The sequence below is a fragment of the Rhinatrema bivittatum genome, chromosome 8 (assembly GCF_901001135.1).
Source record: "Rhinatrema bivittatum chromosome 8, aRhiBiv1.1, whole genome shotgun sequence".
Classification (NCBI taxonomy): domain Eukaryota; kingdom Metazoa; phylum Chordata; class Amphibia; order Gymnophiona; family Rhinatrematidae; genus Rhinatrema; species Rhinatrema bivittatum.
This window is the reverse complement of record NC_042622.1, coordinates 210,850,783-210,922,871: the sequence shown is the minus strand read 5'-3', so window position 1 is coordinate 210,922,871 and position 72,089 is coordinate 210,850,783. Positions and strand designations below refer to the sequence as shown.

Genomic DNA, 72,089 nt, shown 5'->3' with positions numbered 1-72,089 from the left:
ATTTCTGTCTCTTCTTTCAAAGTCTCAGCCTTCATCTCTGTCTCATTCAGTTCTCTGCTCTTGCACACACTTGCCACTCTTTCCTGGCCTCACACCTCTTTCATCATCATACGGCACCAACATAGTTTTTCTACAAACTTCTGCCTTCCCTTCCACATACACACACCCCTCTTCCCCAACCTGTCAGCATTATCTACCACCATTAGCAAGTTGTTATGGAAGCACCATTTCCTTTGCATATGGCAGTGCTAGCGAGTTAGAGCACTGCATAGCCCACTCCCCACCAATGTGCCAACTGCTGATCCAGCCCAACTGCAATTTCTCAGGTATGGCGAGATCAATGACAAGGAGCAATCCACCACATTTCAGCAATATCCTTCGGATATTTGAATGGCAAGAAGGATCAAAAACCTACATGACCTGGAGCTAAGACATTGTCTTGCAGAACGAACTAAAGAAATGGGGGCTAGATGGATAATTGAATGGTAGTGCTATAAATTGCCTGGTGGAAGATTCAGGTTTGCTTCTCAAGTCTGGCTGGGGATACTAATGCTATTTGATAGAACAACGTGTGCTTTCTTTTAATGCAAAAAGCTGTAGAAGGGCTTGCAAAGGTTTGCCCATGGCTACTCCGATCTTTAAAAAGAGAAGCTTACAGAAGAGGCTGCAAAAAGGGGAAAAAAAACTAACTCAGTGGTTCTCAAACTTGTCCTGGAGGACCCCCACCTAGTCAGGTTTTCAGGATATCCACGAAATAGATTTGTATCCACTCCCTCCAATGTATGCAAATCTATCTCAGTTCTCAGGGGCCATAGAACCACAATTCTCTCCTGGAAGCAGTAAGATGGACCCTGAACCTGGCCACCAGGTGTCATCCTTGAGCAATACAGTCCAGCAGGTGCGGTGCAAGAATAGGTAAAAGTGGTCCAAAAAAGAACCTCAAGACAAGCAATTAAACAGCAAAGATTCAATAATTCCAGGTTGCCAGATAGTTATTGAAATATTAGTCCCTCGACACAGAACTGTGTTTCGCTAGGGCTGCATCAGGAGGGACGAGTTACATACAATATAACATCATTGGCAATACGCCATTAGAAGAAATCTCTGCAGAAACAAAAACAAAAGAAGGTAAAAATAATATCAGGAAGAGATGGCAGCATAGAATCTTCAGCTTTATCTGGAACAGACGACCCCCAAGGGTGAAGCTATCCATACCGTATGCCCCTAAGCTTGAGGGTGGTCTGGGCGTGCCCAATATAGAGATACTACTTAGCTGTGCAGCTTAGACAAGTTATTGACTGGCAGAATACAGACCATCCCAAACAGTGGGTAATATTGGAACAGGCTCGAGCTGCACCAATGCCAATGGCTGCTATGCTATGGCAACCTAGCAGAACACGGCGGAGTAACATACGCATCCTACCCACAACCCGCCTTTCCCTAAATTTGTGGAAGAAATTGAAACCTAAGCTGATTGGCGCTAGAGAATAATCCTCCTTTACTTATCTTTTTCATAATACATTTGCACCCTGTCTCCAACCACAAGCATTTAAAATTTGGTTAACAAAAGGGGTATAAATGATCAAGCATCTCTGGGAAGATGGTCGATTGGTAACTTTTGAGCAGCTGTGCACCCGTTATGGGTTACCCAAATCTGAATTTCTTTCCTATCAGCAAATAGCCCATTTTTTGCATTCAATTAGTATTGCAACCTCTCTAAGGCCAGGCAACTCCCTATTATGTAAACTGATATGATGTGTACTTTAATGTCGGTATAGAAAAGCTGTTAAATAAATAAAATAAATATTGTTCTGCAGAGGGACACATCAAAAACCTCATTTCAAAATTGTATGGCATCTTAAATACAAGTTCCAGGGAAAAGATGAAACACGATCTCAGAAGATCCTAGTCGGAAGAAAAATGGGACACCGTCCAACATTCTTTACGTAGGGTATCCATAATCTACACTAATTCAGGAGAACTGTCTTAAGCTCATGTATCGCTAGTACTACTCACCAGGTAAATTGCACATAAATTACTTATAGTGGGGTACTTCATGCTGGCGGGGCTGCAGCAACGGGGGCTCCTTTTTCTATATCTGGTGGGAATGCCCTGCTATTTCAATGTTCTGGAAGGACTTGGGAGCCTTTTTTTTCCCTTTTGCTGTAGGCCCCCCTCGTGCTCCAAGCTGAGCAGGCGCTGCTGTACTTTCCAGTTCCCCCTCTGTATAATAACCAACACTGTCTGGTGCAACAGGTCTGCATAGCAGCCAAAATTGAAATAGCAACCATTTGGAGACAAAAACAGGCACCTGTTATGGATAAAAAGTTTTATTGCGATTGGATAGAGTGTGTACAATGTGCAAATTGACAGCTGTTTAAAGACACAATTTACCGAAATTTCATGCCATACGGAACCCTTATTTTATTTATTTAATTTTATTTATTTAATTTTATATACCGGCAACCGTTTGCACATCGTGCCGGTTTACAGATAACTTACAAACCAAGATAAATATAGGTGGAGCCTTTACAAAGAACTGTGTGTAACATGAGCATAGTAACATAGTAAGAACTCGAAAACTAGGGGAGGGAGGGGTGAGGGTGATCTTGACGAGGGGGGGGGGGGGGGGGGGGGGGGGTGAGGACGGGTACAGGAGGAGAAAATATGTACAGGGAGTCAATAAATAGAGAATATGTACAGGGGTTGTATACTAAGGTTGTATGTGCGCATGAAGAGCAGGGAGGGGGGTGAGGTAAAATGTACAATTGTATTAGGTGATGGCTTGTTAAGTGAATGATGTAAGGTGAGGGGTTTGAGGTTGTCCTGAGGGGATAGGTGTAGGTCCTGTGGTGGGGGTGTTAGAATTAGGAGGAGGTTGAGAGGGGGTGTTTATAGGTGAGGATGGTGATTGGGGGTATGCTTGGAGGAAGAGCCAGGTTTTGAGTTTTTTTTTAAAGGTAGGGGTGGAAGTTTCGATGCGAAGGTCAAGGGGCATGGAGTTCCATAGGGAGGAGCCTGCGAGGGAGAGGGCCCTCTTGGTGGAGGAGATGAGCCTTGTCGATTTTATAGAGGGGGGAATAAGGGTTCCACGAAGGGAGGAGCGGGTGGGTCTTGTGGAGGTACGTGGGAGGAAAGGAGGGTTTAACCAGTTGAAGTGTTCATTTGTAATGCTTTTGTGTATTAGGGTAAGTGTTTTGTATAAGATTCGTGAATGGATGGGAAGCCAATGGAGGTTGATGAGGGTGGGGGTAATGTGGTCTTTCTTCTTGACATTAGAGAGGATGCGTGCAGTGGCGTTTTGGAGGAGTTGGAGAGGTCTGATGTGGGTGGCCGGGAGTCCAAGTAAGAGTGCGTTACAGTAATCAATTTTTGAAAAAATAAGGGATTGGAGTACTGTGCGGAAGTCATGGAAGTAGAGGAGGGGTTTGAGTTTTTTGAGGGTTTGGAGTTTGAAATAGCAACTGCTAAGGATAGATTTGATGTATGGTTTAAAGGTAAGTTGATTGTCAAGTATAACACCCAAGTTTCTTGTGTTGGAAGAGAGGTTGGGAAGGTGGAGTGTGGAGGGACAGGTTGTGGGTGTATGTTTAGAGGAGATGAGGAGGAGTTCAGTCTTTTGTGGGTTAAGGGCTAGGTGCATGTCTGTGAGAAGTTGGTTAATGGAAGTGAGGATGGTGTCCCATTTGTGTAGAGCAGTGAGTACAGTGTCTGTGAAGGGAATGAGTATTTGCACATCATCTGCGTAGATGAAGTGTGTAATGCCAAGGTTGGAAAGGAGGTGTGTGAGGGGGAGCATGTAGATATTGAATAGAGTGGAAGAGAGAGAAGATCCTTGGGGACGCCACAGTTGAGATTAACAGGGGGGGAGGTGAAATTGTCAGTGAGGACTGTGTAGGTGCGGTTTTGGAGGAAGGACTTTATCCAGGAGAGGGCGGTGCCTGAGATTCCTATGCTGGTGAGTGTGTTGATGAGGATGTTATGATTTATGGTATCGAAAGCGGCGGAGATGTCTAGCATGGCAATGAGATAGGAGTTGCCGGCATCCATTCCTTTGATGATAGTGTTTGTGAGGGAGAGGAGGAGGGATTCCGTACTGAGGTGTTTACGGAAGCCATATTGTGTAGATGGGAGTATGTTGGATTGTTCTAGGTGGTCGGAGAGACGGGAGTTAACTAGTTTCTCAATGATTTTGGAGAGGAAGGGGAGATTGGAGATGGGGCGGAGATTGGAAAGGTTGGTAGGGTCAAGGGAGGGTTTTTTTAGGATAGGTTTGACCACAGCTTGTTTCAGTGAGTTGGGTACCATGCCGTGTTCCAGGGAGCAATTCACGATTTTGGAGAGTGAAGAGGCTATTGTTTTAGGGATAGCGAGAAGTAACTTAGTAGGGATAGTTTCGGAGGGGTGGGAGGAGGGTCTCATCTTCTTTAGAATGTTTTCTATTTCTAGTGTTGAGGAGGGTTCAAAGGAAGATAGGATATTAGGCGTGTATGGGATAGGGGGAGTTGTGTTGTTAATGTTGGGGGAATTGTTAGTGTTTGTAGTAAACTTGGCGGTGATATTTAATATTTTGTTCTTAAAGAATAGGGCAATGTCATTACATCGGGTCTGGGTGGAGGCGACTTGTGGTGTAGACATGTTAGGTTTGGTGAGGTTTGAGACTAGGGTAAACAGTGCTTTTGGGTTGAATTGGAGGTGGTGAATTTTTTTGGCATAGTATTCCTTTTTTGTAGCTTGAATGGCGTTTCTATATGCGTGCATGAGTTGGTAGTAAATGGTTTTTGTGGCGGTGGTAGGGTGTTTGCGCCAATGTCTTTCTGCTGCTCTAAGCTGGATTTTTTGGGATTTGAGTATCTGGGTGTACCAGGGTTTTTTAGATGATTTGGTTTGAGTGATTGTTTTTTGAATGAACGGGCATAGGTTGTTGGCGATTTTCAGGGTGGTTTCTGTCCAGGTGGATATAGCGTTATCTACTGTTTGAAGGTCAATATGGCCTGAGATGTTGGAGCAAGCTGTGGCCAGGGTATCTATAGGGCAGGTTTTGCGGAAATGGAAGGATTTAGGTTGGGTAGGAGGGGAGGTAGGAGGGATTTGTAGGGAGAGGGTTGTGTTGATGATGGAGTGATCGGACCAGGGGACAGGAAGGCATGTGGGGGAGTGGATGATGTTTATGAGAGGATTGGTGAAGATGAGGTCAAGGGTATGACCGGCTTTGTGGGTTGGGGAATGGATGAGTTGGGTAAAGCCCATTGCGTCTAAGGATGTGATGAAAGCTTCACATGTGGGGGATTGTGGAATGGAGTCAACATGTAGGTTAAAGTCGCCAAGGAGTATTGTGGGTATGTCGGGAGAGAGGGAGATGGTGAGGAATTCAATGAGGGGGGAGGGGTCCTTTTCCAAAAGACCAGGGGGGGTATATATGAGACATATTTGTAGGGATTGCGATTTGAAAAGGCCTACTTCGTATTGATTGGGAATAATGCAGGTTTGTGAGGTGAGCTTGAATTCTTTTTTGGCTATGAGGAGTAGGCCCCCTCCTCTTTTCTTTTTTCGGGGGATGGAGAAGATGTCATAATTTTCAGAAGGTAGTTGGTTAAGGAGGGGGTTGTCGCAGGGTTTGAACCAGGTTTCAGTAGCTGCAAAGATTTCTGGTTTGGAGTCGGTTAGGATGTCATTAAGTAGGTGTGTTTTTTGTTTTAGGGATTGGGCGTTAATGAGTAGGAGTGAGATGAGGGAGATGGTGAGGGCTTGGGAGGTGGGAGCTATAGGGATGGAGGTCAGGCGCCTTTTTTGGGTGTTGTGGAGGGTGTGGAAGGGGGGGGGATAATTTGGAGGGGGGGTGTGAGTGGGTAAAGGGGGGGGTGTGGATAGGCGTATGGGGGCATTGTTAGAGAGAGCTAATCAAAAGAAGTATTGGAGAGCACAGACACAGTGTGAAATGCAGGAAACTTATGGCAAATAACCAGGTTTAAAGACAGTTGTAGCAGGATAATGCATAAGCGGGCACGGTATTGCAAAAGAGTAGGTTGAAGGAACTTAAAGCAAGGCAGGAACCTTTAGACAGATAGTTAGGTTTCAATACAATTGTAACAGGATACGGCAGATGCATACACAGTATTGCAGAAGAGTAGGATGAAGGAACTTAAACAATTATTGCATTTGGAGGGAGTGGTGTAGCTGGAGTATAGGCAATGCAGATTATCAATTGACAACAATTGGTGAGAGTAATGCAGGGGAAATGGCTTACTATAATATGACATGCGATTAGATACTTAGATAGAGTAGGTTGAGGAGTGTAGATACAGGGTTCACTTACATATGGTTCTCTTGACGAATGTTTACAGTATTGTATGGCAGAGAGTTGTGTACAGTCCAAGGGCTGTTTTCTGTGAGTTCTTGTCAGCAGATGACGAGCATTGGGTTCTAGCGGGGTGTCTTTAGCCTTAGACACATTACTGGTGGAAAGGTAGGATGCGTAGTAGCGGGCTGCTCGGGGCGGCACGAAGGGGCGAGACAAAGGGGCAGGCCCCTTTGTCGCGCTCCTTCGTGCGCGCGACGCCGGTAGAGGAAGGGCGATTAAATGCCCCGGAGTCGGCGGCTGTTGATGAGGTCACCCCGGCGCCTGGCTGGTGATTGGCCGGCTGCGGGATGGTAGGTAAGTTGGGCCTTGAACAGGTAAAGGCCTGGAAACTGCGCCTCGTGGTTAAGAGATGTAATTTGTAATCGAAGGCGCAGGAGTTCTCACCCGGGTGCACTCCGGGCAAGGGTCCCAAGTTAAACGATGGAAGCCTACTGCACCCACAACTATGTTCTGGTTCGCCATAGGCCATATCATATCATGGATGAATCACTTATGTATGATCGTGTTGATTTTGTATTTTTCCATTTATGACACAGAGCAAGGGGGTTTATGCTGTATAAATCATTGTGACATCATGATTTGTATTTAATGCAGGAAGATCGGTATATAAAAACCAAAAACAAATAAATAAATCTTATATTTTTGTATATTGTCTGTTTACAGAAGTCAATAAAAAGATTAAAAAAAAAATACCATTGTCATGAAATGAGGACATTAGATCCTGAAACCCTTGCATCCAACCTCATGCTGTCTCCGGATAATAACTCCAGTAACTCACCCGATGAATTCTTAGAATACTGGAACTCTTCTTCCCTTACATCTACCCTCGACAAACTGGTCCTCTTGAAACCATTCTCAAATAAAAGATCCAACTCTGCAAACCCAAAAATGTGAACTGAGGAAATGAGAGAAAATGGAGAAAAGACCCCACCCACCCAAATAAAACATTATACAATGATAAATTTGCATCATACCAAGAGGTCATAAATACTGCAAAGAAATCATCTCTCTACACAAAACCGTCTGCCACAGTAAACAACCCTAGAGAATTATATGCCTCCGTAAAGAAAGTCATTAATCCCCACTCAGCCACTTCTCTCTCTCCCACACTCCCAGGAATGAACATCGCAGAGGCCTTCGCCGCTCACTTTACCAATAAGACAGCAACTGTAAACATCTTTAATAATTCCCATACTGAAGAATCTAATGAACTGAACTGTAATGGCCCGACCTGGGAATGCTTCAATGAAATTACCGAATCTGACACCATTAAGATCGATAACCTGAAACCATCGTCTAATCCAGGGGTGGGCAATTAATTTTCCCATGGGGTCGCATGAGAAATTGGGATGGTTTTAGAGGGCCGGACTAATATAATTAACTCAGTTCTCAATAGCCCTACTTATGAAAAGACAGCAGTTTACCACCAATGTATGTCCTCTGAGAAAACACAACAAATAAGACCGATACAAACACTTACATGCTAGCAAAATATCTCATCTCGGTAACAGACACAGAACCGACCTAACATACTCCCAGGATCTGTAGTAATGCACATAAACTAATCCGCACACAGTTACACCTGTATTATGGAATACACTCAAACAGGAGCAACCCTATCTATGAAAAGGCAACACTACAAATATTACATCAGACCCTAAACACCAATACACCTCTTATTAGGAAAACAGAACTAACAAGCAGCTATAGATCCCCAAACAGAAATAATTGTAAAACTATACTAATAAGCAGAATAAATGTTTCTAAACAGCTATGAACAGAATAACATCCAACAATTAAAAACTCATAAAAACTATTAAACATTCTCCAAACACCAATAAAATATTTCAAAAAAGCAGACATCACACAATTAAAATGGCAGTCAAGAAAAATAAACTTAAAGCCACCTTTACTTACCCCCTCCAGCAGCTCTCCTACTCCCCTTCCCTGCAGGCCATGGCACACACCAGAAGCAGCAGTAGAAGCTAAGCTCTATACTTATGGTCCTCTTCCTTAGTGCCCATGTCTCTCACACACACACCATACCAGTCATGCCCCCATGACCAGTTTCTGTCTCTCACACACCAATCATCTCCCAAACAGTCTTTGGCACACACACACCAGTCACCTTCCTGAACAGTTTCTCTCATGCCATACACACACACACACACACAGGCTTCCCACTCCCGTGTTCTACTTGCATATATGGTCTTCTCACTCTCATAATCACTTTCTCTGTCTCTCTCTCTCACTCTCACACACACACACACACACCAGTCACCTGATCTCACTCATGCATACACACACACACAGGCTTCCCACTCCCAAGTTCTCTTTCAGATATACAGGCTTCTCCCTCCCATGCTGTGTCTCACACACACCCAGGTTTCTCACTCTCATGCTCACTCTCTTCACATGCACAGGCTTCTCATTCCCATAATCACTTTCTCTCTGTTACACACACACCAGTCTCTCTCATTTCCATGCTCACTCTCCACGTGCACAGGCTTCTCATTCCCTGAATCACATTCTTTCACATTCACACACACCAGTCTTTTTCTCTCACACACACAGTCACCTTACCAAGCAGTCTCTCTCTCTCTCATGCATGCACACTCACCCAGGTTTCTCACTCCCACAACTCCAGGCTTCTTATGCTATTGCTTTCCCACATACCCAGACTTCTCACTTCCATGCTTTTTCTCTCACACACACATCAGTCACCTCCCTGACTAATGCCTCACACTCTCACATACACATCAGTCATCTCCCTGAGCAATCACTTTCATTGTCTCTCACATACACACACACACACATCAGCTCTCTGACCACTCAATCACACACAAGCTGGCTGGCTGCTTCTCACTCTCTCTTACTCACTTCCTCTTCCCCCTACATATGTCACGGAGTTTTTTGCCGGTCCGCGGCGCGCGCTCCCGGTCTCTCCCGCTGCCGTTGGGCTGTCAGCACGTTCAAGCCCAGTGGGAACGGCAGCGGTGTTGGAAGAAGCTGTGGCACCCGCGGCTGGCCTTTTCTTTTTCCCGCGCCTGCCCCCCCCCCCCGTGACCCGAAACAGGAAGTGATACACGGAGCGGTGCGCGGGAAGGAGAAAGAGCCGTGCCGCGTCGGCTGCAGCATCGGCCCCCGAGCAATTGAACCAGCCGGCAATCGAGAAGAGTCAGCAGCATGAGCCCCCGCAGGCCAAGAAAGAAGAATCCCTTCGGCCGCGGGAGGCTCATGCTGCTGACTCTTCTCGATTGCCGGCTGGTTCAATTGCTCGGGGGCCGATGCTGCAGCCGACGCGGCACGGCTCTTTCTCCTTCCCGCGCACCGCTCCGTGTATCACTTCCTGTTTCAGGTCACGGGAGGGGGGGGGGGGGGCAGGCGCGGGAAGAAGAAAAGGCCAGCCGCGGGTGCCACAGCTTCTTCCAACACCGCTGCCGTTCCCACTGGGCTTGAACGTGCTGACAGCCCAGCGGCAACGGCAGCGGGAGAGACCGGGAGCGCGCGCCGCGGACCGGCAAAAAACTCCGTGACATATGTAGGAAAGAAACTCGAGCGAAGACATGCTGCCCGATTGGCCGGTGCTGGGCAAGGCTTGCCCAGCACCGGCCAATCGGACAGCGTGCCTTCGCTCGAGTCACTCCCTCCTCACCCCCCCCCCCCCCCCCGGACGCTGTAAAAAAAAAAACCAGTTCATTCTCCGCTCCCTCGCTCCCCGATTGGCCGGCCAATCGGGGAGCGAGGGAGCGGAGCGGAGTGCCTCATTCCCCGTCTGCTCTCAGCAGTGGGCGGGCCGGATTCAGCCCGCGGGCCGCCCCTTGCCCAGGTCTGGTCTAATCCCTTTAACCCATGCCATACTACTCTTCTTAAACTGATCAAACTGGATATTGCTCTGTTTATCACTAAATCCATCAACTCATCTCTTCAGCATGGCATTGTCCCTGATCTACTAAATCAAGCATCAGGCTGACCCACAATTAAAAAACAAAACAATTGGCCAATTCTACCATCATCGCCACTAACCATCCAATCTCCGCTCTATCTTTCATGGCCAAAGGATTAGAAACAGCTGTGCTTCACCAACTCCGCAACTTCATTGACACTAATAATATCCTCAACCAATACCAATTTGCTTTTAGGAAGCACCACAGCACTGAACTACTTCTCTCCAGCTTCGACATGGTGAGATGGGGTTTTGATCAAGGCTCAGTGTTCCTCCTTTGTCTACTTGACATCTCTGCTGCATTTGACACTGTTAACCATGCCATCCTACTCTCAGGACTGTGGTCCTTGTATCTTTGAACTTGTTGGGTTCTGTTCTTAAGGTAAGAAAAGAACCAGGCCATCACAGAGCCAAACAGACTCCTTTTCTTCCTCTCTGACACCCCAAGCTCTGGGGTTCCCCAAGGTTCTGCCCTCTCTCCTGCTTTATTTAACCTTTACCTAACTCCATTATGCCACACCCTTGATAACCTTGGAGTTCACTATAAAATTTATGCCGATGATATTCAATTCTTTTTCCCTCTAAAAGATACTTGGGCCCTTACAGAATCTTTCCTCACCCACTGTCTCACAACCATCCAAAGATGGCTCCACAGCAATAAATTAGCCCTTAAAACATCTCTAAACTGGAATTCATTATCTCAACATGCTACCCACTCAACACACCCAATAATTTCTCTTTTGATTCCCATTCCATTGCCATCTCCCAGAGAGTACGAAACCTGGGAGTCACAATTGACTCCTCTTTCTCCATGGGCAACCATATAAGAATTATTACCAACTCCTCCTTCTACAGCCTACGATTACTCCATCATCTTAAGCCCCTTCTTGAAAACTCTGACTTTAGGTCTGTCCTTCAATCTATACTATTTTCTGGCATCGACTATTGCAACTCCCTCCTTTAGAAGCGACCTGACCTCTACAGATCATACAAAACTTGGCAGCAAGACTCCTTATGAGTACTCCCATGCACGATCACATCTCTCCTGTTCTCAAATCCCTACACTGGCTCCCAAACTCTTTCCGGTCACAATACAAGCTTTCCATGATCATACACTCCTTGATTCACAACTTACACTCCCCATGGATTTCCTCAATAATAAAAATCCACACCCTCTCCTGACACCTGAGATTATCTAATCTAATGCTATTAGATGTCCCATCTCCAAAGCTCCCCCACCTAGAGGAAATCAGAGAATGCACCTTCTTCTCCGCAGGACCACTCCTTTGGAACACTCTTCCTAAAGAATTAGGATGTCTCTGAAATAGAACATTCTTTTAAAAAGTCCTTAAAAAAACTTTCCTCTTCAAAAAAGCATTCCCAAATGTAAATGATAATGGACTAACCCCAACATGTCCACCCTCAGAGGGTGCCACTTAGAGGCCAGAAGTCAGTTAACTTGACAGACTGAACTCCCCTTCCTGAAGAATTATATTATTCCCCCCCCACCCCGGTTGATCTATGTATTATTTTGTCTCTATTCATTTGATTGTGTATGGTCATATTGTACCCTGCTCCGAACATAGGAAGGTCGGGTAATAAATGCCTTTAAATAAATAAATATCTATATCTACACACACAATACAAATACATACATAGTGACCCATTTTGGGGGGGGGGGCCCAATCAACTGCATAAATGGAAGGAGGGCAATGGCTCAAAACGTTTGCTCATCCCTAGCATACAGCATGGCCACTGAGCTACTGGCCCAGCTCAGCCCACCTCCTTGGATACAGTAAAAGCAGAATATATATGCAATATGGAAAACATGGCTCAATAGATGCATCCTATAACATGTAGTGTGGTTTAATTAAATTTCCCATGAGGTCTAGCACAATAAATTATAGTTTGGTATCAAGGATCCCATCACTCAAACCTCTGCGCTCTGGGACAAACACAAGATAACCAGAGCTCTCAAAGCTGAGGTGAAAGTAGGGGAGTAGGTTCAGAAGCAGACTAGGATAGAGAAGAAACATATCTGAGACACATCCACTCCCAACTCATCTCTCTTCTTTTCCCCCAAAGTCAGAACTCACTGTTGCCTTCAGCCTCTTCTCCCACTCTCCTCTCTTATTGGGAACCATAATCTTCTCTCCCTCCTCCACCTGGGAATCAATGCAGCCTGGAGTCAAAACAGCAATCAATGTGGCTGAGCTACTCCCCCATTCTCCCCACCCTGGGACTCCGAGTTACCACTGCCCATAGCCACTTCCTTTCAGTCTTCTTGCTGGGAACAACTGCAGCTTGGAATCCCCTTCCCCCACAAAGAAATATATCACTGGTGCCAGTCACTTCTTGTTCTACCCCATGAAGAATCAGAGTCTGTATGTGCCCACCTAAGCCATATCTCACCAAAGAAAACCTTGGCTTCAAGACATCTCCCCGCTGCTCAAATACTGCCAAAAGAGCAGCACTTGCTGATCTCCTCAAGGGCTGCGAGTGCTACTTCAGCCACCTCACTGCCTTTTAAAATATGTTCTTTTAGATTCCATGTCAATAAATAACTCATCACTAGAGGCACTCTCGTTTTCTTTAGAAGAGTAGTTATGTCTTCACAAATACTTGGCCAATGGGAATGGCATTTCCTGCAGCTATGGTGGGTAAAAGCTGCTTTCACCTCTTAAATCAAGTCACTAGCTCTCCCGAAGGAACAGGAAGTGCCCGATCTTAATGTGCATTACTCAGATTGCAGATCATCACTTTTAAAGGATGAGTCAACTGCTGCTGCTGCAGCCTCAGGAAATGATTGTCTGCAGGTACATGGGCTGCCTGGCAGTCAAGCAATGGTACCCACACTTCCTCGGCAGCTGGTATTCCCATACAAACGTTCCACTAGATTTATAATCTATACAGATCCTAGTATGCCAATTAGAATAAACAAGAAAATAGGCTGAAGTGAAATCAGGGTACTATTGCAAGAAAGCTCACCAATCACAGGAAACACTGTCTGCAGAGTTGCTCTATCAAATGGTATCACTGTTCCACGACTGGCCCTGTGCAAATGGTTGGCGTAACTGGCACTATTTCTGGGATTTTGCATGCAACACCGACTCCACATACACATACTGCCTTCCCCCAACCTTTACTCTCTTGCCAATGTACTAAACCACACAGAACAAGAGCAGTGTTGTTACTGACCTGCTCTGAAGTCGCTTTCATTTTGTATAGAAAAATAGGTGCACACATACATGGGACATGTGTAAGTAGTTTTCTTTTGAAACCATCATACAGAATAAAAGGGTTGCAGTGCTATCTAGTGGCCACCTCTCAGCCTGCATAAGCTATAAGCAGCAGAAAAGCAGAGAAGCTTTGTACTAGGAAGCAACACTAGTAAAAGCCCACTGCTAGAGCAGCAGAGAGTATTAATCGACCAGAGACGATCCTGAACAATCGCCAGCATCCTGAAATTATCCTCGGGATTGGTCTTTCTGTACTTTGCGATTTTATTTTACTCCCGTTACATTTTTTTTTTTTCTTTTTTTAACCACCTTATTTATTATTTTGGAAACACGTGTATAAAGGGTCATGTCATACATTTTCCTGAATCTGAACTAAGGTAATTTAAGGCAGAAAGCAAAAGTAATCTGCAAGATAACCTGGTTTTGGGATTGTTCCCCGGGGCTTTTATTGCAACATTTTTTCAAACACAAAACTTTCTCTTCAAACTACTTTTACATTTTTACCTTTATTTCTTACATTTATAAGCAGAAACACTAGAGGCAGCAAACTCTGCCTATTTTATACAGTTTTCTAGAGTATTTTTTTTTGTCTTGCAATAACAAAAACATCAAGGGATGCATGCCATCTTTTCTCAATCATTCTTCACCCATCTGGGGGGCTTTCTAGTGCTCCGTTCTTGATAAAATTCAGTACGTAAAGATGAGGCCTTCACATTGCCCACGCACGACAGCTCTGCATTTTCCAGGTCATAATGTTATAGTGGCAGGTTAATTTTTGTTTTATAAATTCTGTTACTGTATAGCAAACAGAACATGCGGCTCAGAGGTGTTCATCCTGCAGCTCATGTCAGATGCACCCTCTACTGCAAGACAAGTAATCACCCTGTTAGCAGATGACATCAGCTACAGCAAACACCTCCTGAGCTTTGCATTCCATTTTCTCTCTGCAGTAATTGTGTGTGTGTGTGTGTGTGTGTGTGTGTGTGTTCAAAAGGGATGAGAGAGACATCACAGAACATTCAAACGTGGTAGCCCAAAGGTCTAATTTTTACATCGTGATTCATCAGCAGAGGAATGTGTCAGAACTTTCACACCTCGCAACTAGGAAGCACTTTCTTCAAAATAAGTTAGTGGAGTGAGAATAGCATGAAACATTTGCAGAAGTCACTTAATGTGGAACAAACCATCGAAGATTACAAACCATATAGTTTCTTGCAGGATGTACTAATACTGCACAGCTTTAAGTGTGCACACACCGCAGAGGACACAGGAAAGGGGTTTTCTCCTGACTGCGATGCTGTGCTGTTCTTGTCTCCTTGGACAACAATTTCTAGAGAAAAAGAAAACAAAAGCAGAACACACTGACAAGCTTTCACAGACATCAGGGAGCAAGCTAAGGCCAAAAGCTGCATCATGTCATGCTGAGATCCTATCTGTAAAGAACAGTGAGATTCAGGCACAAGAAAAAAGTGAAGGAAGGCAAACAAGTGGCTAGTGCTGGCACCAGAGCCCTCTGCCATCACAGGACTCAAATCACAAAGTATAATATAAGCAAGAGGGCAGAACAAGCCAGACAAGGCAGCCACTTTTCCCTCACAGAGCTGCATCACTCCGGGCAGAAGAAAAAGGATCAGGTCCTTGGTGTAGCTGCGGCACAGTACAATGCTCTAGTGCGCCAGTACTTTCACTGTAAACCAAAGGAATGACAGGCTGGAGCATCTGTACAGCTGGCAAAGCTTCGAATACATTTTCAATACACAGAATTTCAAACTAAAGTTTTCTGGGTGAGTTCCCCGGATGACGCTGTTGGACAACCAACCAGTCTACTATATGATAAACTCGCCTACAAACGAGTTTCTCTCTGAATTTTTTTTTTTGCAGGCCATGGGACTCAGATTTGTCCAACAAAGAGGGTGCTTGGTTTGAAATATAGTAGGGATGTGCAGATTTAAAATTTTCATTTTGGTTTTTTTTTTTTTTTCTGGTTTATATAAAGTTTGTCAGTTCTTTGTGTTTCCTGAACCAAAAACAACACCATTAAATGGCCAAACTCTTGCCCTCCCCCCAAAACAAACAAACAGAAACAAAACAAGTCTCCTGGAGGCCCTCTAAACCTCCTCCTGCCCAGCAAAGAGAGGCCCTGGGCCTGGGCCTCTCTGATTCCGCTCCTGGCCATAGAAATCTAGCCTGGGCCCAGGGCCTACCCAGGCTCCTTCAACCTCCTCTCCTGCCCTTTAAAATTTTCCATGATCTCCTCAGAACCCCTTACCCCGTCCACAGTCCCAACAAGTTGGAAGGGCAGGAGCGAAGCCCACTTGCTCCTGCCCTAACTCTCTGCACTTTAAAAAAAAAAAAAAAGTGCCAGAGAGCCATAGGATGGCACTAAATTGATGTCACCTTGGCGTCTACTTCAGGGACACCTTTCAATCTACCACAACGTCAGACTCTAAGCTTATACAAGTGATGCCCTTCTCATCCCATAAGTATGGACAGGGAATACTAACTTTTATGTAAATCCCTTGGAGCGTCAAAGTGGGTTGAAAACTTAGAATGAAATAGGTCAGGCTGTCCTCCGGTGCCAAGCCTGAACTCCAGGTTGTATCCTTTCAGAGGGGCCCCCTAGGCCAACCACGGCCATTCCTACAGGTTTCTCTTCCCAGAGCTGGTTTCTGATGTCTAAAGCCAATTTTCTACAGTCAACCACTGTACATTATAATCAATCATTTGGGTTCAAATATTAATCTAGTGTTCCTACAGGTCCGTGCCTCTGGCTCCTGCTCCCCGTGCCTTACTGACACATACATGTAGATATGTGTAAAACCTCCGTATCCAAGTCAGCGTGAAACACAGGATCAGGCACAGGCTTTTACGACGTGACAGCATGCGTAACCGCAACTACTTTGATTAACTTCAGCTCATACTCTCCGGCCATCGAAGGTAGTGAAGAGCTGGAGAACGCCACAGTCGAAAGCGACATGAGAAGGACCTCTGAGAAAGGCTGGAGCCTCTTCCAGCTGCAGGTAAGAGACTTATGCCTGGCTCCTGCAAACTGATTACCTCCCTCCCACCCTGCTGAAGAGATTCAGCCAGAAAACTACAAAGCAGAGAATATCTTTAACTTGATAGACAAAAGCTGTGTGTTATTTTAAATTAAAATCAATACTTTTCTGGAAATGAAATATGCCCGAGGCCTGGCTTCCCCTGGTGAGCCTCTTGCCTTGGGACTCGGGCCTCAGATCCTTTACCTAGAATGTGTTTTCAGGTATTTTTGGCTTCTTAGCTTTCCACTACCCCTTGCTTCTAAAGAGAGTAAACATTATAAAAAAAAAATAAATAAATAAACTAACACAGGGGCATGTCACCCAGGACTGTCAAAGGGTTAAACACCACTCCAGGCTGTCAGGGGGGCCTGATGACCCAGCGTTTGGCCTTAACAATGGGGAAATCTATATTCAGCATCTAGAACTAGGAAGGCAGGCATGAAAGCATCTGGACGAAGGCCAGATGAGGAGAAGCATCACAGAATTGCTTCCTGATGAGAGCTGGGGGGGGGGGGGGGGGGGGGGGGAAGAGAGGGGGCTGCACACGGTGGCTCCTTGAAAATAAACAAATGGATATAAGAAGGTGCCATGCTGGGTCAGACCAAGGGTCCGAGGCCCACACCCAGTCCAGGTCAGATCCTTTCCCTGTTGATCATTCTCAGACGTGGGAGGTGGTGATTCTCACACATGCCTGGCTGTTTAATTGTTTTATAAAAAAAACCCAAAAAACCCAATCCCATCTTTCTCAATCTTGTACAAACATTTTTTTAAACTCAGCTGTATATGCTGTTACCCTCAAACATGTTCTCCAGCAACAAATTCCACAGATTAATTGTAAGTTGACTGAAAAAAAAATATTTTTTTAAATTTCATTTTAAATCTGCCACCAGTTAGCTTCATGGAGTGTTCTCTAGTTCTAGCACTGTTTGAAAGGATAAAACAACTGTTTCCTATTAACCTGTTCCACAGCATTTAAGAACATAAGAAACTGCCATGCCGGGTCAGACCAAGGGTCCATCAAGCCCAGCATCCTGTTTCCAACAGAGGCCAAACCAGGCCACAAGAACCTGGCAATTACCCAAACACCAAGAAGTTCCCATGCTACTGATTCAATTAATAGCAGTGGCTATTCCCTAAGTAAACTTGATTAATAGCCGTTAATGGACTTCTCCTCCAAGAACTTATCCAAACCTTTTTTGAACCCAGCTACACTAACTGCACTAACCACCTCCTCTGGCAATAAATTCCAGAGCTTAATTGTACGTTGAGTGAAAAAAGATGCACAATAAAGCTCTGGAATTTGTTGCCAGAGGATGTGGTTAGTGCAGTTAGTGTAGCTGTGTTTAAAAAAGGTTTGGATAAGTTCTTGGAGGAGAAGTCCATTGTGATTTTATAAACTTCCATCATATCTCCTTTCAGTCGTCTTCTTCCTGTGGAAAAGCCCTAACCCGTTTAAGTCTCTTCTTCATAAGGGAGCCGTTCCGCCCCCTTCTTCATTCTTGTTGCCTTTCTCTGTAGCTTTTCCAGTTTTGCTGTTTGAGATGCGGTGACCAGAACTGCATACAATGCTCAAGGTGAAGTTGCACCATGGATTGATACAGAAGCATGATGATATTCTCCACTGTTTTTTTTCCCCCCAATTCCTAACACTCTATTTGCTTTTTTGATTGCTGCTGCACGCTAAGCTGATTGCAACGTATTTTCCACAATGAATCCAAGGTCTTTATCCTGAGTGCAATGCCGAATGTAGAACCCAGTACTCTTTGGGTGTGTGTGTATATATAGTTAGGATTATTTTTCCTCATGAGCATCACTTTGCACTTGTCCATGTTACATTTCATTTGACAATTAGATCCTGTTTCCCAAGTCTCACAAGGTCCTCCTGCCGTTCCTCAGTCTGCTATTTTTTTTTTAAACTATTTTGAAGAATTTTGGGTCATCTGAAAACTTGATCACGCCGCTCTGTGCTCCCTTTTCCAGACTGTTGGTGAATAAGATTGCCATGCAGAAGATCTTCAGTTTAGTCCCCAGGCTGAATCTTACGCTCCTTGGGTCTGGGGTTGCTATGAAGGCAGCCATTACAGCCTCCTGGGGGGGGGGAAGTGTGCATCACTGCTTAAGGTTTACACCTAGTGGTTGGCTTCATGCCCCATGACTGCAGGATTCTGAAAGGAGCCACCAGCTCAGGACTATCACTGCCAGGATCAGAATAGGTATATTAGTGGGTGAAGGAATATAAAATGGATGGGGGGAGTCCCCGAGTCGTTACAAACTAAGGCTTATGGCATCAGATCCCAGCCCTAGCTCTGACAGCTGCAAATACAAAGCAGGAGCAAGAGAAAACTGCAGAGGTAAAAAAACAAACAAACCTACAACAGTCCCAGTACAGTTCCCTGGGGCACTCCACTATTCACCCCTCCCCCCACTGGAAAACCAGACCATTCAGTCCTACTTTTGTTTCCTATCTTAAAACCAGTCACCAGTCCACAACAGAACATTGCCTCCTTATCCCATGACTTCAATTTCCTGAGGAGTCTCTCATGAAGGACTTTGCCAAATGCCTTCTGAAAATCCTGCTACACTATATTGACCAACCCACCCTTACCTACAGGAACTAGAAGATCTGAACAGATCACCCCAATATTGAAAGAACTTCCCTAGCTACCGGTCAAATACAGGGCCCAACATAAAACCTTGTCCCAAATTCATAAAACCCTCTACAATGAAAAAATTGAATGGCTAACTTCATCACTTCATTTCCACATCCCTTCAAGAATTACTAGATCAACCAGATGTTGCCAATTCCTTCCCCTAAAATTGCACAACTAAATAATGTAAGAAAAAGAACTATCTCCATTGCTGGACCCCAACTATGGAACTCTATTCCACAGGAATTATGATTAGAAGCAGACATTAAATTATTTAAAAAGGACATTAAAACTTGGCTTTTTAAACAAGCCTTCCAAGAGCTGTTAACATAATGATTTCAAACTACTGATTTTATACCAAGGTAATGTATATATTTTTTATTTTATTTCTACTCTTACTATACTGCCTCTCTAATTGTTTAAATTTTTATTTAAATTATTTAGCCTATTTTAGTTTATGATTTTATTTATTTACATTATGAAACTATTATCTACTTCCTTTCTTCTTTTGGAAATGCAAATATTTTTAAATGAATATTTGCTAACTACTGTAAACTGATTTGATATGCTCACATGAAAAGTCGGTATATAAAAATTATTAAATAAAAAAAATAATAAAATATATGCATATTTACATCTTCAAAAAAATTCTAACAGATTAGTATTACACGACTTCTTTTTGCTAAATCCATGCTGGCTCTTCCCTATTAAGACCCATCTATCCATGAGACCAGCAATTTTGTTCTTAACAATAACTTCCGCTATTTTAACAGGCACCACTGTCCGGGCTCATAGGTCTGGAGTTTCCTAGATCACTAGTGGGGCCCTTTTAAAAAAACTGGCATTACACTGGCTATTTTCTAGACCTCAGTGGAAAATTTGAAAGATAGGCTACAACTTACTGGTAGAAGTCTGAAGTTTCATATTTGACTTCCTTCAGAATTCTGGGGTGAATACCATCTGGTCCTGGGGATTTGCTACACTAAGTGTCTTATTTTCCAAGGCTATCGCAGGCTTGCGCTAACAAGCAGAGTCAGCCCCGGAAGAGGAGTAGTCGGGGCGTCACTGGGGCCGACTCTGCGAAGACGCCGCGGAAGGCGAAAAGGTAAGGGCCTTTTCGTGTCCTATTTCGCGCCCAATAGCTACACCTTCTATGGTGGCTCTATTGGGTGCGAAACCGGCAGTGATCGCACCGCGGTGGTGCGATCGCTGCCGGCTAACGCAGGACCGCCCCCCCCGCTTCAACCCCACGCCCCCCATTAGCGCAATTTTCTAAAGTATCGCAGGCCTGCGATACTTTAGAAAATGAGGCCCTAAGTTTGTCAATTTGCTTTTGCCTACAAAGAATAGTTCTAGTGTAGGTGTTTCTGCAACATCTTTTGCAGTGAAGGCCAAAGCAAAGAATTCATTTTTTTTCTGCTACAGCTTTATCCTCTCTGACCACTTGTTTTACCCTTTAACCATCTAAAGGCTCAACTGACTCCCTCCTAGGTTTCTTATTTTTAATGTACCATCCTTGACTTAAGGCATTTCAAGTTACATTATCCAACTTACAGCATTTTTTTTTTTTTTTACTTTTAGACACCTGGGCGTCTCCTAAAAGGTACACATTGGTGTACTGATGACCATGAGGCTTGGTGAGGTGACATCAGTAGGGAGTACCAGGGACTTCCTCTCCCTAAAACAGTATCCATGCAATGGCCTGTGAAATGCCTTGGCACGTTCCCCTTCACAAACATAAAAGTATTGCTTTAAAAATGTGTCTGTGCTTTTTAAAATACTGCACATTACTACATTCCAGGTAATTTTGGTAAAAATCGGGTCTTGGGCTCTGGTACTAGAACCCAGCCCCCATTTATGACATTGTTCTTATGGGTCAATTGGTTTCAACTTACATTTTGACTCAAGACATGGTTTTCAGGAACCAATTGTGTCTTAAGTCTGAGGACTTTTTTGCCTTCTTGGCAAGTCTCTTCTCGAATTCTTTTTTGGTCTGCCTTATTAATGTTTACATCTAATTTAATAGTGCTTAAGCTTTTTCTTTTCTTCATTAGGTCCTGCTTTTTGTTTTTTGTTTTTTTTAAAGGAGGTCTTTTTCACTTCAGTAACTTTTCATATCACCATTTTGTCATGCTGGCAATAGTTTGTTCTTCCTTTGATCTTTTATCTGGCATTCCAAGATGGTATTTTTATGCAGTCCTCATTAAGACATTTAACTCTTGTAACTACTTTTTTTTTTATATCCGTATAATTTTATCATAGTTTCCCTTTTTAAAGTTAAATGCTCCTGTAGTAGTTTTATTAATTTATTCTCCCTCCAGAGCATATATGAAATTTGATTGCATTGTGATCATTATTGCCAAGCTACACCATTCACTGTTGCTCCTTGGACCAGATTCTTGCGCTACCCTGATAACTATATCTGAAGTGGTTGCTCCAGTCATCAGTTCTGGGACCAGCTGCTCCAAAAAGCAGTCATTTATGGCATCCAGGAACTTAATCTCCCTAACATACTCCGATACAACTGATATTGGAGTAAATGAAATCTCAGAGGACGATTTTGTTTCTAGCATTAGTAGCCCGTCCAATCTCTGTTAGCATTTCAGACTGTTTCACTATTCTGGTCAGGTGCCCAGTAGCATGCCATATTGCTATACTGGTCTTCCCCACCACACGTGGAATTTCTACCATTCAGATTCCAGAGTGCAGTTTGTTTCCTGCAGCACTTCTACCCTACTTGGCTGAACACCTTCTGCACATATAGTGCCCCACCCTACCACCAAATCAATCCACCTTGTCATTTAAATGTCTCATTGGCTGTCCTTTTTTGGAGTTGCCTATTATGTCTGTACCTTATGTCTTCATTTAGTGTTATGCAATTAAATTCTCATCTTATTTTTAGATTTCTGGCATTTGCATACAAACTGAGCCTATGCTTTTTATTTATAACCTGCTCAGTAGCAGTGGACTCGGGTAATTTGAAATCATTTGGATTTGTCTGTTCTTCACTTAAATTCACTAGCGCTACCTCTCTTTTTCTGCTGCCTTACTGTTGATACTCTAATTTCCCTTGCAGATACCATGTGCTCCTGAAAACTGCCCACCTTTTCCCCACAATCTATTTTACAAACTGCCTTATCTCCTTTTTAATTGTTAGTGCCAGTAGCCAGATTTCATTCTGGTTAAGGTGGAGTGCATTCCATCAGAATAGGCTTCCCCTTCCCTAACAAACCTAAAGACCTTCATCCACACGTTGAGATTCTAGAGTTCAGTTTGCCTCTGAGGTCCTTCAGATGGAACTGGAAGTATTTTTGATCACAGTATCCTGGAGGCTCTAGACTGTAAAATTTCCTACCTAGAAGGAGAAATTACTACTTACCTGATAATTTCCTTTTCTTTAAAGAAGATAGGTGGATCCACACCAGTAGGATAAGCAGATGAAGCTGATGTCACGATATATACACCCCTGCACCAACATCAGCCCGCCAACTGCGAACAAACTAACAAAACTTGATTATTAACAGATAACCATTCCGGCACTCAGCCAACAGGAAAACACTGAGCTCAGACAAGGAGCGTAATAACACTAGTCTAGGGACTGGATTGACATTTACCAGTAACCCCTGGAACACACAGCCACACAGGAGGACAACAGCAAAACCATCCGGCAGTCAAGGGCGGGAAGGTGGATCAACCTAGCTTCATTAAAGAAAAGGAAATTATCAGGTAAGTAGTAATTTCTCCTCTCTCAGCATTCAGATAGGTGGATCCACACCAGTGGTATGTACCAAAGCTACTCCTGAACAGGGCTGGAGGCTGCCCACGGTCCAATCAATACTGCAAATGCGAAGGCTGCGTCCTCCCAGACTTGCTCATTCAAGTGGAAAAGCCTAGAAAAGGTATGTAAGGAAGATGATATCACAGCTCAACAAATCTCAACAGGAGAGAGCAATCTAATCTCTGCCCATGACACTGCCTGAGCCCTAATGGAATGAGCTCTAACCTGACTAGGCAACAGCTGCTCAGCATCCATATACATGGCTGTGACTACCTCCTTAATACAGTGGGCTATTGTAGCCCATGACGCTGGTTCACCGTTTAGTCCTGTTATGGAATATAACTAGATGATCAGTCTTCCTGAGAGGTTCTGAAACCTCTAAATACCTCAAAACATACCTCTTGACACACAAGTACTTCAACAGGAGATATTAATCCATCTTTCTCTCCCTGTCCAGAATCGGCAGGGAAATTGACTGTTTCAAGTGAAAATTCGAGACCACCTTTGGCAAAAAGGATGGAACAGTATGCAACTGTATTGGCCCCAGAGTCACTCGCAGAAATGGTTCCTGGCAAGACCAGGCCTGCAGTTCGGAGACACTACGCACAGAACAAATTGCCATAAGAAACACTGTTTAAAGTAAGCAACCTCAAGGAAAAGCTACACAGGGGTCAAAAGGTGGGAACTGCCAGAAAATCCAACCCAGATTAAGAATCCACAAGGGCACTGGCAACTGCAGTGGAGGACAAAGATGCTTCAACCCTTTTAAGAAATGAGAAACATCTGGATGAGCCAACAAGAAGCAAGGAACTTCCACACTGTGAGATGTTGCCAGCAGGTCTAGAGAATGGGTGGCCCCAGTGGTCCAGTATGAGCTGGAATGCCTCGTTTGACAATTTCCATTCTCCTGGGTCCAGACTCTGTCTGCTGAGAAAGTTTGCTCTTACATTGTCTTTTCCTGCAATGTGGGAGGTTGAGATCTCTTGAAGAACCACTTCCGCCCATTCCATGAGTTGGGCTATATCCTGCAACACTTGATGGCTCTTGGTTCTCCCTAGTGATTGATGTAAGCCACTACCTGTTGCATTGTGTGACATTATCCGGACAGCTCGACCCTGCAATTGGTTGACGAATCATAAGCATGCCAACCAGCTGACCCAGGCTTCCAGCCGATTGATGCTCCAGAGAGACTCTTCGGTACTCCAGAGCCCTTGCGCTGTCAACTTCTGACAGCGAGCCCTCCAACCCTGGAGTCTTGCATTTGTCACAAGTACTAACCAGTCCGGAGATCGTAGGGAAACCCCCTTCCTTAGATGGTCCGCTTGCAACCACCACTGCAGTTATATGCTGATCTCCACCGGTAGGTGAAGCCGTATCGAATGTTGATTCTGTGGACTACAACAAGCCAGCAGAGTGCACTGAAGAGGGAGCATTTGCGCTCTTGCCCGTGGAACCACCTCTAGGGTGGCTGCAATCAATCTGAGCAACTGTAGATAAGACCACACTGTTGATCATATTGTTTGTCAATAGTCGCACTTGCGCCATCAGCTTCTGAATGTGTTCCTCCATCAGGAACACCCTGCCTTGCTTCGTGACGAACCGAACACAGAGATACCTCAGTGTTGAGGATGGCTGTAGATTGCTCTTGACTAAGTTCACCACCCAACCTAGTTCCTGTAGCAAGGAGATCACCTTGCGTGAGACCAAAGGCTCTCTTCCAGACTCCTGGCCCAAATCAACCAATCATCTAAGTACAGGCAAACCAGAAAGCCATTCTCTCTTAACACTGCCGCAACCACCACCAACTTAAATGGCAGTGCTTGAATGGGATGTTGTCACTCCAAAACAGCGAAATGCAGAAACAGTTGGAAAGATTCAGGTACGCCTTTGACAAGTCCAGAGATATCAGAAACTCCCCCAACTACCATTATCACCGAGTGTAATGTTTCCATGTGAAAACGAGTAACCCAAAATGATGGTTGACTCCCTTGAGATCTAGGATGGGGCAAAAGGAGCCTGCCTTTTTGAGCACAATGAAATAAATGGTTCCTTTTCTTTTTCTCATTGGACATTTTTTTCAATCTCTGCGGCTGAAAATGTAATATGGGATGTTAGAACAGTGTTTCTGTGGTCCCCATGGGGTGAGAGGGTGGGTGGGGTGGATGTGGGGGTGCTTTAGTGATTGGAAATTGTGGGATGGTTTACAATGTTGTAGTGTTGCGAGACGTGGTGCATAAGTATTCCTGCATCGCGGCTGGGATGATTGGTTATTATTGATCCCTATATTTATATTAAAAATTGTTGAAACTAAAAATATCGCATCCCACAAACACTATTCAACTTAAAAAAAAAAAAAAAAAGAATCCCCAAGGTTAAGTGGAAACAATGGACTCAGCTCCGCTAACAATAGTCCCTTAGGACAATCAGAGTATCTTGAAGAAAACCGGAACCCACTTACCCAATTTGTAGGAATCCAGCTGCATGAAAGATCCCGGAACCTCATTTTTTCTGGACAAGGATCTAACAGAAAAAAGTTGGCCACCTCAAGGCAGCCCTGGGCGGGAAGGTGGACTAGCTTGCTTTACTTTGAGGAAAGGAAATTATGTAAGAAGTAATTTCATTTTCCTCTTCATCCAGGCAAGCCAGTCTACATCAGTGGGATTAACTAAAACTACTCCCCCAAAGGGTGAGAGGCTGCCTGAGGCCTAAGCAGCACTGCCCTAGCAAAGGCAGAATCTCCCATGCCGCCACATCCAGTCGGTAATACCTGGCAAATGTATGCAAAGAAGACTATGTTGCCGCTCTACAAATCTCTGCCGGAGAAAGCAAACTGAGCCCAGGTCGAATGCGCTCTGTCATTTTTTGGAACAGGCTTCCCAGAATCCACATAGACTGCCAATTCTACTTTCTTAATCCAATGAGCCACCATGCCCTAAGAAGCTGCCTCCCCCTTCTTCACCTCCCATTGAAGAAAAAGCATATCCGATTTCCAAAACTTGTTCATAACCTCCAGATAATGCAATAAGTGCCTCCACATGTCCAATGGCTGCAATTTCCTGTATTCCTGACAATCCATACCTTAATCCGAGGATGGTAACACAACTGACTGGTTTAAGTGAAATTCCGAAACCACCTTCAGAAGAAAGGCAGGTACCATACGAATCTGCACCTTATCCAGAGTGACAATCAAAAAAGGGTCTCTGCACAAGGCTTGAATTCCATAATCAAATAGCAACCAAAAACACCTTCTTCAGAGTCAGTAATCACAAGAAATACCCCGGAGAGGACGAAAGGTCGGACTTGCCAGAAAAGGAGAGAACCGGATTCAAATCTCACAAAGGATACTGGGAAACGCAAGGGAGGTCTAAGTTGTTTTACTCCCCTTCAAGAACCTAGATACATCTGGGTAAGAAGAGAGCTATCTCCCCTGCACGCGGCCCTGTTAACATGCTTAGCAGCCATCTGCACCTTCAGCGTGGTCAAGACTAATCCCTTACTCAGACCTTCTTGTAAAAATTCCAAGATTTAGGGAACAGCCCAAAGCAGGAAAAGAAGCGTGATTCTGACACCAATACTCAAACACCCGCCAAACGCAAATATATGCCAAGGAGGAGGAAAACTTGTGTGCTCTCAAAAGCATTTCCACCACTGCCCCCGAGTAGCCTCATTTTAACAACCTAGTCCTTTCAAGGGCCTAACTGTAATACAAAACTGACTGATTGTAATGAAAAATTGGTCCCTGCCATAACAACCCCCCAGAGAAAAGGGAGTTGCCAAGGGTCCCCCATCAGAAGGGGATGTAGATCCGCGTAACACGGCCTGCACGGCCCATCCGAGGCCACCAGAAGCACCACGTCCGGATGTCATGCTAACTTCTGCAACAAACAGCTGATCATGGGCCACAACGAAAATGCATAGAGTAACTTCTCTTGTGGCCATGCCTGGACTAGGATATCCACTCCAAGAGCTTGAACAACCTTGTCAGACTGTAAAATCTCTCCACTTTCGCATTCTTAAGAGTCAACATTAGATCCAGGAAGGGACACCCCAGAGATCCATGATAAGACAACACTTTGGGAGCCAGTTCCCATTCTCTCGGAACTAACTCATGAGGACTGAGATAATCCACCTACACATTGTCTACTCCTGCTATATGGGAGGCTGACAGTGCCTGTAAATTAAGTTCCACCCATGGCAGAACGATATCCATTTCTAGAGATACTTGTCAACTTAGAGTCCCTCCTTGGTGATTTACGTACACCACGCAGTTGTGTTGTCTGACATAACTTTCACCACCTTTCCTTCTAGCCAGTCCACGAACTGAAGGAATTCTAGTCGAATCGCTTGTGCCTCCAGTCGATTGATGGACCAAGTGCCTCTTCGGGAGTCCACAGCCCTTGTGCCACCAACTCCTGACAGTGTGCTCCCCAGCCCTGGAGACTCGCATCCGTGGTGACCACCAACCAGTCGGGAGTCTGCAAATCCACACCTTTTTCTAGATGCTCCCTTCTCAACCACCTTGTCACCTCCAGTGGCAAGGCCAGTATCACATTGTACTCCTGAAACAGGGGATTCCATCGAGAAAGGAAAGACCACTGCAGAGGATGCATATGAGCATGCATCCCAGGTACAACCTCTATTGTCACAGTCACAGATCCCAACATCTGCAGATATGACCAGACTGACGGACTGATCACTGCATGCAGGGCCTGGACCTGACTTCAGATCTTCTGAATGTGAGACTCTGGGAGAAACACCTTGCCTTGTCAAACCGGATGCCCAGATACTCCAGAACCTGAGATGGCTGCAGGTTGCTCACTATCTACCCCAGGTGCTGCACCGAAGGATGGACCCCCAAAATTTCACTGGGAGGAATGCAGGATTCCGGAGCTGGAGGCCCCGTCTTTGCCTGGCTTCCTTGGCCGAAAGGACTGAGATCTCCCAAATATCCGAGATCTCCAACTACTTGAACCTCTGGAGGAGCGAAAATGCAGAGAGCTCTAAAATCATCCCTTGGCTTGGGAAAACCGGGGAGTCGACTTCTTATCCTCCAGCAATTGAAGAAATTTCGACTTTCCCCATCAATCCGCCATCTTCTCTAATTCCTCCCCAAACAACAAGCGCCCCTTAAAAGGTAACTTTGTAAGGTTCGATTCTGAAATAGTATCAGCAGAACAGCTGTGTAGCCACAAGATCCTTTGGGTTGCAATCACCAAAGTCACCCCTCAAGCTGCTGTGCATGCCACATTATAGCCAGCATCCACCTGGAAAGCAGCTCCCGGCTCCAGGTATGGGCCATTCTCTCCCAGAGCTTCCTAGACTAACTGTACCCCAGCCCTGGCCACCATACAACAGGAAGCGATTTGGAGATTCATGGCCATCGCTTCAAAGGCCTGCTTCAAAATAGCTTCAATCTTCCGATCTTGAGCGTCTTTAAATCCACACCTCCTTCCACCAGAATGGTGGTTCGCTTTGTCACAGCACAGACTAATGTGTCCACCTTAGGAAACTGGAGTTGCTCCCTCTCTTTAGGGTCCATAGGATACAATCCCGCTAAGGAGCGACCTTTAAAATTAGCCTCAGATGCACTCTATTCTAAATCTATCAGCTCCTAGACATCCTCGTGCAGAGGAAAAAAACCAGAGTTCACTTTGGATCTTTGGCTGCTGCCAGCAAGATCTCCTCAAACCCAAGAGCTTTCAAGTTCTGTAAACTTAAACCGGACATCTCAGCCCTGTGAAAAAGTTGCAGCATCTGGGAGAATCTCCCCCTCTTCCAATAATGGATTGTTGGGATCCCCATCCTTCCGAGGATTCAGATTCCCTATCTGAATGACCTGAAGGATCTCGGTCCTCGCCTTCTCCCTTCGTCTGCTTCCTTCTCTTCTTCCTGGAAGGAGACAAGGACTCCTTGGAATGCTTTCTATGTCCTAAGGAGGGAGACTTCTGAAGCGGACAAAACCTAGCCTCTTCCTGCGAAGCTCCTTGCCCCTGACAGAAGGCCTGGAAACCCTTAAAAAAAAGCCACCAATGAGATGGCAGAAAGATCCATCCTCGGGGTAAGCAAAACCCTCTTGGAGCCCATTCCCAAGGGGACTGGCTCGAGAGGGGGCAGGGAAGACTTCTGCTGCTCTGGTAGGAGTTGCCCCCACAATTTCTGCCTATGAAATGGGGGCCTCTGAGGCCCCTGCAGGGACCAACTCTCCTGTAGAAACATCCCTCTGGGTCTCCACACACTTGACACATACTGAGGGCCCTCCTTGGACTAAGGACCCTCATATGGCATGCTGAGCAGATGCAAAGTTTCTTCCCGCACTGTTCCCCCAAATACCATGTCACACTCTCTCTCTTTCCTCTAAAAGCTGAGCAAATGCATCCTACCACGTGCCTCAGCAGTTCCTGCCGATCAAAATGGCGCCTGCCACGTGTGGCTTTGCTGCTGAAACTTTCCTGGTTCCCGTAGCCCTCTTGAATTGCGTGGCCTCTGCTGCCCGGCCTGCAAAAGATCACGCCGGCACCCGCTCCCAGTACTGCTCGACGTGCATGCTATTTTTTTTTCTCCAATAAAACTTTCCACAGAAAGCAGGACCAGACAGAGAAAAGGACTATGCGCAGCAGGTCTGAGCCCAAGGCCTCCTTATCCTATTGGATCTCTTCTGCTGCCCGAAGGAGGGCTAGGTTCGCAGCCTTCACCTCACTCCTGTTCTTTATTTTTTTCTTGTCTCCTGATACTGGTTTCGAGGGAGGGAGCTACTGCTTTCACCACAGGAAGTCAAACCATCCTGCTCAATCCAGGCAGGCCAAGATCCACAAGCACCAATGCATGTCCACCACCTGTTAGAGACAGAGAAAAACTGGCTGGCTGGTGTCTGAGCACAGCTATATGAGGGTGACGTCAGTGAGTCTTTGTTCTCCGTCTCCACCTGCTGGTTGGAGTGCACAACCCACTGGTGTGGACTGGCTTGCCTGGATGAAGAGGAAGCAGAATTATGAAGCAGCATGACTCACTTATTTTAATTTTTTTTTTTACTCTATTGAAGTATATGCATTGGTTTTATGTTAATTGTGCATATAATATTGTATTATGCTGATTTTATGATTGTTTTATTGTAATCTGCACTGAACAGATTTTAGAAAGTGGCAGAATTCAAATATTTTAAAATAAAAAATAAATTACCTTAACATCCAAATGGCAGATGAAATTTAATGTGGATAAGTGCAAGGTGATGCATATAGGGAAAAATAACCCATGCTATAATTACACAATGTTGGGTTCCATATTAGGTGCTATACAACCCTACCCCCCCATTTAACACTGAAACGCTAAAAGACAAACTATAAGATGAACGTAAATCTTTTAATCACCCTGACTGTACTACAGCAACAACAGCCTGGATCAACCTGACTAGAAAGATAGTGGATGACAAACTCCCAAAAGACCATAATCGCAAAAGAACCAAAACAAAAAAACCCATGGTACACGAAACACATTAAGGTACTGAAACAAAAACTTAGGAAAATAGAGAAAATCTGGCAAAACCACAAATCGATTGACCACCTGACACAATATCGTAAACAACTAGCCTTATACAAAAAAACAATTCTCGAAGCCAAAAAAACATACTTTAGCACAAAGATAGAAAAACACATGAATAACCCCAGAACTCTATTCAAAATAGTTGATAATCTTATCAAAGACAACGCAAACTCACCGGAGAATATACCCGAAAACAGATGCAATGAAATAGCAAGATTTTTCAATGATAAAATTGAGAGCCTAAGAAACAAAATACCTAAGACACCCAAACAAGAGATTAAAAATGTGTAAAAGAGACGTGACACCATGGTCCGAATTTGACGAAATAACAGACAACCAGGTTGCGAACATGATCAAGAAACTAAATCCCGCCCCACACCACATTGATTCATTACCCATAATGGAAATTAAAAAGCTTACTGAAATCACCGCTCCAACTCTTGCAAAAATTATAAACTACTCCCTAGAAGAAGGACACGTGCCAGACACACTGAAAGGAGCAATCAAACCAATAATCAAAAAGAAAAACTTGGACCCCCAAATACTAGCTAACTACAGACTAGTGTCTAATCTACCTCTAATGGCAAAATTAATCGAAAAAACAGTACAAAACACAGATAGCCGAGCACTTAGATAATAACAATATCCTTTACCCATCTCAGCACGGTTTCTGTAAACACTATAATACTGAAACACTCCTAATTGCTCTAACAGATAATATACTAAGAGGGTTCGATAACGGAAAACAATATATTCTGATATTACTAGATTTATCAGCAGCTTTTGACACAGTGAATCACATTATACTAATCAAAAGACTTGAAGAAATAGGTCTACAAGACAAAACAATCAAATGGTTCAGATCATACTAAACAGAACTTTTCAAGTTCAAATTAAAAACACGCTATCCGACAAGATTACCTTGAAAACAGGAGTCCCACAAGGGTCAGCACTATCCGCTACACTGTTTAACATATCTTCTGCCACTATGCCATCTCCTCGCAGGACTGGGAATCATACACTACATCTACACTGACGACATCCAGTTAATCCTACCAATTGATGAAACTATTGAAAAAACAATAGGCCTAGCCATGATGTATCTGGACATAATAAAACAACTACTAAACCAAATGGAGCTAATAATCAACATTGATAATACCGAATTTATACACTTAGAAAGGAAAAGCATGAATATCACATAAACTCCAATATTTCTCAATAACAACAAATTGACTTAGCAAAGAAAGTTCGCAATCTCGGAGTAATAATTGACAATGAACTAAACCTCAAACAACAACAACACATATCATTAAAGGTTAAGGAAGGTTATGCAAAACTCATGATACTAAGAAAACTGAAACCATTACTATCCTTACCAAACTTTCGTACTATACTTCAATCCCTAATTTTCGCCAGCACAGACTATTGTAATGCCTTGCTACTAGGCCTACCCAACACTACAGTAAGACCTCTACAGATTTTACAAAATGCTGCAGCTAGAATCCTCACTGGAAAAAACAAGAGAGACCACATAACAGATACACTCGCCACCCTACATTGGCTTCCCATAGAATGAAGAATACAGTTCAAAGTACTGTGCTTAGTACACAAACTTATCCACGACGATAAAGCAGAATGGCTGAACACAGCACTTAGAGTACATGTCCCAAACAGAAATTTAAGGTCAGCAAACAGAGCACTCCTTCCCATTCCTTCTGTGAAAACTGCAAGATTTACCCAAGTGAGGGACCGAGCACTGTCTCTAGCCGGTCCCATATTATGGAACTCCATGCCCTTTGACAGACTCCAGAGCAATCATAAACTTTTCAAAACACATCTCAAAACCTGGCTTTTCATACAAGCCTTCAAGAAAGTAAATTGATGCAGGCAATTAATCAAGGATATGCGGCATAAAGCACTGAATGCCTAATTTAATGCTCCTTACTGAATTACTTCATCCTATTTAACTGTAGTCAACCATCAGGACTTATTACCATGAAACACTCAATTCCCCAATTAAATGCCTTTTTTGTTACCGAAAACTAATGGCACCCCCTATGTAATGTACGACCCATTTTTTTTTGATACAGGTGCCCTACTGTAACCCGTTATGATGGTGAATAACTTAATGATGGTATATAAAAACTCCTAAATAAAATAAATAAATAAACCCAAGAAAGAGATCTAGGTGTCGTAGTGGATAACACATTGAAATTGTCTGTTCAGTGTGCTGCGGCAATCAAAAAAGCAAACAAAGTTGGGAATTATTAGAAAGGGAATGGTGAATAAAACGGAAAATGTCATAATGCCTCTGTATCGCTCCATGGTGAGACCGCACCTTGAATACTGTGTACAATTCTGGTCGCCGCATCTCAAAAAAGATATAATTGCGATGGAGAAGGTACAGAGAAGGGCTACCAAAATGATAAGGGGAATGGAACAACTCCCCTATGAGGAAAGACTAAAGAGGTTAGGACTTTTCAGCTTTGAGAAGAGACGACTGAGGGGGGATATGATAGAGGTGTTTAAAATCATGAGAGGTCTAGAACGGGTAGATGTGAATCTGTTATTTACTCTTTCGGATAGTAGAAAGACTAGGGGGCACTCCATGAAGTTAGCATGGGGCACATTTAAAACTAATCAGAGAAAGTTCTTTTTTACTCAACGCACAATTAAACTCTGGAATTTGTTGCCAGAGGATGTGGTTAGTGCAGTTAGTATAGCTGTGTTTAAAAAAGGATTGGATAAGTTCTTGGAGGAGAAGTCCATTACCTGCTATTAAGTTCACTTAGAGAATAGCCACTGCCATTAGCAATGGTAACATGGAATAGACTTAGTTTTTGGGTACTTGCCAGGTTCTTGTGGCCTGGTTTTGGCCACTGTTGGAAACTGGATAATGGGCTTGATGGATCCTTGGTCTGACCCAGCATGGCAACTTTTTATGTTATCTCCATATTCTTATAGGCATCTTGAAAAACATGCAGCTTATTCCAGGACTTCAAAATTAATTTTTCCTATTCTGATATCTTGAAATTTTCTTGGCGGGCAAGCTTAATTTTTTTTAAGTATAAAACAGGTCTTGGGTAGTTTGTTCTTTTAAAAAATCAAAAACACAATAAAAACAAGGCTCAGGATCTCTCTCTACTAGGACCCATAACTCACTTATCCTTCCACGATATGTCAATGAGCAAAACAAGAAGTACATAGTACAGGCCTCAGATAAATCTGCATCCCTCAATATACCAGTGCCTCTGCTCCAGGCACTGTTTATTCTACATCTCTTGAAAGGTTTTCTAGTCTCACCTACACATTTTTGTTTTATTCACACTTTCCTTTAAAAAGGAATTCACTGCTGAAACACAGCTGCATTAAGGATAGTGGATGAGTCATTTTTTCATGCAAATATTTTTTAAAAATCTTTTTTTTTTTTTTTTTTTTCATTAATTTTTATTGAAACTAGGTCAGTTAAGCATACAACCAAAGAAACACTCTCCATGCCAAATCAATGTCAAAGAACATAGACAATAATAAACAGGGATATAATGACATGGCAAGTGTCATAAGAAGATATACCAATAATAACAACAGACTTTAACAGTACAACAGCCTGTATAAACCATAGTATACCTCAGCAGGCATGGCTGAAACTAGTATTTTCTTTTTAATTAATTAAAAAGAAAATACTAGTTAAAAATCTTTTTAATGCATTAATCCTTGCATGATAACCTAAGTGATATTCCGACACTGGTAACCCACCATCGTAAGGCTATAAGAATGGTCAAACCAAAGATCCCTCCAGCCCGGCTTCCTGTCTGATAGTGACTGCTTAGAGAATGTAAGGAACAGGCAGGGCATGTGTCGAGTTGTCCACCTGTTGGCACATCCATCCAGTTTCCAGAAGTCATGACTGATTTATGCTAAATAACTTGCGATTAATCCCTACCATCTGTCTAATCCCTTTTTAAACCCAGTTATCTCCACAACGTCCTGTGATTAAGTCCGACGGGTTAAATACGTTTATTTAGTTTATATTCCACCTTTTGGCACTTCAAAGCAGATTACATTCAGGTGCTGCGGATATCCCCAGTGGGCTTAAAATGTAAGGACCTGATTTAGTAAATCTGTCTCTGTGTCTATTGGAAAAATTCTTTAAAAAATCAGGCCTAAGTTTTGTAACAGACAATGGAGGATAAAGTAACCTGCCCAAGGTCACAAAGAATGGCAGTGGGATTTGAACCCTGGTTCACAGCCCACAATGCTAACCATTAGGCTTACTCTCCTCCACTGTGTTAAATCCTTCCCTCCTGACGCCCACAAGAACAAGGGGGTTCCAGATGAAACTAAAGCATGCTGAATACTTTTCTGTTTACTATGTGATGGGTTGACAGAAATGCACATGGAATTCAAGATGAGGGTGAATGTTTTGTTTGTAATTCTTAATTCCAAATATTTTACTTTTTTTTTTTTTTTTGGCTCTGCAGCTTTCCTCTTCCTGCTTTGAACCATCCGGCTCTACTGCAACCGTCCTGTTGGGCTACAGCACCGCAAGCCATGTTTGCAACGCTGCAAGCTTTCCTTCCTCCCTCCCGTTTTACATCCAATCTTCTGCCTCGCTTAAGCCGCGTCATTGTACCGGCAAATCTTCTTGTTTGGGATCAGGCACTGGAGCTCCTTTCAAAACCCTGTTTAAGTATATTTCAGAATCTGGTCATTTCATGTTTATTTTGCATTCCCTGTTATGTTCTGCCACCTTGGGCCTTTAGGCGATACAAACATGAACAAATAAACAAGTTCCTGTTAGCATCACCGTGTCTGTCCGTCCATTGAGGATATGCTGCATTCAATTCTAAATTGTGCTCCATAGCCAGTGTGAACTTTAAACAACTTGTTACACTTTACTTTCATGTTTATTTTTACTTTGTTTTTGCAGGCGGGTGGAGGGCTATCATGGGCGATCACTTTGAAGTGTCATGGGTTGGGATGGATGACTTGGTATATATAAACCTGAGGAAGATTGCTCTCGTGTTAGCATTTCCAAGTCGGCTTGATTTGCACATACGATGACGGGAATGAATCTCACGCTCTTGAGCCAGGGTATCCTAAGTATGATCTCAATCTCTCAAATTTACTGCTAGAGCTATTCTTAATGCTTGCATTTGGTGGGTCATTTTACACATGTTGGACAAGATCTTAATCTTTCAAATTTACTGCTAGTGGATCTTCTTAATATTTGCACTGTGCCAGAGAGCTTCCTTCTATGGGCCATTTCACGTAGGCTCCAGAATGATTTTTAATCGAAGTTTCTGTAACACACTGTATATTTGAAGTGCTTTTCTCTTGGGTTAGTGTCTCCACATGGATTGTTCTGCACATACTATAGCAGGAATGAGCCTCACTGTATGGATCCTGGCCTCTGTGTGGCCCTCCTGTCTGCATGAGCGGCACAGGTTTGTCTCGAAAGTACACGAGTCAGCACTGCTAAGTCTTCAAAGCCTGCCTCACTCACTGCTCTCTGCTCATCGTGGAGTCTCCCTTACTCCTTGCTGTGGTCACTCTACCACCTTGCCTTAGGTTCTGGTTTTTGCTTCTTTTTCTGGTTGGCCTTCCTAGTGGTTGTCTTGTTCGGCTTTCTGGTGTTTTCTTTGTCCGGTCCCTTTCTTGCCATAGGACTCTGTTTCAGCTTAGTCCTGTCCTTGTCTTGCCCTGTGCTTTGTTTAGTCTTGTTCTGGGTCCTGCCTACTTGTTTGTCTGTCCCTTTTGGTAAGCTCCTTGTGCTTTGTCTTGTGGGTAACCTTTCTGTATCCTTCAGCCAGATTTGTCTTAATGGATGCCCCCTTATATCCCTATCTCCAGCTAAGGCCTGCTAGCCACCAGAACCCGCAGGCCCCTCCTAAGGTTCCTGAGTCCTGTGAGATTACCTATAGCCAGCCTGTGTGGCTGGGACACTCATTCTTAAAGCAGAGTTGGGTATGATCGCGGTCTCTTCAATGTCCTAATGCTCTTCTTAAAGCCTGCATTGTGCCAAATAGAGCTTCCTTCTGGAGCTCATAAGGTGTACTATACATAGGCAACATATTGAGGTATGCTTTGAAGTTATTTTTAAATTAGGCTGATGATTCCCAAGATGAATGGGACTATTAATATATCTTTCTGCCACATTTTCCTGGCCTCTGTATATCTCTGTCCTTGATCTTTCTTCTCTCCATACGTAGTATAGAACAAAAAGCTCCTTATTAATACTTTCATTAGCAATACTGTTCTCTCTCAAAAAACAAACAAAAAAAAACCAAACAAAAACACACACACACAAACATGTCAGATTCCCTCCTTGCAGTGCTCTGGGGTCTGCTGCGTGGGGACTTTGTGGTGGGAAGGCACTGGTTGACCAGCCAGAGTGCCTCACACTCTCCTCGGCAAGATGGGGCTGGCTGTATGTGAACCACACAGACCTCCCTGCACAGCCCAGCATAAGACAACCATGTGTGCGGAGGTCACATCAGGTCATGCAGGATGGGAGACAGCCCCATGCCTGGCAGACCACAGGCTTTGTTGCGGCAGTTCTCAACAGACCCACAGGACAGCAGCAAGGTCCGTGCTTAGAGGACAGAAGGCTGCATGCAAACTTTCAGGATCACGGCAGAGGCACAGGTAGGAAGAGGATGAGAGTGGGAGGGCGGAGAGACAGGAGGCACACTGCTGGCGTTCCCGACCAAGGCCTAGAGAAAGTATGCCAGACTCCCTCTGTACAACCCCTGGCAGTACAGACTTCTCTACTTGTTCTCCTTTACCATTATATCTGGTTTTCCAGCATCAAGTTTTATCATCTATTGAGATGGAAATTTCCTATATGATCAAAACTTCTTTGTTCCCTGCAAGTCTATCATCCCAATGTTTTTATAATAATACTACAATGTAATGTTACCTTCCACCGGATGAGCTGTGCTGCTTTATTATGCCTTTCTGTATACAGGCCTCCTGACCTCAGCATGTCACAGCCAGAGGAAATGGCAAATCATCTTCAACCTGGGGAATGTTTTTTCTGTGCTAGTCTGCGTCTGCCAAAAAAAGCTGCTCTAGGCTTGAGGGAAGAACCATCGTCCCCCAATGCCTCCTGGGACAAATGCAAACCTGCACAACCTCATGCAGCAGGAAACAAATAAATGCTTTCCTCAAAACTTAACCATTATCAGATCTTTAGGAAGTTTTGACGCTTCTGCAGTCTCTTCCTCCAGCTGTAGTATGTGCAATGATGAGACATCAAGGCCGACAATTCACTTCTATGACAGTCTTAATAAATTCGCCTGTGGACTTCCCCTTCCGGAGGAATCTCTCCTTCCTCTAAATCTCTCTCCGGAGCCAGCCATAAAGGACCTAAATCCATCCAGAGATCCTCCATGATCTTCCTCCTCCTCCTGATCCCCCCTATTTTTCTCTATCCTTTTCTTATCCGCGAAGAGGAGAAACCCAGAGGGGCTGTACGCTTTTTACTTCAGTCTCTGGGGGCAGATCAGAGACGCAAGCAGAGTGCAGGGTTCTCCTGTGTCATAGAAAAGGTTTCCAGAGCTTAAAAAAAAAAAAAAATTCCACCCACGAAAAGGCAGATAAATGCATCCCCAGCACCAGTGGAGCAGGCAATGCTACGCTAGAGCACACCTCTGAGCCCCGGAGGGAGAAGGAAGAGAGGATGATTTTGCTCTCCTCTCTCTAAGGAGGCCTCAAGAGGGTTCTCTGCCCCCTGCAGGGCAAAAGGGGCGGGGGGGGGGGGGGGGGCTTCCTCCACCAGCTCCATGGCCTGGGACCCTCTTGCCAGCCCAAATTCCCCCATGGAGATCTCCTCCCAGGCCGCAGCGCATTTGTAGCACAATTGCACAAGACTGCCTGATTGTACAGATCTCGTGCTGCAAGCATATCTCCCCCTAAATATACACTCCCCCCCTCCCTGCAGCAATCCTAAAATGCTGGTGGTGCTCTCCCTTCTTGACAGAGATTCTCCTGCTCCGACATGCTGAAAACGCTAGCCCTGAAAAGTTCTGCTCACTCCGCCCCGGCTGCAGCTGCAAGGTCAGGCTTTTTTTTTTTTTTTTAATTTTTAAATTGTTCAACCAGTCAAGAACACATTTAAAGAGGCAGGCACCCATGACAGAAATTCTCCTGACTGACCCGATGTCTGGGGAAGTGAAGGTGAAAAATGGGGGGAGAAGGAGGCATAAAGGAGGCAGACAGAAGAAAGAATCACAAATGCTGCCTTGCCCCTGGAGTATTCACAGCTCCCTTCAGAGGACGAGGATTTTAGCCTTCACCTTTTGAACTTCCCTCTGCAATCTGACCTCTGCTACTGGGTTTCGCTCAACTGAGGGAGGAAGTCTCAGATGTCACTTCAGGAGCACCTAGGCTCGTTCCGATCCGGACAGGCCTACGTCCACAGAACAGTATGTGTGCTCACAGAGAACCCCGACAGGCTGCTGTCACCTTCGTATACTCCTGCACAGACATCAGGGAGTCTGTCTATCTCTGTCTCCATCTAGTGGTTGGTGGGCATACCCAGTTGCATAGACGAAGAGGAAGGTTTTTTTTGTTTATTTTTCTTACAGTTAATCAATGCTATACTGATGCTTTTTATTTTTCTTACAGTTGGAAATAATGGCTTTATTTCATATCAACTGGTATTTGGCTCCATGTGCTTTTTTGTTGTTGTTGTTGCCCTTCTGTTCTGTCACCATTAGGTTATTAATCTCAGTTTGATCGTTATTCTATCTGAAAGTACAGTGAACAGCTTATAGATAGGAAAGATACTGATCGATAGTTTCTGGGAATGCTAGTAGGGTCACCCTTTAGGAGGAGAAGTGCTCTTCCTATCTGGTCCATTGAGTTTTGCAGTTTGTAACATCTCTTCATCAAGATCTAGCAATGTTGGAGCCAACAGTCCATTAGGGCCAGGACACTTCTTAACCTGGTTTCCAGCTCCTTTGTGTTTACTTCCGTTTGTGATTTTTGCCTTTTCCATGTTTTCCTGTATGCTGGGCAGACCTTCTTCTTCTTCTCTCTTGTGTTCTATAGGGTACTCCCAATACATTTCTGTTTCACTTTTCGTTGGTGATGTGCTAATTGCAATAAGGTTCTTTTTTCCCCAGTTTCCTACAGAATTTATGTTGGGGGGGGGATTTTATGAACATTTTGAGAACTAAATCCTCCCCCCCCCCCCCCACAGCAATATCCGCATCAGCAACAGGCCGCGAGTGCAAGAACTCAGTCAGCGCACATTCACGGGCCTGGTCCCCGTAGGCTGCTGGATGTTATCACTACCACTACTGCTAGATTCATGAGACCTGAAAAGGGAGGACAGAAGGAAAACTGGTGGGCTGAACGTGCAATACCATGGTACAGCTACATCTTTACAAAACCACCAAAGCACGTAAGAGAAGACTGCAATTGGATGTACAGTCCTTGCAAGTTACAGCTATTAAACCAACATTACTATTCTGCAGTTCCGTCTGACTTTGTCTGCTACTCAGTCATAACCATTTGTAGTTCACCCAGCAATTTAGCTGGTTCCCTCCCTCAGGACATTCTCGTGTACTGCACCAGCCTCAGTTACCTTTAGTGGTGGAGGAAGTCACCACATATCAAAACCCGCTCATATCAATACATCCTGCTGCCTCCATCTGCCTTACCTTAAATGCCATCACACCGAAGGATTCAGAGGAGCAAACATCCTGCAGCACATCATCTTTTGTTTCTCCATGTAGTCTCTGTAACAGCTGCAGTGGGAGAGAAAAGCCTCACCTCACATCCACGTCACAGGCTGCTCGCGTCCATCCCCACTGATCTCCCGCAGCTCAAACATCCCTCAATCAGCATTTTCCCTTACAGTCTGTCTACATTTATCACCCCTATCAATCTCTTTTTTCCTCTAAACACTTGGTCAATTTGTTTTTAACATTTGTGTTATTATCACCACTATACTGGTTTAATCCTATCTTGGGTACATAAAATAAGAAGCTCTGGTGCCGGTTTGTGCACAGAGTGCCGGCCTCTGTGGGTTCAAATCATACAAAAAAAAAAAACGGTCAAGCAGATGGTGCAGTGGAACCTGGCCCAGAGTCAAGCACTGTATTTCTCATGATGGACATAGAAATCAAAACCTACCCTCTAGTACCCACTCACCAGAAATCTCCCTGACCAAAACCCCCACTTCCAGACTATATCTATCCAAGTGGTGCCTAACTCGCTTCTTAACTAAATATGTGCAATTTGTTCCCAATGCACCTAACTTCCTTACTCCTATCTAATGGACCCCACTTATCTATTTACTTGCAACCTCTCTGTACATATCCATTACTTATGTACTCCATGCCTTGTTACTTTATGGGCCTACCTTTATGAAAAAGCAGAATATCAAACGCTTATGAATAAATACAAATCTCATCTTCTACATCTCTGTCCACAAAATCACCGAATCCTGCTGTATATTTACAAAAGGGGGAAGAGTCTGCTGTGAGCTACAAAAATGTAAACATTTATAGTCCCCATTGCTCACAAGTTTCCTTTCTCCAAATGATTACAATTCTTAATATTAATAAAGTACAAACCATCCTAGAATCCCATTCAACATCTTAGTCCAACAGGAACAGATGCTATTAATTACACAACTGCCTGGTGCCTTCCCTTTAGCCAGTTCTTTACCCAGTCCAAAATGTCCCTCACAAACCACGCCTCCCTAATTTGAAAAATCAGGCTTTCATGGGGTTAATTTTCTCATCACAAAAGGGTGAATCTGGCTTCTGATTCCACATAGAGTCACGGTCAATTCCTATCAACCAGCCCCATTATTTTCCTTGAACCAGGGAACGTATCAAATTTGCTTGCTAGGTGGCTTTCGTGATTTTCTTTACAGCGGATATCAGGGAAGGTCTCCAGTCTGCTCCCCAGCATGTCTGGTGGCGGCCATATTGCCAAAATTCTGACATCCAAACAGATTCATCCAGCGAGCGAGACCTCACAGCCAGTATGGACCTTAATGGGACCCCGTGAGTGTGAGGTAAACAGGATACTTCCAAGCATAGCCGTTTCAAGGGGCAAAAGTGAACCGCAGAGAAGTGGCTTAGATAAGTGTAAAAATAAAACCAACCACCACCTTTCTTAAACGAAATTCAAAGCGGGTTTCAGCATATTTGAGAAATACAGATGCTTGCTGAAATTCAGCAAGCATTTGTCTTTACCTTGTACACCGTACCTTTCACATACTACACAAATCATGGAAGGAAGCAGGTTTTTTTGTTTTTTTAAAGTTCAGATATTTTAAGAGAAAGAATCTTGATAAAGTTTGCAAGAACATCTACGAGCCCCAGTTTATGTGATTTCCCAAATCCTTCAGGCTTCAGACAAGAAAATCCGAGACCATTTGTATATAACACCAGTAATAAATGTGTCCCCACCCATGAAGCATGAGGAGAGGGGAAGCAATGCACCGGATAACGTTTCCATGTCCCTGCCCCTCTCTCCCATTCAGTGCCAGGAGAGGTGGAAGCACCGTGTAGGTACCACTGTCCTTCCTCACTCTGTGGTGTGCTAGTAAACGGGGAAATCTTATACCTCCTACCCCCCCCCCCATGCAGCGTAACAGGAAAAAGCACTGTACACGTGTGTGTGTGTGTGTGTCCCCCCCCCAGAACCAGGAAAGGGAAAGCTCATCAACGTACGCCCGCCACCCCTGCTTCGCCATGCAGTGCAAGAAGGGAAGGGCTGCGTACGTACCCTGCTAGCTTCTTCAGCTCGTTGTTAATATCCTTGTTGAAAGGCTGCACTTTCTGAGCTGCAACGAGGAAGCCGCGTGCTCTTTCGTACTCTGTCATGACGAGACAAGCCTGCCATCGAAGAGCAGAAGAGAAGTAAGGGAATGCAGATAGGACAGGTTTACTGTGCTACAAGACGGTTTAAAATAATTTCTTCTTCCCCGTGACACCAGAGGCCCCCCACACAGTTTGCTGCAATTCTGCTGCCAGGCGACCGCTGCAGAATGTGCCTCTTGCCGTGGAAGGCAGCAGCAAACTCCATTATGCCAGTGGCTTCCTGCTAGCCTATCACTTGAGCCCATGCTGACTCCCCAACCCCATTTTGGCAGCTCCCACTAGGAATAAAAATTGGGCTGATGAAACCAGAAAGCCATAGCCATCTTTGATATTTTTCTAGCAAGGACTAATCTGGTAAAAAAAAAAAAAAAAAAAAGTTCCATGAGAGTCAGGACCATCACAAGACAGTGGCTTGCGTCCATGGCAAGGGGCAGCAGATAGTCCCCCCTCCAGTGACGTGGCTGAGGAGCCCCTTCAATGCCATGGCTTGCCCAGCTGCACTCAGAGCACCTTGTGTAAATAAAACAAGATACACTCCCCTACACGCGCACCCCCACTCGCTCTCTCCCCTAAATACGCACTCCCCCCTCCAGCCAGTCAACCTCCATCCTGTCCTCATCTCCATACCCTCCAAATCAGCTCTTCCCTAGGTTTCTAAGTCCCCCATTACTATTTCCGGAGGCTTGCGTCACTGCCACCTCCAGAATACCTTCTGGTTTTCTTCTGGTGCTGCACAGCTCTCAACTGGTGGGGAGAAGGATATAACTTGAGAACTTATCTCCAAAACATGGCATCAACTGATGTAATACTATTGAGTAGACAAATGAACATCAAGGTAGGAACAGACGCCCAGTTGCATACTTTAAAGATTTCTCTACACAGGCATGGGTCTGGGCTGCGTAAGTAGATAAAAGTTCCGGTGGAGCGTGCTGAGAAAACTCAAGTTGTCTTACGAATTCCCTTATGCAACTCGGTAATATGACTATGAATAAATTTGAAAGGGAAACAATACAAGCTAGTAATCCTTTGCTGCTAAGTTGTTCTGCTTTCTGCAAAAAAAAAAAAAAAAAAAAAAAAAAAAAAGTTTTCTTTAAGTAAAACTTCAGGGCCCCTTTCACATCTATAGAATGCAACCCTGCCTCTTTAGAATTCTGTGCAATAATAATAAATGGATTTTAGTGGCACCATCACCACAGACAAATCTAGACCGCTAAACCAGAACACACTATATTATTGCTGTTAATGCTCTTACCGGTTTGTCTTTTCACCAGAGAGCAAAACATTTCCAGTCTGCATCACAGGTCTTGTTCACAGAGGCCTTTCTTGCTCATAGCAGAGCAGAAATGACCTTGTTAAGAGCAGCCCTTGGCTTTCCGCCTGCAACTTGAAAGAAAAGCCCTGGTTTCGAACACTAAAGGGTCTGAATTATTCAGGGGACCTTGACTGTCTGTCATTTCTGGCACCCTGAAGGGCCCCCAATGTCATCAGATCCAACAAGTCTGGAAAAAACACAGACATTTGGGCACATGAAGAGCCATCAAAGTTACCTCCTCATTGCTTGCTCTTATCTTTACCAGAATTTGAAGCTACAAAACACAGGCAGGGAAAAGGATCTGGAGAGATTTTTCCATTCCTGGACCAAGGCATGTGGCACTGCTTCCCTGAAACGACTGAAGGAACGTTGGGGGGGTTTTGTGAGCTGGACATCAGATCCGTAACAGGAACATTTCTCCAGTGCTCTGCAATTCCCCATTCTCCTAGCCTAAAGGCCATTCTGCTTAGCCACTTTGCTCATACACTGAGTCGTCCTGAAAAGTGAATGAATCACTGGCTAAATTTTAGCACTTTCAATATCTCCTGAATAATTCTGGCACTCTTTGTGCCCCTTTTCCTGTCCAGGAAAGGGTGGTTGGTAAGTTGCAACTCTGTCTGATGGTATTGTTTGTTACAAATCAGATTCGAAAAAGACCTGATGCAATAAATAAATCCTTCACCTCCAAGACACGCTTCCTCTGGCAACCACACTGCTTTTGCAGGCTAGTGAGGAAGGGTAACCCCTACCCCTCTTTTTGGGCATTGCATCAGTAGTGATCTGAATACCCCGAGGTGGGCAGAGACTCCTTTCACTTCTCCAGATTTGGTCTGCACAGCCGCCACGCCAAAGAGTCTGCCAGATCTCCAGAGCCAACATCAATCACGCTGAATCAGAGCTCCACAAGAAGTGCCACGCTGGGTCAGACCAATGCGCCATCCAGCTCAGCATCCCGTCTCCCACAGAGGCCAGTCTGGGTCGCCAGGATGTACCTGGCCAAACCCTTACATGCTACTCTCCAAGAATTAAGAGGTGGAGAAACCAAACTATCTGGCTAATAATTATTTATAAATCTGTCTTCCAGAAACCTGTTACAAATTTTATTTATTTATTAACACAGTTATACTACTAGCCTTAACCTTCTTTTCTGGCAACAAGTTCCATAGCTTAATTATGCATGGACTGAAAAAATATTTCCTTAGATTTGTTTTAAATCTACCTGTTCCTTTCAGGCAGTATCCCTTAGTCCTAGTACTATTTGATAGCAGTGGATATTGCACTGTTTTATAAAACTCTACCACAGAGGTGATCAACTCCAGTCCTCGAGAGCCTCAAACAGGCCTGGTTTTCAGCAGATCCACAATGAATATGCATGAGATAGATTAGCATGCACTGCCTCCATTTTATGCAGATCTATCTCATGCACATCCATGGTGGATCTCCTGAAAACCAGGCCTGTTTGTAGCTCTCGAGGACTGGAGTTAGCCTCCCCTGCTCTATCATATCCCCTTTTCCTCAAGCTGTCAAGCACCTAACCTGTTTAACCTTTCTTCATAAAGGGTGCTGATCCATCTTCTTAATCACTTTTGTTGCCTGCCTCTATACTTCTAGTTCTGCAGTATTTCTTTTTTTTTTTCAGGTGTGACCACCGGAATTTCTCAAAGTGCAATCAGACTGTGGATTGATGCAGAGACATTATTACATTCCCAGTTTTGTTTTCTATTCCTTTCAGTATAATTCCATACATTTTATTTGCCTTTTTGGCTGCTGGAGCACATGGAGCTGAAGATTTCAACATGCTGTTGACAATGACCCCCAAGGTCTTTTTCCTGGGTGTTAACCCTTAATATGGAACCTACCATTGTGTATATACAGGACTATTTTTTTTCTTCTTATGTGTGCATCACTTTACACTAGTCAACATTAAATTTCATTTGCCATTTAGATGCTCAGTTCCCCAATATCCTGCAAGTCCTCACAATCAGCAAGTTTTGGCAACTTCGAATAATTGTGTCATCTGCAAATTTTATCACTTTGCTTACTGTTTCATTTTTTAAATCTTTTATGGATACGTTAAATATTGGTCCAGGCACAGATCTCTGGAGCACTTCACTATTCTCCATTGGGAAAACTGATCTTTAGATGTACTTGGTTTCCTGTCTTTAAACCAGTTAGGAATCTAACTCCTATCCTAATGACTCTGTAATTTCCTGAGGAGTCTCTGATGCAGGACTTTTTCAAATGCCTTCTGAAAATCCAGGTACACTATATCGACTTGGCTCATCCTTATCCACATATTTACACCTTCAAAGATTTTTTAACAAACTGGTCAGGCACGATTTCCTTTTGCTGAAACCAAGTTGGCTTTTTCCCATTAAGCTGAGATGGGGATATATGACAAAAGATATTTAAGTACCTCAGAGATATCAATGCACAGGAGATGGATCTCTTTCAGTGAGGAGTCATGGGATAAGGGTGAAAGGAGGTTGACTGAAGAGTAATCTAAAAAAGCATTTTATTACAGAAAGGAATGGATGCTTGGGAACAGCCTCCCAACAATTTGTGGTTTTTGGTTTTACAGGAGGGCAACACTGGCGAGGTGGGTCTTCTTTTAGGCTAAAAAATGGGCATAGCTTTGAATGCTTTATATGAGCTATTATCAAGATGGCTGTGATCATGACTTTTTTTCAGCTTGAACAAGGTATGTTTCATATTTTTTGGGGATTTTATGTTGTGTTTATTAAGGCAGTGAGATTTTTTCTGCTTTTCTTGTGGGATTAGAAAGGGGGGGGGGGGTCGATAGCAGCGACCCAGCACTGAAGAGATATAGTTTGGATAAAAGTAGCAGGTAACACCCCTGAAGAACACTGGCGTAAAACATGTCCTTCAATCCCTTGTCCTAACCGGTCTTGATTACTGTAATTCCCTCTATATCGGTCTCCCAATTTCATACTTACATCCACTACAATTGGTTCAAAACTCTGCTGCCCGTCTACTATCCTGTTCTAAATTCTCCGATCACATCACTCCCGTATTACACAATCTTCATTGGTTACCCATCAGCTGGTGTATTCACTACAAGCTACTCACCATTATTCACAACTTAATCCATAACAAAAATTGCAGGTTATCCTCCACTTTGCATTTATATACTCCTGCCCAGGTCTTACGGTCCCAGAACCAAATGCTCCTACAGATAACCTCTCCAAAATTCACTAGATTAGCAATCTAGCAATCTTTTTCCATAGCAGGCCCCATTATTTGGAACTCCCTTCCCGCACAGGTCTTTTAGCCGATCCCAAGGAATTCAAAAAGGCACTAAAACTCACCTATTCAAATGTGCCTTCCTAGAATAACATTTCTTTCAACTCTGACCTTCCCTTTACTTCCTCTTCACATTCTCTTCTTTTCTCAATTTCATCTTTCATTCCTTTCCCCCTTTTAATGATTCATTTGTATTTATTTTCTTTGCTATTTTTATTATGCTTGCTTTATATTATGCTATTACGTTTGTTTTATTTTATCTTTTTGTATATTTTTACTATAAACCGCCCCAAACTTTGGAGGGTGCGGTATATAAGTATTTTAAATAAATAAGTGATCGCTACTAATTTCCCCCCACTCTTCTTGGGTCCTCCACCTAATACAGCAGAGTATAGAGAACTGTTCCAGTATCCACAGGATCTCCTATCTGATTGTATTTGAACTATGCCTTAACAACTACAATGATGACGTTTGAGAATAATTTTTGGATGGATTACAACTGGTTTTTTTTTTGGTTCACAGATTTTGGAACTGTGGCATTTATCTGCCCTCATTTTGTGGAATGAAAAAATTGTTTCACCGCTGTATTTCTTGAAGAGTGGAAGGAGAATATAGTATAATTGGTTCTTACCTGCTAACTTTTGCTCCTGTAATACCACAGATCAGTCCAGACCAGTGGGTTATGCATCCCTTCCAGCAGAGAGTCAGAGAACAAAAAACTTTGAGGCACTGCTACTTAACCGAGAAAGCCACCTGCAGTCCCTCAGTATTGACCTGTACCCAAGCCAAGTTTAATCTAAATACCCCTTGAACGGACAAAGGGATCAAAGGATTGGAAAACCCTCAAATTGTAAGCCTTGTTTGTCCACAACAAAACAATCTGAAACACTGGAAAAACAGCGGAATCTGCCCAACTTTGATACACCTTAAGGTAAAGATTCTTCCCTTATATACTTGGCAGGAAAATCAGTCTTTCGGAGTCAACTGGGAAGGCCTCTAGACTGATATGTGGTATTATCAATTTTCCTTTTCTGAACATATCCAGATCAGTCCAGACCAGTAGGATGTACCCAAGCACCCCTAAACCAGGCGGGCACCTGAAAGACCTGTGTGCAGAACACACTCTCCAAAAGACGGCTCGTCCTGCGCCCAGACATCGATATGATAATGCCTGGTAAAGGTATGAATCGAGCATCACACCAGAGCTCTACAAATCTCCTATGGTGACAGCAGCTGACACTCAGCCCAAGACACGGCCTGCACGCTCAAACCCACAGGAATCTGCCACTCCTTACAAACGTAAGCCGAACAAATGGCCTCTCTAAGCCATTGAGATATGGTAGCCTTAGAGGCCTTGTCCCCCCTTCTTTACTCCACTGAGCAGAACAAAACAGAAGATCTGAACGATGAAACACATTAGTGACTTCTAAATATCGTAGAAGAGTGCGCCGCACATCCAGAAGATGTAACTCTCTACCTTGAGGAGAACCTTTTGGCCATTCCAGAAACCCCGGAAGCTCTACTGTTCGATTGACATGAAAGGAAGACACCACCTTTGGAAGAAAGGAAGGTACTGTTCTCAACTAAACTGTCCCTGTAAATCCGCAAAAATGGATCCTTACATGACAAAGCTTGCAGTTCCGAAATCCTTCTAGCCGAACAAACGGCCTCCAGAAAAACCACTTTCAGTGTCAAATCTTTCAGGGTCGCTCTTCTCAAAGGTTCAAAAGGAGGTCTGCAGAGGACGCGAAGAACCAGTTTGAGAATCCAATCCACACCGAAGGATGCAAAACCTTTATCCACTTGAGGAATCTAACAACATCCAGATGAGCAGAGTTGTACCCTGAAACCTGCCTCTGAGCGCTCCCAAAGCAGCCACCTGCACACGAAGCATGTTGTATTTCAAACCCTTGGACAACCCCTGCTGTAGGAAGACTAAAACATGTGACACCTTCGTTGACAGAGAATCTAGTCGACGCTGAAGACATCACATTTCAAAAAGTTTCCAGACCCTAACATATGCCATGGAGGTTGCTGGTCTTCTGGACTGAAGAAGCATGGAAATGACCTGTTCAGAGTAACCCTTCAAGCATAGTCTCCACCTCTCAAAAGTGATCCTCCCGATCCAAAAATATGGGTCCCTGATGCAGCAACTTTGGGAGATGAGCCAATCTGAGGGGACCTTCCACCTCGAGCCGCACCAGATCTGCGAACCATGGTCTCTGCGGCCACTCTGGTGCTACCAGAACTACACTCCCGGAATGCGATTCTATGCACCTGAAGACCCGACCTATGAAAGACCATGGAGGGAAAACGTATAGGAGGATTCCTGTTGGCCAAGGGCATGCCAGAGCATCGAGGCCCACCAGACAGACTTCCTTTCATAGACTGAAAAATCTCTCAGTCTTCGCGTTGATGTGTGTTACCAGACCCAACTGGGGAGCACCTCACCTTGCACAGCTGTAGTTCCATACCTCCGGGGATAAGTCCCACTCCCCTGGATCCAGTTGTTGTCTGCTGAGTAAGTCCGCCTGCACACTGTCTACTCCTGCTACATGCGATGTGGCTAGAGCTTCGAGATGATGTTCCGCCCAGGAAAATAACCTCTGAGCCTCCAGAGCTACTGCATGACTCTTCGTGCCGCCCTGTCAACTGATGTATACCACAGCAGACGCATTGTCTGAGAACACTCAAAACATTCGACCCCTGACCACCTCCAGGGCTCGATGAACTGCCCGTCTCGAGACGACCGATGGACCAGGACTTCTCCTCCGGCCGCCACAAGACCTTGCGCCAATCAGCCCAAGCACACTGTTCCCCAGCCAGAGAGGCTTGCATCCATGGAGACCACCACCCAGTCTGGAGACAGTCTGGAACCATTCCCTTCTCTAAATTGGGACGAGACAGCCACCATGAGACCGAATCTGGACTCCCGAAGCAGAGGCAAGGGAAGATGAAACTCCTCTGAATAAGGACTCCACCTGGACAACAGTGTGCGTTGCAGTGGTCTCATGTGCGCAAATGCCTACGGAACCAAGTCCAACGTGGATGCCGTGGACCCCAGAACTTACAAACAGTTCCATACTGTGGGCACCTCCAGACGAAGGAGACGCTTCGCCTGGGATTGCAAGTTTGTAACCCAGCTCGCTGCCAGGAAAACTCTACCCTGCTGTCAAAATATGCTCCCAGGTAAATCAATGACAGAGTCGGCTCCAAATGACTCTTTTGCACATTTATGACCCAACTGAGCAACTGTAAGGTGATCACCACCCTCCGGAGAGCCCTCTCGCATTTCTCCTTTGACTTCACTCGAATCAACCAATTGTTCAGGTATGGATGGACCAAAATTCCCTTCTCGCGAAGGGCCACTGCCACCACAACTTTGGTGAACGTGCGGAGTGCTGTAGCCAAGCCGAAAGGCAGGGCTCTGAACTGAAAGTATTGACCTAACACCTTGAAGCGAAGAAACCTCTGATGCTCCTTTCGAATGGGGGGGGGGGGGGGGGATGTACAAGAATGCCTCCGTAAGATCCAGGGAGGCCAAAAACTCTCCTTTGCGAACCACTGCTATCACGGTGCGCAGCATCTCCATACGAAACTGCAGGTCTCGAAGGAACCAGTTCACCTTTTGCAAATAGAGAATGGGACGAAAAGAGCCCTCCTTTTTTGAAACCACAAAGGAAACAGAATACCTTCCCTGCTTTGCTCCTCCAGAGGGGCAGGAACAATGGCCTTTAGGGTGAGCAGCCTCTGCAGTCCCCCATACCATCTCCCACTTGCTGAGAGAGACTACATGGGACTCCACAAAGGCCTCTCTTAACAGGCACAAAAAATGTAGGAGCGCAGCCCTCTCTTATTACCTCCAGAACCCAGCAGTCCAAGATAATCTTTTCCCACTCCTCTGTGAAGCTGGACAATCTGCCTCCTACAGCTTCTATGTAACCGTGGGGAACCCTGGCTTCAATGGGCTGACTTTCCGCTCCCAGCACCCTGACCAATTCTCTCTGCCCGGGCAGAGAGGACTGCTGATGCCCATCGCCCAGCTTCGAGACGGATTCAGACGAAGACATGCCTGACCGAAACCTATGGGGATCTCAAAAATGGGCCTGAGCTGGGAACATCTTCTTACTGAGTTTCCTGTCCTCCAGCAATGTTTCCCTTGGACTCCCCCAAGTCCTTCATTAACTTGTCCAAATCTTCTTCAAATAACAGCTTTCCCTTAAAGGAAAGGTTACAGAGCTGGACTTTGGACGTCAAACTGGCCAACCAGTTACATAACCATAGGAGCCTATGAACCGCTACTGAGGAGACCGTGCTGCGAGCCAACATATGCACCAAATCATATAGAGCATCCGCCATATAGGCTATGCCTGCCTCCAGGCAGGCAGCCTGCAAGGCACTACTGTCTCCCGACGTAGCTGGCAACGGGGTCTTCTGAATCAAACTGGCGCAGGTGGCCACTCGCATTCAACGCTGAAACCTCAAACATCCACTTGAGCTGCACCTCCAGCTTGTGATCCTGGACCTCCTTCAAGGCTGCCGCCCCTGCCATAAGAATAGTCATCTTCTTGGTAACTGCTGAAACTACCGCATCCACCTTTGAAATCTTCAGCAGTTCCAGGGAGTCTTCCATTAAGGGATAGAGCTTGGCCATCGTTCTGCCCACCTTCAGACCAGCATCCGTAGAGTCCCACTCCTGGTTAAGAACATAAGAACATAAGAAAATGCCATACTGGGTCAGACCAAGGGTCCATCAAGCCCAGCATCCTGTTTCCAACAGTGGCCAATCCAGGCCATAAGAACCTGGCAAGTACCCAAAAACTAAGTCTATTCCATGTAACCATTGCTAATGGCAGTGGCTATTCTCTAAGTGAACTTAATAGCAGGTAATGGACTTCTCCTCCAAGAACTTATCCAATCCTTTTTTAAACACAGCTATACTACTGCACGAACCACATTCTCTGGCAACAAATTCCAGAGTTTAATTGTGCGTTGAGTAAAAAAGAACTTTCTCCGATTAGTTTTAAATGTGCCCCATGCTAACTTCATGGAGTGTCCCCTAGTCTTTCTACTATCCGAAAGAGTAAATAACCGATTCACATCTACCCGTTCTAGACCTCTCATGATTTTAAACACCTCTATCATATCCCCCCTCAGTCGTCTCTTCTCCAAGCTGAAAAGTCCTAACCTCTTTAGTCTTTCCTCATAGGGGAGTTGTTCCATTCCCCTTATCATTTTGGTAGCCCTTCTCTGTACCTTCTCCATCGCAATTATATCTTTTTTGAGATGCGGCGACCAGCATTGTACACAGTATTCAAGGTGCGGTCTCACCATGGAGCGATACAGAGGCATTATATCCTCCAACTTGTGGATCTTCTTAGGCAAAGGAAAGGCACTAGTAGGTCCTCTCAGTCAGTCTAGGATTGGGTTAACGCCCTCATTATCAAACTCCTCTTGAGTGATCGTCACTCCTAATTCCTCCATCTTCTGAGGAATGAGCGGCCACAGCTCCTCCCTCTTGAACAGACATACCACTCATGGATCATCCCCTTCCAGGACTGGAAACTTGTCCGGATCAGGGTCATCTCTAGACCCATCCGCGTCAGGAGTAGGCACCGAATCTGGGTCAGCTCCAGGTTCAAGGGGTCCTGTTGCGACTGATCTGAGTCTTCACCGTCCCTGGGAAACCCATAGGCAGCCACATGACGTAACAGAGGCATTGCAGGATATCGTCATTCCCCTGAGAGGCCATTTTATACTTCTTACCCGTGGGGGACCGCGAGTGCTCCTCAGCCCATTTTCTCCCTGCATCCCTCCTAGCCAAGTAGGCATTGTGCAGAAGAATAACAAAGTCTGGGGAAAAATCCCCTGAGTCCTCCTCCCCCAACCCTGGGGGACTATCGACCGCATCCCCCTCCGAGGCACCCTGCCCCACCAAAGAGAGGGGAGGAGGGGAATCTTCAGCTCATCCTGCTACCTCTTGCTCAACCTCTCCAGCAGTAATAGGTACGGGCCCAGCCGACCGCCTTGATTCCCTCCACGCCACCCGCCCCCCCCCCCAACTGAGGAGCCCTCCTGTCCCGAGACGCACTCTGGGCAGAGGGAGCAGGCATTCAGTCGCACCACACGTGGTCATTTTTGGTTTTGGCACCATAGCTCCAAAACGCACTATGCAGCGCACTCCCGCTAGGCCTCACACACCGTGCAAATCGCAGCCTCCAGGCTGCCGTCAGGGAGAAATCCAGCCCCCATAGGAGTGCTCCCGGGAACGCGGTCGCCTCTGCTGGCGTGCAAAACCAAAAGCAAGAGAGCAGTCACACTGCACCCTCCCCCCGGTAATACAGTTTGCTGCAATCCCATGGAGCCCCGGGCTATCAGCTCACCGAACACCTGGCCGGCAGCTCCCGCTGACAAGGCCCACCACAGACAACTCCAGACAGACTTCCCTGCTTGCCTTCAAGTTCCTGCTTTATATTCTTCCTTTTTTTTTTTTTTTAAAAACAAAGGAAACTTTAATACGTCCCTGTCCAGATCAATGGTGGCAGAGTGGGAGTCTCGGAGGGTTGAGGGAACCAGATCCCCTGGCTATTGGACCTTCCGGTATGCTGCGGACAAACTCAGTCATGGGTATCCAACCTTCCCGGTCGCTCAGCTCCACCTGAGGGATGGCCCACGAAGGTGCCTAACACCTCAGGGAGCGTCCACCCTCCTTATGCCTAACACTAACTACCTAGCTAACGTTATGTTTATTATTTATTTATTTTTTTAAATATAGCAATCAGACTGCAGGTGTGCATCTCTACCATCTGCTGGAGTCAGAAAAATACTAAGGGACTGCAGGTGGTATTCTTGGTTAAGTAGCAATGCCTCAAAGTTTTGTTCTCTGACTCTGTCTGCTGGAAGGGATGCATAACCCACTGGTCTAGACTGATCTGCGTATGTTCAGGAAATACATTTTTATTGTAATATTTTTTGAGGTTTTGTCTTTTGCCCTTTTATTTTAGTGGCTGTATAGCATTTGTGTGTGTGTGTGTGTGTGGGGGGGGGGGTTTTAAGTGATTCACCATTGATGCAACTCCAACACTACTCTCTGCATCAACGGCAGGGGGTGGCAGGAAATTCGAATCAAACAGTTACCACCACCAAGGGCCCTGAACTTGGTGGTCAGTGAAACAGATAACTAAGGGAGACTCCCTTCACTCTCAGAGGAGCAGCAGGAAGTCCTAGACGCCCCAATCACTGAATTGGAAGTTTCCCAAGCTATCAAACGTCTTAAACTGGGGAAGGCACCTGGCTTGGACGGGTTCTCCAGCCACTATTATAAGCACTTCGTTGGTATTTTAATGGCACCCCAGTGGAATATTTTAATAGCCTTAGAGATGGGGCCACCCTGTCCCCTCACTCCATCTTAGCAGGGATCACAGTAATAGCCAAGCCGGGTAGAGATCATACCCTTTGTAGTTCCAACCACCCTATATCGCTCATCAACATAGACCTTAAACTCCTCGCGAGCATATTAGCGACCTGCTTGAATGAGATAATCCCTGCTCTAGTTCCACAAAGGATGGCTGCTGATATTGTGCGGAAAGTAACATATCTTATGGTGGGCATCTAAAGAACATATCCCCTTCTTATTGCTCTCCATAGATGCTGAAAAGGTGTTTGATTTGGTCCATTGGCCTTTTCTATTCCAAACACTCACTAAAATGGGGTTTGGCCCTGGGTTTATGACTTGGATTGGGATGTTATACAGCAATCCCCAGGCAAGCGTGAAAGTGAATGGCAGATACGGTCAGCCCTTTCCAATAGGCAGGGGCACCCGGCAGAGCTGCCCTCTGTCCCCGTTCGTTTGCTCTGTTTCGCGAGCCGTTTGCCACTTGAGTAAGGGCCTCAAAACAAATAGCAGGGGCACAGTTAAGGAACATACACTCCAAATTATCACATTTTGCGGATGACATTTTGTTCAACCTATCTTCCCCCGTGCAATCTTTACAAGCTGTTTCCTTAGAGATACGCTCTTTCAGTACAGTATCGGGGTTTCGTGTGAACCTAGATAAATCTGAAATACTAAAGGTCACAGTGGCGAAGGATGAGGTGAACAAGCTTAAGGCACTTTTCCCCTTTAAGTGGGCAAAAGGATCGATTAAATAACTGGGCATTCATATTGGTGCCAATGTCCATGACTTAAACTACACTCTACTGGTTAAAAAACTTGACTCAGACATGCACAGATGGGAAAGGGAACAATTCTCATGGCTGGGGTGGATAGCGATTACTAAAATAAGTATTCTCCCGAGATATTTATATCTCTTATTACACTCCCAATTTTTATCCCGGCTTCAGTGCTAAAATTATGGCAGACGGTGATTTATGATTTTATATGGAATAGGCCGCCACAGAGGATTGCGCACCACTACTTATAATCATACAAGCGCTCGAGGAGGGCTTGGGGTACCAAACCTAGCCTGGTACTATGCAGCGGCTCAGCTGAGGGCGATACCGGATATCCACAGATCAGCCCTTGTTAAACAATGGGTCTGCCTAGAAGAGCACCTTACTGGCCCCAATGCCCATTGCGGCTATGTTCTGGCAACCCAGCTTTACATGGGGACCTTTTAGAGCCTTCCCACTGTCCCTGATTAACAACATATAGCTTATGGTTGCGATGGAAACATTGATTAGTGGGTAAGAGGGTCTATTTTTACTCCTCCCACTTATTCAATAATAGACACTTCCCAGCAGATTACCAAAATTGTGCATTTCATGTATGGAAAGAAAAAGGAATATGTTTTGAGCACCGCATACAGGGCACCTCCATTTTAAGTAGGGATGCTTTAACGGCAGCCGTCCAGCTAGAGAAGGTGGACTTCTTAGCCTACTCACAAGCCCGACATTTTCTGGGAACCCCTGTGGTATCCTCTTCCTTAACCCTGGGAAAAACATTATTTGAACACCTTTGCACCAAATCAATCAGGACACGAGTGTTGCTAGCCAAAATATATTCTTTAATAATGGGAACACAATTGGAAAAACCCAAACACATACAAGCTTGGGAAGCAGATCTAGGCACAACATTTGAGCCCAAAACATGGGATCAGGTATTATTTGTCCGCCAGCAAATGTTCGGTCTCTGCCCAGCTACAGGAACACTGCTATAAACTGCTATATCTGTGGTACTTGGACCCAAACAGGTTACATCATATGTACCCCTCTAATTAGTGACCTCTGCTGGCGGGATTGTGGAGCAGTGGGCTCTTTCATCCACATGTGGTGGGGTTGCCCAGTCATATCCTCCTTCTGGGATCAAGTGACGAGCTGGTTAGAATCTACACTATTGATATCAGGGTTAACGGGTGCGGGACTAATGTTGCTAAATCTGCCGCCACCACAACCGGACAAGATTCAACAGAGGTTTTGCCAACAGGTATGTCTGGCCGCCAGGCTAGAGACAGCCCTACAGTGGAAGTGAGGCGACGCTCCTTTGATGACGGCAGTCTTGGCTAGACTCCAATTCCATTACTGTATGGCTGAAATCCAAGCCTATAAACACAGACACTTTAGGACTTTCAGCAAGGATCAGTCGATGTCAGGCCCCCAAGCTGTGAAAGACTAAACTACTGGGCAAATGGATTTGATGAGACTGCTACCGGCCCCATGCACTTACTACTGTTTCCTACTACACGCAGCCACACGCTTCTTGCCTCTGATGGCTCTAGGACGAGACTGAAAAGACGGTTAACTAAGACTCAATAAACGGTTTATAGGCCAGGTTATTTTTGATCATGGTTTGACTGACAGCAGCAGAGCTGTATAGACCACTTGGAGGGGATCTCTTGTATGTATTATGGTATTATTCTTTTGTAATTTGCTGTGCATCCATCAATAAAAACTCGTTTATGAAAAAAAAAAAAAAAAGAAAGTTTGAGGCCTAACTGAAAAGCCCGAGACTGAGGCAAGACCGAATGTACCGATCGCTCTTGTACTGAAAATTCTGCTCTCCCAAGGTAAACCTGAAATCTCTTTGATGACAAGTCCAATATCCTGAAAACTGAGTAAGGAAAGAGAGTCTCCAGGCCTGAATGTCAGGATCAGAGACCTGAGGACTTTTGTCCAGAAATATTTCATGTGAACAAATCTGATCAACCTCTTTAGGTTCCAAAAGAATTCTTTTGTGACCAGAAAATAACTGGAACAGATCCTTTGTAAAGTTATGAAACAAAGGCTTACATGAATTGTAATTGCTTATGGTATGTCCAGTTTGGACTTAACCTTGCTAAGTGGTACAGTTTCAATATTCAGCGACATTCAGTGGCCGCCACTTAGCTGGACAACTTTTTATCTGGCTAAAAAGAGGGGGGCGCCGAGCTACTTATCCTGCTAACTTAGCCAGATAAGTTAGGCCTGCTATTGAGCAGGTCTGAAAAGTTAGCCGGATAAATGTATCCTACTATTAGACAGCCAGGTGTATTTAGCGGTGCGGTCACACTACTGAAAGTCCCAGGCAGGTTAGCTGTATAGTGGCTGAATATGAACCTTCATATGGAATTCAAAAGTAAAACAGAAAATTATTCCAAAAGCATTTTTTTCTTACCAGATATTAGCACATCAAAAATTAACACCTAAAAAAAAAAAAAAAAAAAAAGCCAAACAAGGTACTCAAATCTTGAACAAAATTTTGAAAGCATGCCAGAGAACAGCCATAAGAAATTGCCATGCTGGGTCAAGACAGAGGGTCCATCAAGCCCAGCATCCTGTTTCCAACAGAGGCCAAACCAGGCCACAAGAACCTGGCAATTATCCAAACACTAAAAAGATCCCATGCTACTGATGCAATTAATAGCAGTGGCTATTCCCCAAGTAAACTTGATTAATAGCCGTTAATGGACTTCTCCAAGAACTTATCCAAACCTTTTTTGAACCCAGCTACACTAACTGCACAAACCACATCCTCTGGCAACAAATTCCAGAGCTTTGTGCTTTGAGTGAAAAAGAACTTTCTCCAATTAGTCTTAAATGTGCTACTTGTTAACTTCATGGAGTGCTCCCTAGTCCTTCTATTATTCGAAAGTGTAAATAACCGAGTCACATCTACTCGTTCAAGACCTCTCATGATCTTAAACACCTCTATCATATCCCCCCCTCAGCCGTCTCTTCTCCAAGCTGAACAGCCCTAACCTCTTCAGCCTTTCCTCACAGGGGAGCTGTTCCGTCCCCTTTATCATTTTGGTTGTCCTCCATTGCAACTATATCTTTTTGGAGATGCGGTGACCAGCCAGCAGTCCTTCAGGACACAGGCTGATATTTCCTAGATGACTGCAAGATTCAAAGCCTCTGGCACTCCCAGAGTACGTAAGGAGGATGTTCGCTGACAGAGCACTGCCTTCCGCTACACGTTCATGTGAGTGCTACCCTGGATTACGACAACCAATTCTTCCCTTCCGCAATTCAAGTCTGCTACTGCTCACCTGACCACACCTGAAGAGAGCTTTTGGGTTCCTGCTGTCAATCTCCAAGGCCCTCTCTCCGAAGCTCAGCGCCCGGGCAGGATGGTCCAGCTTCAAGTAGGTAAGCGACAGATTTAAGTACACCAGAAGCCTGTCCGCACTAATCAGCTGCTGTTCATTGCTGCCAACACGTTGGCAACTCAAGATCTTGGATGCCTAAAGTAAACAGGAGAATGTAAATCTTAAAAAAAAAAGCTTCCTGAAAGCATGGAAAACTAATGACAGATCTGTATTTGCCTTTATCATATGAATAGCAAGTGGCGGCTTTTGTTTAGAAATACAAATTATAGGGAAAATCATATTACACAGAAAATAAGGCTGCACTTTTGTAAAGTTGCACAATGCACTTTAGAACAAATTGCTCCAGTGTAAAAGCTCACAAGACAGCATCACTCCGGATCATGAAAGTGTAACATACCTCCATTGTGCGCCATGCAAAACGCTGACACAGCAAGACAATAGCGATTACGAAAGCCCTGGGTAAATGGCTTTTGAAAGCCGTCCTCTTGGCGACTTGTTAACTCTCAGCCCAATTATGGGGTAGATTTTTAAACGTGCGCGCGGGCGTACGCGTGCGCGCACTACCCAGCGCGCACACGTTATAAAAAAAAACAAAAACCCAAAAACGGGGATCGGCGCGTGCAAGGGGGTGCACAATTATGCACCTTGCGCGCAGCAAGCCTGCGCCAGGCCGTGCTGCCTTCCCCCGTTCCCTACCCCCCCCCACCCCACCTTCCCGTCCCCTACCTCTCCCGCGGTTTTCTTTTATTTCAAAACTTACTTCAGCCCTGGGGCTGAAGTAAGTTGCACGCACCAGCCGACTGCCGGCGCGCGATCCCCGGCACAGCGGCAAATGGCCGCTGTGTCGGAGGCTTCTGACCCCCCCCCCCCCCCCCAAGACCGCCCCTTTAGTAAAGCCCCGGGACTTAAATTGCGCCCCGGGGCTTTACGCGCATCGCCGGGCCTTTTGAAAATAGGCTCGGCGCACGTAAGGCGATTTACGCACGTAGAGCTTTTAAAATCCGGCCCTGTGTGTGTAAAGGCGTCCACATCACCAAAGCCATCCCTTCAATCACCGGCATCACTCTTGTTCCTAACCCTGCCTTCACTACCCTCCAACTCCTCACCCGTTTGTAACGGTCCTTGGCATCGTAGAAACGGCTCTGCCGGAAAAGGTAGTTTCCAAACTCCCGTTCTGTGTTTGCCACCTTCAGCACCTTCTCTAGCGGAAACATGTCCTGCACCGGCTATGGACACAAGCAGAAGGCATCATCAATTTGCATCATAGCGAAAAACATCTCCTTTCCTTCCAGATCAGTCAAAGGCTGCTCTCTTCAATAGGTAGCTGTATAGTGCCAATTTTTACTAGGACCTGGTCACAAGGAGGCCGATATCCGGTAGGCCAGGGAACGATAAAGTTACCCGGATATTCGGTAGAACATACCCGGACAAGCATTCTGCTGAATATAACTGGATAAAAAGTTATCCAGGTAACTTTAGGACAGGTTTACTGTGCCGCCTCTTTGTAGCCGCATATATTACGTCTGATGGGTAAATTTCAAATCGTGGGATTTTTTGGTCCAGATAACTCCTTTGAATATCAACCTCCAATTAGAGGTCATACACAGAGGAATGTAGTGGTTGACATGGGCTGGTTTTTTGTTTTTTTTTTAAACCCCTTCTTTCTTCTGCCTTTACTGAATGACAAAATGAGACACAAAATGCAAAAAGAGCTCGTGAGCAAAATTCTCCAGGTCTGGAATCAGAATATCGAACAAGTATACCTGGACTTTAGAGGAGAGAGAGAGTTGGGAGCACCAGAGAGCTCTCCAGTCACAAACACTTGGGAAAATAGTCTAGTTAAAATTTCAAACCAAGATTATTAAACTGAAACATCCCAAAATTACCAGACTCCTTTGAGTTTTGACCAGTTTAGATCCGTTTCAAAAGTAACACTTCACTTGGGCTTCAATTTCTTCTCCTCAGGAAATGGCAGTCATGAAGCAGTTTAATTTTATTTTAAAATTGTAAATAAAGAATACATTTAACAATGTCTTTAGTATGACGAGGCTTTCAGGTGCCTACTGTGCCCTATGAAGCTTGCATGCAAGCCCCATTTTCCACTGTTTTTATATAGTGTATTTAATAAATATTCTGGACATTTGATTTGTTGAACTTTGTTCACGATTTACATTCTAATTCTGCCCAAATGTTGCAAGTTGCTTCTGGTCTTCCTCTTGATTTATCATCTTTGTAATGACAAAATTCACAACTCCTAAAGTAAAAGGGGCTAAGACACAACCCTTCAATTCTACTCCAAAGCCAGTAGAGGGAGCTGTGCGACTGCCAATGAGCCTCTCTCACCTAACCTATGCTCCCTCCATGCATCATTTCCACCAGAGATCTGAGCCCTACCACAGTGCAGGCCAATTTGGATCTGCCCCACTCTTATGGGATTACCAAATCACAAGGATTTCTTACAAAGGACATCCAGAATAAATACCAGCATGCACTGGGGTGGGACATATGGTCAGGCTGCCCAAACCTGGTAAACAGAGGAGAAACTGTCAGACAGTTTGCATTTGGGAGATAGGTTTACGCCTGAGGGTATCCTCACTCAGAAAACACAGGGAAACCCTCAAAACAAGAGAACTGAGGAATTCACCGTAGACAGATACAAGAGAGGCAGAGGAGACACACACAGAAATGGAGCTCCTCAAAGGCTCGTAGTAACTTAATGGTGATCCATGATGGCGGCAGCACAAACCCCTGAAGCAGATGCTTTCAAAACATGGAGCCATATCAGCTAATTTAGAAATTTTTGCTATTTGACATCTGGATGAAAAATAAGATCTTCAGTTCATGCTTTGTGGGCATTTTGAATATTATGTTGATTGGTAGACAACAGTTTGGAATAAAACCACAATGTACATGAGGTTGTTTTGTTTTTTTTTAGTCATAAGCAGCACATTTTGTATTTTTAAATGCATATAAAAAAGAAAATGTATTTAAAAGAAACCTTCAAAATAAGGAGTAAGGGCGAACAATGATTATATTGAATGTATCAGCAGTGTATATACACTGAAGAGTACCTTAATATGAAGGTCCCTGCTTTCAATTACGATCATTGAGATATACGAGTCATACAGCAACTGTAATGTATCTATAATGTAAATACTACTATCCTTAACATAAGACTTGGGGGGGGGGGGGGGGGGGGGGAAGACAGCAGCAGTTACTACCATAAGAAACCTGCCGGGCAGACTGGGTGGACCATTTGGTCTTTTGCTGTCGTCATTACTATGTTACTATAGGTGGGTTTAAACGTGGTGTATTGAGCACAGACATGCTACCTCCTAAGTTTAAAGACCACTACCAAATCAAATAGCCAGGGACTAATAGAAGAGACATTTACAGTAGACAAAAGCTTGGATGCTATACAGACCACTGGCACACACATCATTAACGGGGAAGCCAGATCACAGGGACCCTGCCAAACATTCATGAAAATTGTAAAGAAAAACTTACAGGTGCTAAATCAAAGAACTTCTCAGACTCAGCAGTGTCCAGGAAGTCCAGCAGCTCCAGCTCGAAGAGTACAGTGGCATTGGGAGGGATCAGAGGGAGACATCCCATCTTCCCGTACGCATATGTGGGCTGGAAGAGATATCTGGACACCTCGCCCTTCTGCATGGTGAGCAGAGCGACCTCCATTCCCCCAAGTGTAATGTCTGCCAGAGAAGGAGAAGAGGAAGACAATAATACGAAGACCTGAATTAACAATGCAACCTCCCCCAAAAAAGCATAAATAATTTGTAATAGTAGTAGCAGTAGTAGTAGGGTGGGGCAAACAGATAAATGGCACTTCCAGAATTAATGAAAAAACTGTGAAGACATACTTCATTGAAATTCATGCATACTTACTGCATTAACCCATGCGGTCACCAAAGAAAATCCAACAGACTTCTCTGGATGCAATGAACTCCCACATTAACAAACATGCCTACAGTTCTACTTATGTAAAGAGAAATTACTATTTACCCGATAATTTCCTTTCCTTTAGTAAGGTCAGGTCAATCCCAAAGAGTGGCTAATACACCTCCGCCAGTAGATGGAGACACAGCAAAAGTTGATGTCACAGCCATATAGTCCTGCCCTGACACCAGCCTGCCAGTATTCTCTGGAAAAGCCAAACTGTGGACAAAACTGATTATACTCGAACATCATCATCAGTCAACCATTCATTTTTCTCAACCAACCAGTAACACGGAACTCAGCCAAAAGAAAACATACCTAGCAAACTAAGGGCTAGAAAAGCTACTCACCAGTTTTCGACAAAAAACAGGAATCATATTCTGCACAGCTCACCCAAAGAAAGGCTAACCACAAATTCAAACATGGGCAGCTGAGCGCAGGTCTGGGATAGACCTGCCCTTACTAAAGGAAAAGAAATGGTCAGGTAAGTAGTAATTTTTCCTTCCTTAGTGTTCGGGCAGGTCAATCCCAACAAGTGGGATGTACCAAAGCTAATCTTGAAAGGTCAGGTGGCTTCCAGTGGTCCAGTCAATGATGCCCACAGAAATATGGCATCCTCCCTAGTCCTAACATCCAAGCAGTAAATGCCTGGAGAAGTCTTACAAAGACGACATGCCACTCGCCAAATTTCAACAGGTGACAAACGAAGTTCCACCCACGATATCGCCTGAGCCCTTGTGGAACGTGGTCTAACCTGCTTCAGTAACGCTCAGCAGTCACAGTCTACTGTAATGCCTTACTTAAGCCAGCAGGCAATCATTGACTGCGCCATTAGTGCCCTGCTTACGCCACCATGGAGCACAACCAGGCCAGACTATCGAACACCTTTAGTCATCTCCAAATACCGCAATAAATAATGCTTGATGTCCAAGGAATACATAAGATGGTACTCCGCTCCATCTCTGTCCAAAGCGGGCATAGAAATTGACGGTTTCAAATGAAACTCCAAAACCACTTGGGCAAAAAAGGAGGACACAGTCCGAAGTTGAACTACACCCGGAGTCATATGGAGAAAATAGGCTCACTGCAGAAAGAGCCTGCAGCTCAGAGACTCAACATGCCAAACAGATTACAATCTCTAAGGTAAGCTGTCACAAGGAAAGAGTGTGCAACGGTTGAACAGTTGGACTTGCCAAAAACTCAAGGACCAAGTTAAAGTCCCACAGCATAACTGGAAACCGCAATGGGAGGGGGATGGGGGGGGGGGGGAGGGTGTGAAGATGCTCAACTCCCTGCAAGAACCAGATCACAAAGGTCCTCCACTGACTATCCCCCTAAAACAAGCCAGGGCTGCAACTTAAACCTTCAAGGTTTAAGGGCCAAACCCTTAAGCAAACCATGCTGTAAATTCCAAACTCAAAGGATTATCCACTTTGAGCGGTTGAGTACCTCGCTCAAAACACCAGATCTTGAAGACCCTCCAATCTCTAACAAACTAGAGAAGTAGAAAATTTTCTGGCCCAAAGACTGGAAATTACTGCAGGCGAAAAACTTCGCTTCAACAACAGAGCCCTTTTAATGGCCAGACCGCAAGACAGAACTGACCCAGATCCTCATGCCAAATGGGCCCCTGATGTAACAGATCCATCCAAGATAGCAGCCTGAGGGGAATGCACATCAGAAGGCTCTGAGAGATCAACGTGCCACAGCCTTCGAGCCCAATCTGGAGCCACTAAAAGGACAGCACTGACTTGACTTGCAATCTTCTGGTGCAACCTGCTTATCGGAGGCCAGGGTGGAAGCGCATAGAGAAAAGCAACACGTGGCCACTCCCGAACAAGAGCATTAATGCCCATCGCTTCTAGATCCCACCTCTGACTGGAAAAGCATGGAACCTTTGCACTGTTGAAGGGCGCCAACAGATCTAGATCTGGTAGGCCCCCATGATTCACCAGGAGCTGAAAAGCTTCATCCATCAGCTCCCATTCTCCTGGGTCTAAGTTTGTCCTGCTGAAGAAATCGGCACAGACATTGTCCTTCCCAGCAATGTGAAAGGCTGATATGCTTAGGCAATACTGCTTGGCAAACCGCAGGCACACCCAACTGAGCTGCTCGTGCTTCCGGTTTGTTGATGTTCCACAGCCACACATTCCAGCACCCTTGCACCACAAACTCCTGACAGTGAGCCCCCTCAGTCCCAGAGGCTTGTATCTGTCGTGAATACCAACCAATCCGGCATAATCAGGGAAATTCCTTTCCTGAGATGATCCGCCTGTAACCACCAGTCCCAACTGGGATCTCACCTCTAATGGGAGGAACAGCTTCACTGCATAGTTCTTCAACTGCAGACTTCACTGGGAGAGCAATGCGCTTTGAAGAAGGCGCATATGTGCCCTTGCCCAGGGAATCACTTCTAATGCAGCAGCTATCAACCCCAGATCCTGCAAATAAGACCCCACAGTTGAACAGACAGACATGCCAAACCAGGCCACAAGAACCTGACAATTACCCAAACACTAAGTCTATTCTATGTTAATTCTATGTTAATATATGTAGTTGGCCGCAAACTATCACTGAAAACAGTTAAAGACAAAAGCTGAAACCAGAATCCATAATCCATACGTGCGTGGAACACAGAAAACAAAGCTTAAATCTACTTTTTAAGCAGGTGAACATGTGACTGATGGTTGAACCATGATAACTAAGGGACAGTCTTTGGTTTCCCCAGCCCCACGTTAATACGACCCTAGCTGTGCTTTCCATTTCTTTTTACAGCACTGCATTAAGGGCGAGTGCTGTAGGATACAAGGAAAGAGAGAAGACAGCAAGTCAGCCCAGCAACTATTGGTCCCCTGGACGTACCTTCTCCAAGCTTCATCAGCCGGAGATTCCTTCGGTAGCAGTTGGTGTCAAAGGGTTTATCCAAATATTCCAGATACCCAGAGTATTTCACTGTAAGGAGGTGAAAGACAAAACAAGATTTTGAAATTACTTCAATAGAAGAGAGCAAACAATTTCACAATGCAAGTTCTTTTTCTATAAACTGAGAAAGCCAAGCCTCCAGGTCAGGTAATCAGAGCATTTACAAAACCTCTCTCAGTTTCTGATGGCCACCTAACGCAGATACAAAGCTACAAATGGTCCAATTCTTCCAGGGCTGTTCCCCACAGACACAGAACTGGAGAAATGCCTTAGTAAATTGATCCCTAAAAGTTAAACATTTATGCAGCTTAAACAGGCGTTTATAGGAAAATTGGTTCTTTCCCAGCTATTTTTCATTCCTGTAGTACCATGGATCAGTCCAGGCAGCTGGGTTTTGTCTCCCTTCCAGCAGATGGAGACAGAACGTTTGAAGGGCACCGCCTCTTAACCTGGTGTGCCACCTGCATCTCCCTCAGTATTTCTCTGCTCCAGCAGATGGAAGTGGTGCAAAACCTGTGGTACTGATCCTAAGCTAGGCATTGTGTAAAAAAAAAAAGGAAGAAGAACTCAGATTTGGCCTCCCAGGGAGTATTTAGGTCCTGGTAGGACCATCCTCCCTGGTTGTAGGTATTGGATAAGCAGGGGTTGGGAACCCTAAGTTTGCTCTTTGCCAGCGGGGTGACAGCTGGTGGTCCAGCTCCCTCCTCCCTCAGTTCCAGCCTCTGCCAGCTCTTCAGAGAAGTATCCCTTCCTTTTCTCTTCTGCTGTTAAAAGTTTTGTAAGTCTTTAAAAAAAAAAGAAAAAAGTCAGCAGCTGATTGGGAATCAGGCAGCAGTCAGATATGGAGGGCAGTAGTGGGCAAGGTTGGGTAAGAAATATGAGGATGGGGGGGAAAGGAGGAGAGTGGGGAATCTGTATGCGAATCTCCCCAAACAGGACAAATCTCAACCCGTCAGACCATTTTGGTCTTTATCTGCAGTCATTTACTGTGTCACTATGTTACAACACCTTTCATGATTTATTGCTGACAGCAGGATAAATAGGGAGCCATCTCATACCTATCACAGATGCATCAGGAGGTACCAATTCTCCGGTGCCAGCACGGATAACCTCCTTCAGTACCCCTCCATCTCCTGATATGTCCTGCATGCGCTGTCCCAATTGCTGGTACAGGGACTACAAGAGGGGACAAGACAATGCCAGATTAGATAAGTGCTGTACTTACTCCTGCTGACTTTACCAGATATCTGCTGCAAAATTTCAATCTGCAGTAATTTCAACAATAACTTGGAGGAGAAAAAAAAATATTTAGCATCTTTCTCATAGGGAATCTTAAGTGACATAGCGTGGTTGCGAAACTATGTAGGACCCAAAGTACTAAATTCTCTCATACTCCCTAATACAGAATGGGAAAAAGATCTTTCATACGTCTGGCTCCTACTCACTGAAATGTAAAAATAAAAAACCAAGCTCATGTATGTGATCATTTCCATCGGACTGTTAATATGTTTTTTACTAGCTTTTAAGAGCAATGCCCTCTTCGTCACATCAAGGCTCTCTAAAGCTGGTCACAAACGCACAGTTAGAACTTAGTGCAGTAAGTATCATCTGCAACTTGTTGACTTAATTTCTTCATTAGTGGATCTAAAAAGAAAAAAATATTTCTTAAAGTTCTTATATCTAAACAAAACAAACTAGCCAGCTATGGCACCTCTCATTCCGTGAAGCCAGAGACCACCTCGATGCTCCGGAAGCACAACCCCCAAACTAGGCCAGCCCTGTACTGCTAACTAACACTGCAAAATTCACACCCCGAGCCTCATTAGCACAACGTTACCAAATGCAATCACGTTTTTCAAATACTTCCAAGTTGCCCAATGGCTGCACCACGCTAAGGCAAACTGTACCCCCTTTCCCAAGGTTGAAACTTAAAGCGGCAACTCCCTGCCGCCCTCTGATCACAGCCTTCCCGCTCCCGCACGTGCTCATCCCCAATACCTCCCGCGCCTATGCCAGACCTCCCAGCCTAGTCCAGCCCTAACGCGCCCCGGGCACTGACCTCCGCTTTCGCCATCTCTCCGGGCTCCTGCCGCAGTCACGAGAGCAGATTAAGCGAACGCGGAGCCTGAGCCCGCCCGCGCTCACAGGCCCCGCCCTCCCAGCCTGTTGCCCCCAAGGGCGGTGCCGCTCCTGCGACTCGTTGCCCTCGTCCAATCCGGGAGGTCGGGTCTGGCTGTAAGCAGGACCGGAGGTTCAACAAGGGTTGTGGGGGAGAGAGGGAAGGGAGATTTATTTGTGTTTTGTGGACAAGATGAGAAAGAAATTGATTTGAGGAGGGGAGGGGGTAAGTGGTTGAAGAGGGAGAAGGGGGGGGGGGGGTGATCTACAGGATCTTTCCTGACATGCACAGTTGTCCTGCTGGCTTCCGGGCATCACCATTTCAGAGAGCTTTTGAGTTGTGGTCACCTTGAAATTCGGTGTGGCATGGGGACTCGGGGGAATGGGGTGTGTGTCAACGTTTGCTCTTCCATTTCTTCTCCAGTTTTACACACGTTCATTCTCTTGTCTCCACAACCCGGATGACACCCTCCACCTCCCACTCCCCCCCCCCCCCCCCACTACTCGCCCCGTTCCCTGATCTCAGCATTGTCCCTCTTCCCACCCCCTCCTAATCCTAACACTTTCCCCAATCCCTAATACTTTCCCCCCTTCACTTCTTCCGGCACTAGGCATAAGCAGAAAGGGTTCATACTGGATTCTATTCCCCAAAATCTCACTTAGCAGAGCAACCCTCTGTTCTCTGCACTAATCATTCCCCTCCCAAGTGGGATGCAGGTCACACAGGGGAGAGGATATGGATGAAGCTGAGGCTGGAAAAGCCTACCCTCTCCTGCAGGGAACAGAAAGGGGAGGGGGGTTGAGGTGAAAAGCTACTGCTCCCTAATTCAGTCCCTCCCCCTTCTGTTGGTTTTCCCTGTCAATAAGCAGGCTGAATTAGCCATGTTATCTGTGACTTCCTCTGGCGGCCCTGGGGTGGAGCTTTGACTCTGTGCGACTGCTCGTCCCTTCCCGCACAGTCGCCATCTTCCTTCAGTCTTTTTTTCTTACATGCTACATGCGGCGCTCACACCCTCTCATCTTCCTCCTAATTCTCTTCACAAGATTTCCAACAAACAGCACTTTTCAGTGCTATCATGGCACCGAAGCCGCTGGGCTTCACATAATTTTCCTGCATTGACAGTATGTCCATCACTGATGGACACAATTATTGTTACATCTGCCTGGGCCTGGACCACGACCAGTCCTCTTGCAAGGACTGCAGTCGGATGTCTCCCTGGGCCCCGATTAAGGGAGGGAGGGCACAAGCTCCTATGCCCCAACATCGGAGTGCCACTTGGCCCACTTTCTACGGGGACCAACTCAGATCGCCTGGAGAAGTCAAGGAGGGCTTCATTCCTTGGTCCACGCAGTGCCAAGAAAGGAAAGAGCCAGATGAGTCACCCTACCAAAGCTATCCAGCACCCTCATGCCCCAACGAAGCAGCAGGTGTTGGGGGGATGTGCTGACGGCAACTCCACTCAAAACAGCGTCGACAGGTACCAGCGTCTGGGTTCATGCACCGACGCAAGTGCCGAAGCGACTTGACGCCAACACTCAGCCTAAGACTGACTCAGAGCATGCGTCAAAGGCGAAAAAACATGACACGACACAAGAGCACGCCAAAGAACCTCGATGCACCGAAGAGTGGCCCCCATGCATCACTCGACGCACGCCAAACTTGCTACGATGCAGAAACAAGTGCCGGAGCATGCGTCTTCGATGCACATGATGCAGACAAACTGTGAGTCATGCCCGTCACAGAAGGGAATGCTAGTAAGCAAGTTTCCCCAGAAAGCCTCCCACAAGACAAAGCGAGACGTAGATCCTCAGGTTGTGTTTTCACCGGAAGAGCTTCTGGAGGTGGGTTTCTCGAACTTGGAACTGCTCTCGGAGGACCATCTCTCAGTGAGATCCTCGGGCTCCTCCGCAAGGGTGTATTCAGATATATCTTCTGTATCAAAAAAGAAGAGATATTCTCCTCAATTACAAGAGCCTCTGGGGAAAAGGCACAAGATGTCTCACAGGGTCGAAATTCCCACTCACCAGCCTAGGGGACTGGATTCTAACATCCTTCTCGCCGCAGTCCCTCCACCAAACAACAGACGTAAGCCTTCTCTGGATAGGAGGCATGAAGGAATCATAAGGGAGCAGCACATTCCTAGGGAAGGAGGGTTAGCTTCCCAGGCTATTTATTTATTTATTTATTTGGCACTTTTATATACCGATATTCATGTAACAAGTTACAAATCACCTCGGTTTACATTCTAACAATAACCGTTGCAAAAGGATGCATTACATTGAACAGGGAGAGCAAAACTAGGATCCAACGAAATGGGGATAAAAAGGAGATAACTGGGCTAGAGTATTGCAGGAACAACAATTTGATGGCTTGACTGTCCTCAGGGCGGTTTGCTAGTGAAGGGGTTCAGCTAGCAACGCTGCCTGAAATGTTCCAAAAGGTCATCCGAGTTGTACATAGGCTTCGCTAAACAACCATGTCTTTAATCTTTTCTTAAAGGTGTTAGGGCATTTTTCTAGTCGAAGCTCCGGAGGGAGAGAGTTCCATTGCATAGGTCCCGACGTGGACAGGGCTCTCTTCCTTAATGTAGATTTAATGGGGTGGGCCAGCAGGGTGTCTCTGTACGCTGACCTCACCGGTCTGGAGGGCATGTGAGGTTGAAGTGGGAACTTAAGATCCAAGGGGGTGATATTGTGGATGGCTTTATGGATGATCGTTAGAACTTTGTATGAGATTCTGAATTTGATTGGGAGCCAGTGTAGGTTCCGCAGGATGGGTGTTATCTGGTCTCTTTTATTGGTCTTGGTCAGAATTCTTGCTGAAGAGTTTTGAAGCATCTGTAAGGGTTTGATGGTATTAGCTGGGAGGCCGAAGAGAAGAGAGTTGCAATATAGCTTTGAGAATATGATGGCTTGGAGAACTGTTCGAAAGTCCTGGAAATGGAGGAGCGGTCTCATGCGTTTTAAAACTTGAAGTTTAAAAAAGCAGTCCTTGGTGGTGGTGTTGATGAAACTTTTGCAGTTTAGTTGGCTGTCCATGATGACTCCTAGGTTTCTGACTTGGGGGGAGAAGCCTGGTTGGTTAGCAGGGTGTGTGTTGGTCAATGGGTAATTTCCTTCTTGGGTAATGAGGAGGATTTCCGTCTTCTTGGTATTTAGGATCAGGTGAAGGGCTTTTAGAAGATTGTTTATGGATTGAAGACAGGTGTTCCAGTATTCCAAGGTTTTCAAGAGGGATTCAGTGATCGGTAATAAAATCTGAACATCATCTGCGTATATGTAATGAGATAGGTTTAGTTTGGTGAGGAGTTGGCAAAGCAGTAGCAGGTAGATGTTGAATAGTGTTGGGGATAGCGAAGAACCTTGTGGGACTCCCAGGGTGGCACTAATGGGGTTTGACTCACTGTTGTTGATTTTGACCTTGTAATATCTATTTTGAAGGAAGGACTTAAACCAGTTGAGAGCGGTGCCTTTGATACCGATGTCCGATAGTTGGTCTATGAGAATGGCGTGGTTCACCGTATCAAATGCCGCCGATAGGTCCAGGAGAATGAGCAGGCATGGTTGTTTTTTGTCGAGAGTCAGGAGGATGGAGTCTGTCAATGAGATCAATAGTGATTCAGTATTTCGGGCTTTATGGAAGCCGAATTGCGATGGAGAGAGCAATTTGTTGTTGTCCAGGAATTCCGAGAGTTGCCTGTTTACTATTTTTTCCAGAATTTTGGAAATGAATGGTAGATTTGCAATAGGGCGGAAATTGGCCGGGTCGTCTGGAGATAGATTTGGTTTGTTCAGTAGGGGTTTGAGGATGGCAAGTTTGAACTGGTCAGGGACTACACCTTGAGATAGCGAGCAATTGATGATCTCTGCAATAGGTTTGCCGATGGCTTCTGGGATGGTTATGAGAAGGTTGGTAGGGATCGCGTCCATTGGGTGAGATGCCGGTTTGATCTTCTTTAGCACGTTTTCGATTTCTAGCGATGAGGTGGGCTCGAAGGCTATGTCCCAGATATCGGAGATACCAAGTTTTTCACTTCCCTGGAGAGTGTTGCGTGTGCGGGCCGCGGTAGGCTCGCGGTCAGGCCCACTTACCCCCGTTTGCCTGCTCCAGCACCTTGTTCCACCTCTTGTGGCCATGGGCAGCTACCTCCATGTTTAGGCTGCCTCCGTTGCTCCCAGCTCCTCCGCGGATGTCCCAGCTCCACGGTGGCCTCCCTGTGTGGTCCGCGGGGAGACGCCGCCGTCTGGCGCCACGCTTCTCCCTAGGTGCGTGCGTGCAGAACTGGTCTACCTTTAAAGGGGCCACGGCGGGAAACCACCCCGCAGCCCCGGATGATGATGTCACTGGGTCCTGGTATATAAGGCCAGGCCCAGCCAGTGCTTCCTTGCCTTGGCAACAGGTCTCCATACTTGTCGTGTGCTTAGTTGCTCGTTCCTGCGTTTCCTCTGGGTTCCTGTTTCTCGGTTTGTTCCCGATTCCTAATCCTGCCTTGCTCCTGGTATCTGTTCCTGTTCCTGAGTTCCGTGTCTACCCTGCTTGTCTCGCTACTGACTGATACCTAGCTTGATCTCTGCTTCGTCTGACTATGCTAC

The 72,089-nt window shown here is 45.2% G+C and overlaps 1 protein-coding gene across 7 annotated transcripts; it reads right to left on the bottom strand.

The window, feature by feature from the left end:
• Positions 1-13,963: 13,963 nt before the first annotated feature.
• Positions 13,964-67,625, bottom strand: FKBP6 (FKBP prolyl isomerase 6). Of its 7 annotated transcripts, none has more exons than XM_029614514.1 (9): positions 67,438-67,624; positions 66,437-66,554; positions 65,319-65,408; positions 62,010-62,212; positions 59,609-59,728; positions 58,443-58,637; positions 42,307-42,416; positions 14,748-14,876; positions 13,964-14,409 (listed from the first exon to the last, which is right to left on the bottom strand). In XM_029614514.1, the coding sequence occupies exons 1-8, from the start codon at positions 67,450-67,452 to the stop codon at positions 14,771-14,773; spliced, it is 957 nt and encodes a 318-aa protein (XP_029470374.1). In that variant the 5' UTR covers positions 67,453-67,624; the 3' UTR covers positions 13,964-14,409; positions 14,748-14,770. The 7 variants fall into 7 exon arrangements, with proteins under 7 accessions (XP_029470374.1, XP_029470375.1, XP_029470379.1 ...); XM_029614515.1 differs by adding an exon at positions 40,224-40,310 and having other exon boundaries at positions 13,964-14,876; positions 67,438-67,620; XM_029614519.1 differs by lacking the exon at positions 42,307-42,416 and having other exon boundaries at positions 67,438-67,625.
• Positions 67,626-72,089: the final 4,464 nt, after the last annotated feature.

Excerpts from the sequence above, each read along its gene's own strand:
- FKBP6 (XM_029614514.1), bottom strand. Across the intron at positions 58,638-59,608 it reads CCAAGGACCGTTACAAACGG|GCATCCAAGATCTTGAGTTG; the intron begins GTGAGGAGTTGG and ends TGTTTACTTTAG. Across the intron at positions 42,417-58,442 it reads CTCTCTTCAGGTGTGGTCAG|GCTTGTCTCGTCATGACAGA; the intron begins GTGAGCAGTAGC and ends CTTCGATGGCAG.